Source organism: Chrysemys picta, unplaced genomic scaffold (genome assembly GCF_011386835.1).
Source record: "Chrysemys picta bellii isolate R12L10 unplaced genomic scaffold, ASM1138683v2 scaf154, whole genome shotgun sequence".
Lineage (NCBI taxonomy): Eukaryota > Metazoa > Chordata > Testudines > Emydidae > Chrysemys > Chrysemys picta.
Genome location: NW_027052861.1, coordinates 55,919 through 122,140, shown reverse-complemented (window position 1 = coordinate 122,140; position 66,222 = coordinate 55,919). Strand labels below are relative to the sequence as shown.

At 50.7% G+C, this 66,222-nt stretch overlaps 1 long non-coding RNA gene across 1 annotated transcript; it reads right to left on the bottom strand.

Annotated features, from left to right (window-relative positions):
* Positions 1-9,828: 9,828 nt before the first annotated feature.
* On the bottom strand, positions 9,829-15,592 carry LOC135978173 (uncharacterized). Its single transcript, XR_010595595.1, has 2 exons — positions 14,756-15,592; positions 9,829-11,844 (listed from the first exon to the last, which is right to left on the bottom strand). It is a non-coding gene; the product is annotated as an uncharacterized LOC135978173 (long non-coding RNA).
* Between the last annotated feature and the right edge of the window lie 50,630 nt (positions 15,593-66,222).

Here is a 66,222-nt window from a genome sequence, read left to right as displayed (position 1 = left end):
CGACATCCCCCTCAGCCCCCATCCCCTCCCCCACCCGCTCCCTAGTGCCCCGACATCCCCCTCAGCCCCCATCCCCACCCCCACCCGCTCCCTAGTGCCCCCGACATCCCCCTCAGCCCCCATCCCCTCCCGCACCCGCTCCCTAGTGCCCCGACATCCCCCTCAGCCCCCATCCCCTCCCCCACCCGCTCCCTAGTGCCCCGACATCCCCCTCAGCCCCCCCTCCCCCACCCGCTCCCTGGTGCCCCGACATCCCCCTCAGCTCCCCCCCTCCCCCACCCGCTCCCTAGTGCCCCGACATCCCCCTCAGCTCCCCCCCACCCCCACCCGCTCCCTAGTGCCCCGACATCTCCCTCAGCTCTCCCCCCTCCCCCACCCGCTCCCTCGTGCCCCGACATCTCCCTCAGCTCCCCCCCTCCCCTACCCGCTCCCTAGTACCCCGACATCCCCCGTCAGCTCCCCCCTCCCCCACCCGCTCCCTAGTGCCCCGACATCCCCCTCAGCCCCCCCACCCGCTCCCTAGTGCCCCGACATCCACCTCAGCTCCCCCTCCCCTCCCCCACCCGCTCCCTAGTGCCCCGACATCCCCCTCAGCTCCCCCCCTCCCCCACCCGCTCCCTTGTGCCCCGACATCTCCCTCAGCTCCCCCCCCTCCGCCACCCGCTCCCTAGTGCCCCGACATCCCCCTCAGCCCCATCCCCTCCCCCACCCGCTCCTTAGTGCCCCGACATCCCCCTCAGCCCCCATCCCCTCCCCCACCCGCTCCCTAGTGCCCCGACATCCCCCTCAGCTCCCCCCCTCCCCCACCCGCTCCCTTGTGCCCCGACATCTCCCTCAGCTCCCCCCCCTCCGCCACCCGTTCCCTAGTGCCCCGACATCCCCCTCAGCCCCCGTCCCCTCCCCACCCGCTACCTAGTGCCCCGACATCCCCCTCAGCTCCCCCCACCCGCTCCCTGCTCCCTAGTGCCCAGACATCTCCCTCAGCCCCCCAACTTACCCCACCCCCTCTGCCCCCACCCCCCCATCCACCCCATGCCCCCAGCCCCGCCCTGTGCCCCATCCACCCCCTGCCCCCCCACCCGCTCACTAGAGCTGTGACATCCCCCTAACCCCCCAACCTGCCCCGTCCGCCCCTGCCCCCAGCCCCCCATCTGCCCCCTGCGCCCATGGGGACCCCTCAACCCCTGCATTCCCTCCCCACCTGTTCCCTGGAGCCGCAACGTCCCCCTGAGCCCGCATCCCCTCACCCACCTGCTCCCTAGAGCCCTGACATCCTCCTCAGCCCTCCAACCTGCCCCGTCCCCCCTGCCCCACCACCCCCATCCACCCCATGCGCCCCATCCACCCCCTTGTCCCCTCCCCCACCCGCTCCCTGCTCCCTAGAGCCGTGACATCCCCCTCAGCCCCCAACCTGCCCCGTCCCCCCCAGCCCCCAACCACCCACTGCGCTCAGGCCCGCCCTGTGCCCCTGGGGACCCCTCAGCGCCCCCATCCCCTCCCCCACCCGCTCCCTGTTCTGTAGGGCCCTGACATTCTCTTCAGCTCCCCAACCTGCCCCGTCCCTGGGCCTCCCCAGCCCCCCCTCCACCCCCAGCCCTGCCCTGCGCCCATGGGGACCCCTCAGTCAGCAGCGAACCAGCTGAGCGGCGAACAGCAGAGGCTAACAGCGGGAGTTTGCCTGGGAGTTCGCGTGGGGAGAGCGCACTGAGGCTTTCATCTGCAGGTTTCTCTGAGTAGTTCCTGCAACAGTTGAGGAAGCTTCTAAGAGGAAGGTGATATGGAAGGTGAGCGATCAGCTGTTGTCACCTGCACAGGTTGTGCCATGTTTGTCTTTCTTCCGCAGGACAGAAGTGACTTTGTCTGTACAAAGTGCAAGCTGGTCTCCATATTGGAGGAGAAGGTTCGAGGGCTGGAGAAACAAGTATCGACTCTGCGTTGCATAAGGGAAAATGAAGATTTCCTGGACAGACGTCAGGAGATGCTTCTACGGCCACAATGTTCTGAAGATTCAGAGCAGGCGCAGCAGAGACAGAAGGATTGTGAGGAGGTTTGGCAGCATGTGACCTCCAGAAGAAGAAAGAGGAGCGTCCATGCACCAGCAATGGAGATACAGGTGAGCAATCGTTTCCATGTTCTCTCTACAGGTACTAATGCGGAGAGTGGCCTAGATGGCCCATCTGAGGGAAGGGAGCAGAAGGAGACTCCACCGATTGGAAGGCAAAAGATGCACTGTCCTAGGGATGGGGGTTCCACGACCACCACTCCCAAGAGGAGGAGGAGGGTGGTGGTGGTCGGGGACTCCCTCCTCAGGGGGACTGAGTCATCTATCTGCCGCCCCGACCGGGAAAACCGAGAGGTCTGCTGCTTGCCAGGAGCTAGGATAAACGACGTGACGGAGAGACTGCCGAGACTCATCAAGCCCTCGGATCGCTACCCCTTCCTGCTTCTCCACGTGGGCACCAATGATACTGCCAAGAATGACCTTGAGCGGATCACTGCAGACTACGTGGCTCTGGGAAGAAGGATAAAGGAGTTTGAGGCGCAAGTGGTGTTCTCGTCCATCCTCCCTGTGCAAGGAAAAGGCCGGGGTAGAGACCGTCGAATCGTGGAAGTCAACGAATGGCTACGCAGGTGGTGTCGGAGAGAAGGCTTTGGATTCTTCGACCATGGGATGGTGTTCCAAGAAGAAGGAGTCCTAGGCAGAGACGGGCTCCACCTAACGAAGAGAGGGAAGAGCATCTTCGCCAGCAGGCTGGCTAACCTAGTGAGGAGGGCTTTAAACTAGGTTCACCGGGGGAAGGAGACCAAAGCCCTGAGGTAAGTGGGGAAATGGGATCCTGGGAGGAAGCACAAGCAGGAGAGCGCAAGAAGGGAGGACTCCTGTCTCATGCTGAGAAAGAGGGACGATCATTGAGTTATCTTAAGTGCCTATACACAAATGCAAGAAGCCTGGGAAACAAGCAGGGAGAACTGGAAGTCCTGGCACAGTCAGGGAACTATGATGTGATTGGAATAACAGAGACTTGGTGGGATAACTCACATGACTGGAGTACTGTCATGGATGGATATAAACTGTTCAGGAAGGACAGGCAGGGCAGAAAAGGTGGGGGAGTTGCGTTGTATGTAAGAGAGGAGTATGACTGCTCAGAGGTCCGGTATGATACTGCAGAAAAACCTGAGAGTCTCTGGATAAAGTTGAGAAGTGGGAGCAACAAGGGTGATGTCGTGGTTGGAGTCTGCTATAGACCACCAGACCAGGGGGATGAGGTGGACGAGGCTTTCTTCTGGCAACTAGCAGAAGTTGCTAGATCGCAGGCCCTGGTTCTCATGGGAGACTTTAATCACCCTGATATCTGCAGGGAGAGCAATTGCACAGGCAATCCAGGAAATTTTTGGAAAGCGTAGGGGACAATTTCCTGGTGCAAGTGCTGGAGGAACCAACTAGGGGCAAAGCTTTTCTTGACCTGCTGCTCACAAACAGGGAAGAACTAGTAGGGGAAGCAAAAGTGGATGGGAACCTGGGAGGCAGTGACCATGAGATGGTCGAGTTCAGGATCCTGACACAAGGAAGAAAGGAGAGCAGCAGAATATGGACCCTGGACTTCAGAAAAGCAGACTTTGACTCCCTCAGGGAACAGATGGGCAGGATCCCCTGGGAGAAAAACATGAAGGGCAAAGGGGTCCAGGAGAGCTGGCTGTATTTTAAAGAATCCTTATTGAGGTTGCAGGAACAAACCATCCCGATGTGTAGAAAGAATAGTAAATATGGCAGGCGACCAGCTTGGCTAAACAGTGAAATCCTTGCTGATCTTAAACGCAAAAGAGAGGCTTATAAGAAGTGGAAGATTGGACAAATGACCAGGGAGGAGTATAAAAATATTGCTCAGGCGTGCAGGAGTGAAATCAGGAAGGCCAAATCACACTTGGAGTTGCAGTTAGCAAGAGATGTTAAGAGTAACAAGAAGGGTTTCTTCAGGTATGTTAGCAACAAGAAGAAAATCAAGGAAAGTGTGGGCCCCTTACTGAATGAGGGAGGCAACCTAGTGACCGAGGATGTGGAAAAAGCTAATGTACTCAATGATTTTTTTGCCTCTGTCTTCACGCACAAGGTCAGCTCCCAGATTGCTGCACTGGGCAGTACAGCATGGGGAGAAGGTGACCAGCCCTCTGTGGAGAAAGAAGTGGTTCGGGACTATTTAGAAAAACTGGACGTGCACAAGTCCATGGGGCCGGATGCGCTGCATCCGAGGGTGCTAAAGGAGTTGGCGGGTGAGATTGCAGAGCCATTAGCCATTATTTTTGAAAACTCATGGCGATCGGGGGAGGTCCCAGATGACTGGGAAAAAGGCTAATGTAGTGCCCATCTTTAAAAAAGGGAAGAAGGAGGATCCGGGGAACTACTGGCCAGTCAGCCTCACCTCAGTCCCTGGAAAAATTATGGAGCAGGTCCTCAAGGAATCAATTATGAAACATTTAGAGGAAAGGAAAGTGATCAGGAACAGTCAGCATGGATTCACGAAGGGGAAGTCGTGCCTGACTAACCTAATTGCCTTCTATGATGAGATAACTGGCTCTGTGGATGAGGGGAAAGCAGTGGATGTGTTATTTCTTGACTTTAGCAAAGCTTTTGATACTGTCTCCCACAGTATTCTTGCCACCAAGTTAAAGAAGTATGGGCTGGATGAATGGACTGTAAGGTGGATAGAAAGCTGGCTAGATCGTCGGGCTCAACGGGTAGTGATCAATGGCTCCATGTCTAGTTGGCAGCCGGTTTCAAGTGGAGTGCCCCAAGGGTCGGTCCTGGGGCCGGTTTTGTTTAATATGTTTATTAATGATCTGGAGGATGGTGTGGACTGCACTCTCAGCAAGTTTGCAGATGACACTAAACTAGGAGGCGTGGTAGATACACTAGAGGGTAGGGATCGGATACAGAGGGACCTAGACAAATTAGAGGATTGGGCAGAAAAAAACCTGATGAGGTTCAACAAGGACAAGTGCAGAGTCCTGCACTTAGGACGGAAGAATCCCATGCACTGCTACAGACTAGGGACCGAATGGCTAGGTAGCACTTCTGCTGAAAAGGACCTAGGGGTCACAGTGGACGAGAAGCTGGATATGAGTCAACAGTGTGCTCTTGTTGCCAAGAAGGCTAACGGCATTTTGGGCTGTATAAGTAGGGGCATTGCCAGCAGATCGAGGAACGTGATCGTTCCCCTTTATTCAACATTGGTGAGGCCTCATCTGGAATACTGTGTCCAGTTTTGGGCCCCACACTACAAGAAGGATGTGGAAAAATTGGAAAGAGTCCAGCGGAGGGCAACAAAAATGATTAGGGGTCTGGAGCACATGACTTATGAGGAGAGGCTGAGAGAACTGGGATTGTTTAGTCTCCAGAAGAGAAGAATGAGGGGGGATTTGATAGCAGCCTTCAACTACCTGAAGGGGGGTTCCAAAGAGGATGGAGCTCGGCTGTTCTCAGTGGTGGCAGATGACAGAACAAGGAGCAATGGTCTCAAGTTGCGGCGGGGGAGGTCCAGGGTGGATATCAGGAAAAACTATTTCACTAGGAGGGTGGTGAAACACTGGAATGCGTTACCTAGGGAGGTGGTGGAGTCTCCTTCCTTGGAGGTTTTTAAGGCCCGGCTTGACAAAGCCCTGGCTGGGATGATTTAGCTGGGAATTGGTCCTGCTTTGAGCAGGGGGTTGGACTAGATGACCTCTTGAGGTCCCTTCCAACTCTGATATTCTATGATTCTATGATTCTATGATTCCCCAAACTCCCCCTAGTTCACCCTCAGCCCCCCGTCATCCCCCAGTGCTCCCCTCCCCCACCTTGTCCTCTCTCCTTGGCCTTTCCCTTTGCCCTGCCGATGTGCTGCCTCCCCCAGCGTCCTCCTCCCACCCCGCCCCAATCGACTCCAGCCCATTTCTCCAGTGCTGGGCCCCACGTCCCTGTCACCCCATTGCCTTCTCCATCCCCAGTGTGCGAGTCCCTTATCTCCACTCTCTGCTACCCCCCAACCTGACGGATTCCCCTTTTCAGCCCCCGTGGGGCCCTCCAACCTGCCCCACCCGTCCTCTCTGGGCTCTCTAAATCCCCCAGTCCCACAGTGCACTTGGTAACCCTACTCTCCTATACTCCTAATCCCCCTAGGCCCTTACCTTGGGTCCTCCTGGACACCCCAACCCCACTGTCCCGCCCCCACATATATCCCAGTCCTTCATTCACACGCTGAGCCAGTCCCTCGGGGCCCCCACTGCCCACCAAACTTCTCCATCCATGAGGCCCGGGAAGGGGGGGCAAGCTCCCAATTTGGCTGGGCTTGGTGTGTATGTGTGTGCTGGGCTCACAAAGGCGTTTTGCTCCTTTGGGGTGGGGTGTGGTTTTTGGCACAAGGTGACATGGTTTAGTAGCCCTGTGGATGCCATGTGGTGTCTGGAATGGGGCATGTGTGTTCCCATGATGCCCCTTCCCCTCTGCCTGCAGAGCTGAGGACAGACAGGTCTGAGGAGCAGAGCAGGAGTTCTGGGAAGGAGAAGAGCAATATGAAGATGGAGTCTAAGATGACATCAGGTGACTTCTGTGGAGGGAGACATGCTGGACAGTGCCAAGGACTGGGGAGACAACCAGGTGTGAGCCCAGGGCGCAGAGAGAGCTGGGGGAGGGTCTCTGTGTCTGTAACACTTCCCAGTCCTCTCTCACAGATGGAGTCCAAGAGGGATAGGAAGGAGAGGACGAGAGCCCCAGTACTAAAGAAAAATAAGGTGCATCCTAGCTGGGCCTGGGGCTCTGTGGGGTTAAGACTAGTGGAAGGGACAAGAGTCTCCTGTGCCGAGTGATTATGTTGGGTGCAGGTGCAGTGGGGTGCTTTCTAATTGTAGCTCTGACAACATCATGGGAAGGGGGTTCAGGGTAGAGCCCTGGGGTGTGGGAGATGCGAGAAGGAGAGCCTGGCCATCACGGCAGATTGTGATGATAACTTTTGTTTTTCCTTCTTGTGTTGTGTTTGGCACCAAGGGAAAAGAAGTGTGTGGTGGGGGTGGGGGACAGAGTCCGTCTCGGTGGTGAGATGGAAAGCGAGCGAGAGCGCAAGCGTTGTTGATGCCAGGCAAGACCTGTCCAGCTGGGAGCGGAGCAGCTGTCACTGTCTGTGAGATCAGTGTCTGGTTTGGTGAGGGCTCTGGTCACAGCCCCCCTGGCTCCAGGCAGGGACTTCCCGTTAGCTGGGTGTGGGTTTGTTTAAAAAAAGAACAAAAAAACAAGAAAAAGGGTTTCCTGACTAGCTGTGGATTCAAGGGAGTTGATGTTGCCATTTGCGGGGGCTGTTCATCTCTCTGGCCAGCAGTGGTGTTTGCTCCCTAGCAGTAGTTGGGTTCATGAGGGTGACTCCTTGTTCTGAGTTTTGTTCCTTCCTCCTAGGTTTCTCTCTCTCTTTCTTCTCTGTGTTGGCCAACTGACACTCCAACACTCTCTCTCTCCTTTCATGAGCACCTGTCATGTTCAGTTGCCTGCATCCTCTTCCTCTGCTCCTCCCCTCCCCCCCCCCCGTCTCCTATGGACTAATCTGGGTCTATCTGCCTATCAGGGTTGGAAGAGCCCTCAGGAGGTATCTAGTTCAACTCCCTGCCTAAATCAGGACCAATCCCCAACTAAATCATCCCAGCCAGGGCTTTGTCAACCCTGACCTTAAAAACCTCTAAGGAAGGAGATTGCACCATCTCCCTAGGTAACCCATTCCAGTGCTTCACCACCCTCCTAATGAAAAAGTTTTTCCTAATATCCAACCTAAACCTTCCCCACTGCAACTTGAGACCATTGCTCCTTGTTCTGTCATCTGCTACCACTGAGAACAGTCTAGATCCATCCTCTTTGCAACCCCCTTTCAGGTAGTTGAAAGCAGCTATCAAATCCCCCCTCATTCTTCTCTTCTGCAGACTAAACAATCCCAGTTCCCTCAGCCTCTCCTCATAAGTCATGTGCTCCAGCCCCCTATTCATTTTTGTTGCTCTCCACTGGATTCTTTCCAATTTTTCCACATCCTTCTTGTAGTGTGGGGCCCAAAACTGGACACAGTACTCCAGATGAGGCCTCACCAATGTCGAATAGAGGGGAATGATCATGTCCCTCTATCTGCTGGCAATGCCCCTACTTATACAGCCCAAAATGCCGTTAGCCTTCTTGGCAACAAGAGCACACTGCTGACTCATATCCAGCTTCTAGTCCACTGTAACCCCTAGGTCCTTTTCTGCAGAACTGCTGCCTAGCCATTCGGTCCCTAGTCTGTAGCGTTGCATGGGATTCTTCTGTCCTAAGTGCAGGACTCTGCACTTGTCCTTGTTGAACCTCATCAGATTTCTTTTGGCCTAATCCTCTAACTTGTCTAGGTCCCTCTGTATCCAGTCCAGCCCCGGCCGAGCACCTCCGGCACCAGCAGCTCCGACCCTGGGGCGCCGGTCCGGCCTGCTCGGCTCGGCTCCGGCCCAGGCCCCGCGGCCCGGTTCGGGCCCGGCCCGTGTCCGACCCCCCAGCTCGGCTCCGGCCCGGCCCCCGCAGCTCAGCTCGGCTCCGGCCCGGCCCGGCCTGGCTCTGCTCAACTCCAGCCCGGCCCTGGCTGAGCGGCTCGGGCCCAGCCCCCACGGCTCGGCTCCGGGTCCGGCTCGAGCCCGGCCCCGGCTGAGCGGCTCCGGGTCCGGCCCGGCCCCCGCGGGCCCGGCCCGGCCCCCGCGGCTCGGCTCCGGGCCCGGCCCCCGCGGCTCGGCTCCGGGTCTGGCCCGGCTCGGGCCCGGCCCCCCAGTTCGGCTCCAGCCCGGCCCTGGTTGAACGGCTCCGGGCCAGACCCAAGCCCCACGACCCCGGCTGGAGCTCCGGCCGGAGCGGGGCCCGATTCCTGGGGGTGGGGCTTGCGGCAAGCCATGCCCCCAGGAATTGGGCCCCGCTCTTGCTAAAGCTGGCCCTGGGGGGAAGCTCCCCGCAGTGAGGCTTAAAGGCTCTCTGCTGCAATCGGGCCTGTGAGATATTAGTCTTGCAGTATTTGTTCAGTGCTGATGGATTGGCTGTAGGAGCTGTGTCTGGGGAGTCCCCACAGAACTGCCCGGCGGAAAGAGGGGGCTGTTCAGTTCTGCTGACTTTGCAGCTGGACGCAGCCTTTTGGGTCCTAGTGCCGGTGGTGTTCCCTGTCTGTGTGCTGGGAGGGGCCATCCTGTTCTCTGTACAGCAGGGAGTGCATGTGCTGGGGCGGGGTGGGGAGACTGGGGGAAATAAGCAGTAGGGAAGGAAGGGGGTGGGATGGGGAGGAGATGGGCAGTGGGGAAGGGGTATGGGATGGGGAAGAGAAGGGGATGAGGGATGCGGGGACAGGGGAGAACCGGGAGCCCAGCATGCAGCATCCCCTTGGCAGCAGCTGAGGCTCGCCCATTAAGCAGCCCCATCGAACCCTCCCCCTGACTAGCCCCACCTGCCCTGCATCTGTACCACCCACCCACAGAGCCCCAGCTAGCTTCACTTGGACCCCCACCCCAATGAGCCCCACCTCCCCTGCACCCGCCCTCCCACTGAGCTCCCCACACCTAGACACCCCCTGCTGAGCCCCAAGCACCTTCACCTGGACCCCTCTACAGAGTCCCACTGCCCCATCAACCCCCAACGAGCCCCTGTGTATCCAGATCCCCCACTGAGCCACCTGCACCCCGACTGCTCCACCCAGAACCCTGTTAGCCCCACCTGGATCCCCCCACACTGAGCCCCTCTGTTGCCAGCACAGAGTGCCCGAGGACAGCAACAGTGGGTTCGTTGCCCGGTGTGCTTCGCGCCAATAAACACACCAGGGGGAGAAGCAAACAAAGTTTATTTGGGATCCCAAAGCGGTGCAAGGAGACTGGCAAGTCTCAAATCAAGCACATTAACAGGAACAGTTTTTCTTCTTTTATACATTTTGCAGTTAAGCCTCACCCCCCCCTTTCCCCTCTAGCCCGCCCTTTCTCCCCCCCATTCCTCCCTCTACCCCTCCCGTCCCTGGTAATAGTTAAGTCATTCTTGGCAGCTATAAGCCTAGCTTGTTAGTAACTTCTTTAAACCGTTATCTTGTCCTTTTTCCCTTCAGCCAGAAACATGCAGGCCTCATTATTACTGCTTGAGCAGGGGGTTGCACACAGATAACTGGTTGCTTACATATTCCAATTGCACCTGGCTTTTGAGGTTGATTAGAGTTTAAACATGGAAGGATAGAGTTTGGTTCACTTAGGCCTAGTGCGGGAAGGCTTCATTGACACTTTGTGGCCTTTCACCCTCCCGAGTTACCTAGGGTGATGCCTAGTGACGTCAACAACTCCCTCCTTTGAGAATACTCAACAAGCTTTTGGCTGAGTTTTCTCATATTCTGTGGACAAGATATGATTAAGTGCTATGAAGCTGGGGTTTTCAATGAGAGGGTATGCCGGGATTTTTGAGGAACGGGGGGGCACAAAGCTTACGGAGGAGCATCTTAAAACAAGCAATCAGGAGGAGGGTGACCAGGCACAGTACCACACCGGTGAGGAGGAGACGCACAAGGCCACCGCCCAGTCCTCCTAGGTTGGGCAACCAACTTCAAAGGGAATCGAAAACTGTGGGTTTCCTTTCCTGGGCCTTCCACTGCTTGAAAGCCTGTTTGGCCGACAGGACGTGCTTGTTAATGTCCTGTGAGTTTTCCGGGACCTAAGTACAACATTCATTCCCAATAAAGGCACACACCCCACCCTGGGAGGCTAAAACATAATTTAAGGCCTGTCTGTTTTTCAGGGACAGCAACCGGAGCTGGTATAGCTCTGAGTTAAGGCTCTTCTCTATGGCCAAGGTTTCATTGGCGAATGTGGTGAGAAACACAGAGAGCCTGCGATAAAATTGGGTTAGTCGTCCCACCCCATGGGATGGGAGGAGGATTATACCCAACCTGTCTCCTTCCTTAATGGGCTCTGAGGTGGCATACAAAGATTTACGCTGCCTGGGGCAGCCAGGGGTTGTCCCTTAATGCATACTGGGATTTAATGGTACAGTTTTGTCACAAGGGGGTACCCGAGGTATTTCTTCCCCTACTGAACCATCCCCAACAGATATCTGACCAATTTTGGGGGACCACCCTCCAGGGTAACCCTGCTGCGTGGTGCGGGACTTGGGAGCATACCTAGCAGTTAGAGAGGTTAAACTCTTGGGCAAAGCAAACCTTCAAGGACTTATATGTGTTTGTTTCCAAGTTAGTAGGGATCCCTTTCCAACCCACATGTGCCTGGAGGGAAATGGGAGGTAACGAAAGGAGTGTCCCTATGGCAAAGAGTACCACTGTGGCAGACCCTGGACCTGAACTCATGCTGGGCAGGTGACCCTAGGGCCTAACAATTACAATTCCCCAAATACCCACAAAATATCATTTATCAATAGTAGGCAGATTAAAAACAAAAGGACCAAGCCACCAGGTTAGGCCGGCCCTGAGAGAGTAAACACAACCAACGCTTAGAGTTTTCACGGGGAGTGCGCTGCGACTGTCCAAAGAGACCACAGGGCATTCCCAGCAGGCCTTATTGTCTTTTGAATAACAGTTTAAGTCTCAGGTCGTCGCTGGTAGTCTTTTTCCGTAGGCTGGACGGTCCACCGTTCAGGAGCGGGCACTGCCTTCAGACAGGAGTGATTGAATCCAGTTCTTGTGTCCCTTGACCTTTGCTGTTGTGTGGGAGACCAGCAGGACGGTGTGGGGTCCCTTCCACTTCTCTTGGAGAGGCTTGTCCTTCCAGGTCCAAATGAGAACGGAATCGCCTGGCTGCAAGGAATGGACAGGGGCATCCAGAGGGAGAGGCTGCAAATCTCTGGTATACCTGTGGAGAGAACAGAGAACAGCAGACAGACAGCACATGTACTGAGATAAAAAGCCACACCCCATTTCCCACTCCCCTGCCAGAACCGGTGTACCGTTCATAGGCCATGCCCTTCCAAACATAATCTCGAAGGGACTGAGCCCTAACCTGCCCTTTGGGAGAGCACGCATGTGGAGCAAAACAAGGGGTAAGGCATCAGGCCATCCGCTGAATCGATCCACCAAGACGAAAAGGTATTTGAATCCTTGGGTCCAGGGGAACTCAGTAAAGTCTATTTGCCAAACCAGCCCCGGGCCTGGGGTAGGTTCCAGAGTGGCTGATGGCACTGACACTCCAGCTCGAGGGTTGTTCTTTTGGCAGACTAGACATTCAGCCTGTACCTGGGAGGCCAGGGGTCTAAGAGCCTCCCTGCCAACGTATAATTCTTTGTTTCTTCACCAGGGTCAGTTCTTAATGTCTTTTGTAGTCAGGAATTCCTGGACTTTGTGGTTTCAATGAAGCAAGTGTTCCTTCTTCTCTTTTCCTGAAACAGTGTGGTTCAGCATCATACAGAGGAGAGGTTACTAGCACATCACCCTGTCTTTAAATAGGCTTATCATCAGTTGGAGAGTCCTCCCGAGGTGGAGGGGTCTTTTTACAGTGAGAAGCCTGGGTTCAGGTGGGCAGTCCTTGGTACTTCACAGCAGTGTTGGTGGTTAACAGGACTTGGAAAGGGCCTTTCCAGTGTGGAGCCAAAGCAGTTTTTCGTTGATGGACCTTATGTAGACTCAGTCTCCTTGTTTCAATGAATGGCAGGGCTGCTAGGGTCTTTGGGTAGCACTTCTTTTATCTGTGAGAAAAGAAACCTAACACATTTCATTAATGCCTGACAGTGTTTTGCAGATCTCATAGTTGCTTGGGCACATTCAGGCCCCCCCTTTTCTTGGCTGTCGGCCAAGTCTTAGCTCTGGGCAGTGTCCTTGGATGGTGCCAGCATCTTATCTTTGGACTGAGCTTGCTAGCTATATTTTTTCCCTCAGTTAACTCGTTCTGTTCTTTTTCCTTCTCTCCTTCTTGGCTTCTTTTAACTTACAAAGGAAACTTCCACTCTTCACTCATACACCTTTTCCCAACAATGAACACATACACATTGTCATTATGCACCCTTCCAGTAAAATAACTTCTATACAGAGCTTTGGAGCAACAAACCAGGACGAGCACACCCACTTTTGAGGAGTCCAACAAAGTTCACGAGGCTCACAGTGGCTTTAAGGCAAGGGATGAGACCCACAGCGGCAATTAACAAGTCATCCACATATTGCAGGAGGAGGACCCTGTCCTCATTGTCCCGCTCCTCCAAGTCTCTGGCCAGGGCCTGGCCGAAAAGGGTGGGGGAATTTTTAAATCCCTGGGCCAACACTGTCCAGCAAAGCTGCTTTTTAACCCTCCTTTTGTCTTCCCACTTGCTCCACTCTGGGGCTTGCATGTCTGAGGGCTCAATTGCAAGGGTCATTATCCAGGTATTCTCTGGGGGTAAGGTGAGGTTTATTTCATCTTGGGTGAAATGCAGGGTGGCTCCTAAGCAACAAAGCAGGTCCCGTCCCAGTAGAGGTGTTGGACAATCGGGGAGGAAAACCAGTTTGTGAGATAGAGTTCTGTTTCCCAAAGCACATTCCGCTGTGGCATATACTGGGCACTTGGTTCCTTTCCCTGTGGCACCCACCACAGTGAGGGACTCTGACACAGGCAGCTGCAGAGGTTGGTTTACGGCTGTTCGTGCAGCTCCAGAGTCTATTAAAAAGTCTATGTCCGAATCTCCCACCCTCATGTTTACTCGGGGTTCCAGGGGCAGGATAGTCCGTCTCCCCTGACACTCCTATTCTTGATCCTCCGCTGCCATCATAGGGGTACCTTCCCTTTCGGGGCACTCATTTTTCCAATGTCCCTCCTTCCGGCATCTGGCACACTGGTTGCGACCCAGACACCTTTCCTGTGAGCCAGGGCGCCCACGTCCTCTCATTCCCTGGCCCCTTCCACCTTCCTGGAATTTTCCCCTGCCACCAGCCTGTACTGCTGCGACCATCATTTTCGCTTGCCTCTTTTCCTTTTCTTTAGACACAACCTGATTACGCTCCACCTCAGACAGCAGGGTCCGCATAAGGACATTACAATCATCCCAGTCAGGCTTACAGCTAGCCAGGCACCCTTCAAAGACCGAGATAAACTTGCTTGGGTTCGTAGAGAATTCCCCTGCCTGTGCCTTAAAGGCTGCTAGGTCCACCGGGTTAAAAGGCACATGGGTGTAAACCTGCATAGTAGTGGCCTGATTCCTATCTGAGCCATGTCTGGACACCACGGTCTCAGTGATCAACGGATAAAATTCCACCGAGGGGGCAATCTCTGGGACCTGAGACACCTTGTCTTTATATGGTGGGGGTGTGATAGCCGAAGGGGACACCGGACCTGCCATTACAGCTGGGGGGGGGGGGGTTTCTGGGGACTAACAGTAGCTACTACCGAACCTGTCGGAGTCAAATTACACTTTTGCAAAATATCTAACCTATCTCTTAGCAACATAAACAACTGTACATACATATGTTCATTCCATTTACCCGTTTGCTGACAAAACAGAAATAATTGAAGGATCGTATTATAATTAAGTGATCCTTCCGGTGGCCACCTTACCTGGTCCTCTAGCTGATATTGAGGCCAGTCTACTGTACAGAACCTTTTCAGTTTACTTTTAACCAACGGATCCGATCCAAACACTTTCCAGTTCACCAGAATGCATTCCAAGGGTGTACACCTTACCCTGCCTGCCATACTCTGTCCCTGCCCCATAGGGAGACACTGGGTGTCCCCAGGTCATAACAGGTAGACACTGGGCGTCCCCAGGTCAAGACAGATAAAGTCCCCACTGGACTGTTCCTACCTTATCCAAGGGTCCGGTTCTGCACCGTCGCCCTATCCATGGGACCGGTTCCCCACCGTCGCCCGCAGCTGCTTCTCCACTACTCAAGCGCGTTGCACCGTTGTGCCCTCCGGGGTCGACCAAACCACGTCTCCGCCGAGGCCTCCGGTAAAGTCACCGGTGCGCGCTGGGCGTCGGTCGTTGCCGCAATCTGTTGACCTCCGAGAGGGGTCCGGGCAAGGCTAAATTTTAGCCTCGAGCCCCACGTTGGGCGCCAAAACTGTTGCCAGCACAGAGTGCCCGAGGACAGCAACAGTGGGTTCGTTGCCCGGTGTGCTTCGCGCCAATAAACACACCAGGGGGAGAAGCAAACAAAGTTTATTTGGGATCCCAAAGCGGTGCAAGGAGACTGGCAAGTCTCAAATCAAGCACATTAACAGGAACAGTTTTTCTTCTTTTATACATTTTGCAGTTAAGCCTCACCCCCCCCTTTCCCCTCTAGCCCGCCCTTTCTCCCCCCCATTCCTCCCTCTACCCCTCCCGTCCCTGGTAATAGTTAAGTCATTCTTGGCAGCTATAAGCCTAGCTTGTTAGTAACTTCTTTAAACCGTTATCTTGTCCTTTTTCCCTTCAGCCAGAAACATGCAGGCCTCATTATTACTGCTTGAGCAGGGGGTTGCACACAGATAACTGGTTGCTTACATATTCCAATTGCACCTGGCTTTTGAGGTTGATTAGAGTTTAAACATGGAAGGATAGAGTTTGGTTCACTTAGGCCTAGTGCGGGAAGGCTTCATTGACACTTTGTGGCCTTTCACCCTCCCGAGTTACCTAGGGTGATGCCTAGTGACGTCAACACCTCCACACTTGGATCCTGACGGGCTGAGCCTGCCTCCCACACCTGGTGCACCTGGCGCAGAGGGGCAGTGCCCAAAGGTGTTTCTGGGGCAGGCCCATCCCTTACAATGTGTCAGGGTCGGGTGCAGCCTCACTGTCGAGTCCCTGTCCTGGGAAGGGAGGTGGGAGGCTGCAGGGTGATCTCCCACCTCCATGCAGCCAGTGGCCTGGGCTCCCCCTGCCAGGCTGCAGCTTCCACGTTTATTTATTGACAAATAACATTTGCAGAATTTTAAAATAGTGCACAGAATTTTTAATGTTTTGGTGCTGAATTCCCTCAGGAATATGGAGTGCTGGGCAGTTGTGGGGGGGCTGTGAGAGGGGCACTAGGCAGTGGGGGGTGCTGGTTATAGGGCTCTGTGGGCCAGAGGGGCACTGGGCATGGGAGTTGCCAGGCATAAGGGGGAGGGGGGAATGGGCGGGGGGTAGTATGGCAGAGCACACTGACAGCGCACTGGCGTGGCCACATTTGCGGCACTTGCAGCAGCATTGGGAGTGGTGCATTATGGGCAGCTATCCCAGCATTCAAGTGACTGCAACGTGCTTTTCAAATGGGAGGGGTGGGGTGGAGTGTGACAGGGAGTGTGTTGTGTGTATGTGGGGGGAGAGAGAATGGGGTTTTGGGGGGCTGAGCACGTCAGCATGCTGTCTTGTAAGTTCAGACAGCAGCAGACCCCCCCTCTCCCCTGCGTCTCTCTCTCACACAGCATTGCACAGTAACGGCTTGCATGCCGGCTGTCAGAAATGGGGCTTTGAAAGGGCATTTCCGCATTCCTACAGGAATTCAAAACAGTGACAAGAGTGGCCACTTGACTTAAGGGGATTATGGGACGCTCCGGAGGCCGATCAGAGCGCAGTAACGCAACACCTCGTTCACACTGATGCCCGGGCGTTGTAGCCAAGGCGCAGCAAACGTTATTCCTCTCACCGAGGTGGAGAACCAGGCGCGCTGTAGCCACAGAGTCAGAGCGCTCTACGTGCCATGCCAGTGTGGACGGGGAGTGAGCTAGTGCACCCAGGCTCCTTTATTGCGCTGTAACTCGCAAGTGTAGCCAAGCCCTGAGTGAGCAGTCTGTGCGTCAGGGTCCGCACTTGTGAACACACCTAGCCAGCAAAGGAATTCCTGTAAGCAGGAAGTTTCCGTTTTCAACCTTCTAGGCAAAAGGTGTGTGTGTGGGCGGGGGGGGGGGGGGGGAGAGGGGGAAGAACACCCAATCCTGTTAAAGGGAAGAATGAGTGTCCAGCCTTGAAATTGGTAGCAGCTGAGAATCTAAAAGCTAGTGTCTGTTGATGCAAATTACCTGGCTGGCAGGGAGAAAAAAGACTTGCTAATAGCTATTAGCACAGAGAGCCCACCCAATCAGCCAGTTGAATTCTGTTATGCAAGAAAAATCAGGGTTTGATCCTTCAGGACAAGGAGGAAAAAGAGTACTTGATTTTGCAAAGGAAAGCCACAGGTTAACCCTAAAATGCCAAAAACCCAATGGTTTTGGGCCAAAGGTGTGGCATGACAAAAATGATTGTAAATGGACACTTGCAATGGATTTGTTGTTATTGCTAATGGTAATTTTTGTAACTAATGTCTTGCTATTAGCAAGAACTGAAAAATGTACAATGTGCCTAATCTTTTGGAAAATCCCTTGAACACGTTAAGAGTAATACATAAGAACATACTTTATGTTCAAAGACCTTGTTATCCTAATGTTTCACAGTTAATGCCTGTAAACAGCATTGGAACTTTTCACAGGGGAAAAGACATTCCAGATCTGATGTGCTGTATGAAAAGGGAAACTAAGGCACACTACCATATTGCTTTCACGGCTAAATGCCAAGATTCCTATGCTACGAACAACATTAATATCTACATTGGCTTGATGTTAATTGGGTTCCAAACATTTGCCAGAGCTTTTATGAATAAAGTAGCTATGTTCTTTAGCTCTTGGCAAGATCACATGAGACATACAGGAACCATGCTGCAAGAGCAGATTCAATCCACTATTGTTCTAACCAAGTTTTACCTTGAGTTTGTAAAGAGATTCAATCATGTTATTGAACATGACTTTGATAAACCATTTCTGTTATACACTGGTACGGCTTCTAACCCAAGACTAGCTGTAGTGAGACAGAACCCAGGATGGGGAGCTCTTGGGATGCAGTTAGGGATGTTTGTCATCCCTTCCTGCATCAACTTTGCATTTGGGGTGTGACGTTCTTGACATAATCTGTAACTGTATAGATCACTGTTGCAACCACTGTTCTATATCTGCAGCAAATATTGTATAAAGGTTGTCGTGTAAGGGGTCTATGGAGAGGTTATGGTTTGTTGGTTATGATTATGCTGTCTATATGTGTGTTTCATTTTTGTAGTTGAAGTTATGAATATTGGCTTTATATTGTCTGTATTTCAAACTTATGCTATGCTTCTGGGAGACACCCCAGACAAGTTGGTGTCAGCTCTGCCTAGCCTGCTTGATGGCCCATTAAGGACCATCAGCTATACAACTGACCCATTGAGAGAAGGCAGATACACCTTGTGACTCAGCAAAGTATGCAGGGACTTGCCCATGTGACTCCAAACTCCATTTTGCTGTAATTTTCCACAGTAAGGACAAAGAGGTGTCCTTGCACCTGGAAGAGACTATAAAAGGCAGATGCCTCATCTCCATCTTGTCTTCAATCCTGCTTCTTACCCGTGGAGGGACTTTGCTACAAATGGAAGCTCTACACAAAGGACTGATGACCCATCCCAGCTGGGGATGTTCCAGAGACTTGATTTGAACCTGCAGTTTATTCCATCATTGCTACAAGCCTGAACCAAGAACTTTCCCATTACTGTGTGTGTAATTGATTCCATTTAACCAATTCTAGCTCTCATCTATATCTTTTTCCTTTTATGAATAAACCTTTAGATTTTAGATTCTAAAGGATTGGCAACAGCGTGATTTGTGGGTAAGCTCTGATTTGGACGTTGAGCTGGGTCTGGGGCTTGGTCCTTTGGGATTGGGAGAACTTTTTTCTTTTATTGGGGTTGTGAAGGCTGGATCCCCACTTTGAACTTTAGGGTACAAATGTAGGGGCCTGCATGAAAACTTTTAAGCTTAACTACCAGCTTAGCTCTGGTTCCGCTGCCACCATTTTAATTTTTCCCTTTCTGAGAAGCCTTGAAAAACCTTCACCAATTCCCTGGTGAATACAGATCCAAACCCCTTGGATTTTAAAACAAGGAGAAATAAACCATCCCCCCTCCTTCCTCCCACCAACTCCTGGTGAACACAGATCCAATCCCCTTGGATTTAAAACAAGGAGAAATTAACCATTCCCCTCCTTCCTCCCACCAACTCCTGGTGAACACAGATCCAATCCCCTTGGATCTAAAACAAGGAGAAATTAACCATTCCCCTCCTTCCTCCCACCAACTCCTGGTGAATTAAGATCCAAACCCCTTGGATCTTAAAACAAGGAAAAATCAATCAGGTTCTTAAAAAGAAGGTTTTTAATTAAAGAAAAAGGTAAAAATTATCTTTGTAAAATTAGTATGGAAATTAACCTTACAGGGTAATTAAACTTAAAGAGCTTAGAGGATTCCCCTCTAGTCTTAGGTTCAAAGTACAGCAAACAAAGATAAACACTTTAGTAAAAGGTACATTTACAAGTTGAGAAAACAAAGGAAAACTAACACGCCTTGCCTGGCTATTTACTTACAAGTTTGAAATAGGAGAGACTTGTTTAGAAAGATGTGGAGAACCTGGATTGATGTCTGGTCCCTCTCAGTCCCGAGAACGAACACACTCCCAAACAAAGAACACAAACAACAACCTTCCCCCCCCCCCCCCCCCCCCAAGATTTGAAAGTATCTTGTCCCCTTATTGGTCCTTTAGGTCAGATGCCAGCCAGGTTACCTGAGCTTCTTAACCCTTTACAGGGAAAAGGATTTTGGAGTCTTTGGCCAGGAGGGATTTTATAGTACTGTACACAGGACAGCTGTTACCCTTCCCTTTATAGTTATGACACGCCCCCCAAATCACAGATAGTGTTGGACGTTTGGTTTCACACTGGCTGTGATTTTTTTCTGGAGTTTTAGGAGAAAACAGAGTTAATAAGACACATGTACCTTTAGACATACTACTGATTATATAAAAACTAACAATATGTTTTATTTTAAGAACAATTGTTAATCAGTTAACTCTGGGAAACTTTTCCGGGAGAGTGCATTAGCCACTTTGTTAGAAGCTCCTGAAATGTGTTGTATTTTAAAATTAAAATTTTGGAGAGCTAAACTTCACCGAAGAAGTTTTTTGTTATTTCCCTTGGCGGTATGAAGCCACTGTAGCGCAGCATGGTCTGTTTGTAGTTGGAAACGCCGTTCCCAAACATATGGGCGTAGCTTTTCCAGCGCGTACACAATGGCATAGCATTTCTTTTTGCTGATTGACCAATGGCTTTCCCTCTCAGACAGTTTCTTACTGAGAAACACGACAGGATGGAATTTTTGATCCGGTCCTTCCTGCATTAAAACTGCTCCCACGCCTCGCTCGGACGCATTTGTGGTTACTAGGAACAGTTTGTTAAAGTTTGGGGCCCTTAGTACAGGGTCAGACATGAGTGTTGCCTTAAGCTGGTTAAAGGCCTTTTGACACTCATCAGTCCACTGAACTGCATTTGGCTGTTTCTTTTTGGTTAGGTCTGTCAGCGGGGCGGCGATTTGGCTGTAGTGGGGTACAAATTGCCTATAATATCCAGCCAAGCCTAAGAAGGATTGGACCTGTTTTTTAGACTTTGGAACCGGCCACTTTTGGATAGCATCCACTTTGGCCTGTAGGGGATTTATAGTTTCTTGACCCACCTGGTGCCCCAGGTAAGTTACTCTGTTTTGGCCTATTTGACACTTTTTAGCCTTAACAGTTAGTTCTGCCTGCTGGATGCGCTCGAAAACTTTTTTCAGGTGCTCCATGTGCTCTGCCCATGAATCAGAAAAAATGGCCACATTACTGAGGTAGGCAACTGCAGATTCTCCCAATCCCGCTAGGAGACCATCTACAAGTTTTTGGAAGGTGGCGGGTGCATTTCGCAACCCGAAAGGGAGTACATTGAATTCATACACCCCTGCCTGGGTGACGAAGGCTGACCTTTCCTTAGCGGGTTCATCTAGTGGTACTTGCCAGTACCCCTTGGTTAAGTTTAAAGTAGAGATGAATTGGGCATGTCCCAATTTCTTCAATAGCTCATCTGTGCGTGGCATTGGATAGTTGTCAGGACGAGTTACAGCATTTAGCTTACGGTAGTCCACGCAAAAGCGTATTTCCCCATCTGGTTTGGGAACTAGAACCACTGGAGATGCCCATGCACTCTTAGTGGGGCGACTTATACCCATCTGTAGCATGTCCTGGATCTCCTTCGTATAGCAGTTTTGGCATGAGGTGACTCCCGGTAGGGTGGGGTTCTAATAGGGTGAGCATTACCTGTGTCAATGGAGTGGTATGCCCGTTCTGTCCAGCCTGGAGTGGCTGAGAAAATTGGTGCAAAGCTTGTGCACAGCTCCTTGATCTGCTGTCGCTGCAGACGTCCAAGGGTCGTGGAGAGGTTCACCTCTTCTACGCCACCATCCTTTTTTTCTTCGTAGTAGACACCTTCAGGCCATTCCACGTCATCTGTTTCCTGGGCTGTAAACTGGCAAACGTTTAATTCTCTGGAATAAAAGGGCTTAAGGGAATTAACATGGTATACCTTAGGCTTTATGTTGGAGGTGGGGGAGGCTATGAGATTGTTAACAGCTTCTAGGCGCTCCTGGACCGTGAATGGTCCTTCCCACGATGCTTCCATTTTATGGGCCTGGAGCGCCTTTAAGACCATGACTTGGTCTCCTACTTTGAAGGACCGTTCTCTGGAATGTTTATCATACCAGGCCTTTTGCTCTTCCTGAGCATTCTTTAGGTTTTCTTTAGCAAGGGCTAAAGAGTGTCGGAGGGTGCTTTGTAGGTTGCTTACAAAGTCTAGAATGTTAGTTCCTGGAGAAGGCGTAAACCCCTCCCATTGCTGCTTTACCAACTGTAATGGCCCCTTAACCTCGCGGCCATACACAAGTTCAAATGGTGAAAACCCTAAACTGGGATGTGGTACAGCCCTGTAGGCAAAAAGCAACTGCTGCAACACTAGGTCCCAATCATTGGAGTGTTCATTTACGAATTTACGTATCATGGCCCCCAAAGTTCCATTAAACCTCTCCACCAGGCCATTGGTTTCATGGTGGTAAGGGGTGGCAACCAAGTGATTCACCCCATGAGCTTCCCACAGGTTTTCCATGGTCCCTGCCAGGAAATTAGTTCCCGAATCTGTAAGGATGTCGGAGGGCCAACCTACCCTGGCAAAAATGTCTGTTAATGCCTGGCACACACTTTTAGCCCTGGTGTTGCTTAAGGGTACTGCTTCCGGCCATCGGGTAGCAAAATCCATGAAAGTCAGTACGTACTGCTTTCCTCTGGGTGTCTTCTTTGGGAAAGGACCCAGAATATCCACAGCTACGCGCTGAAATGGGACCTCAATTATGCGTAGTGGCTGGAGAGGGGCTTTAACCTGGTCTTGGGGCTTTCCCACTCGTTGGCACACCTCACAAGACCGGACATATTTAGCAACGTCCTTGCCCATTCCCTCCCAGTGGAAGGACTTCCCCAACCGGTCTTTGGTTCTGTTCACCCCAGAATGACCACTGGGATGATCATGGGCTAAGCTCAAGAGCTTTACCCGATACTTAGTGGGAACTACCAACTGTCTTTGAGGATGCCAATCTTCCTGGTGCCCACCAGAAAGAGTCTCCTTGTATAAAAGTCCTTGTTCTACAACAAACCGGGATTGGTTCGAAGAGCTGAGAGGCGTTGGGGTGCTCCGTGCCGCCACCCAAGCTTTCTGAAGGCTGTCATCTGCTTCCTGCTCGGCCTGGAACTGTTCCCTTGATGCTGGAGACATCAGTTCCTCCTTGGACTGTGGACTGGGGCTTGGTCCCTCTGGAAGTGATGCAGGTGCTGGGGCTGTTTCCATTGACTGTGGTCCGCTGGTGCACTATGTGGTATCTCAGGCTCTGGCTGAGCCTCTTGGGTAGGGTTATCTGCTGCTTCCGCCAGGTCAGGCTCGCTGGTGCCCTCTGGCGTTGGAGTTGTAGATGGGTTTGCAAGCGCTGGACTCAGTGCTGGCAATGGTCCTGGTGCTGGTTGCGTTGCCAGTTCCGGTTCTGGGACTGGCTTTGGCTGGGTCTCTGGGATTGGATCCACTACGGCTGTTGCAGTCGTTGGCAGGGGATCCTGTTCCACCACCTTTGTCTGGGTCTCTGGTAACCCAGACGGGGCCCTGGTGGACGGCTTAGGAACAGGGATGGGGGTGAAAGCTTGCTTAGCCTTGGCTAGTTCCAGATCATGTTTCCTTTCTTTTTCTCTCTCCTCCATCTCTTTTTCTTTCATCTCCATCTCTCTCTTGTGGGCCTCCTCTTTGGCTTTCTCTTCTCTGTCTCTCAGCTCTATCTCTTTTTCTTTCAGCTCCATAGCTCTCTTGTGGGCCTCCTCTTTGGCTTTTTCTTCTTTTGTAGTCATTTTCCTGTTTTTTTGTGCTGGGTCACCCCCTCTGCAGTTGACTGAAACTGGGAAGCTCTCAGCTCTGGCTGCTGCTGAGTTAACAGAGACTTTCTAACTAGCTACTCCCGAGGATGTAAAAAGAAAAAAAAACAATTCAGCTTCTAAATTCCCTTTCCCTTTGTTTGCCCATTTGAACACTTCTCTTAACAAAGGACCTGTTAAAAAAACTTAACACCTCTGCCTTCAGGCAAGGAGAGATAAGATATGCATCTATCTACCTCCAGCTCGACTTTCCAAGCAGCTAGAAGGAAAAAAAAAATCTCACTGGCTTTTGGGTTTAAAATGATCCCACCACTCTACCACCATGTCAAGGCTGGATCCCCACTTTGAACTTTAGGGTACAAATGTAGGGGCCTGCATGAAAACTTCTAAGCTTAACTACCAGCTTAGCTCTAGTTCCGCTGCCACCATTTCAATTTTTCCCTTTCTGAGAAGCCTTGAAAAACCTTCACCAATTCCCTGGTGAATACAGATCCAAACCCCTTGGATTTTAAAACAAGGAGAAATTAACCATCCCCCCTCCTTCCTCCCACCAACTCCTGGTGAACACAGATCCAATCCCCTTGGATCTAAAAGAAGGAGAAATTAACCATTCCCCTCCTTCCTCCCACCAACTCCTGGTGAATCAAGATCCAAACCCCTTGGATCTTAAAACAAGGAAAAATCAATCAGGTTCTTAAAAAGAAGGTTTTTAATTAAAGAAAAAGGTAAAAATCATCTCTGTAAAATCAGTATGGAAATTAACCTTACAGGGTAATCAAACTTAAAGAGCTCAGAGGACTCCCCTCTAGTTTTAGGTTCAAAGTACAGCAAACAAAGATAACCACTCTAGTAAAAGGTACATTTACAAGTTGAGAAAACAAAGGAAAACTAACACGCCTTGCCTGGCTATTTACTTACAAGTTTGAAATAGGAGAGACTTGTTTAGAAAGATGTGGAGAACCTGGATTGATGTCTGGTCCCTCTCAGTCCCGAGAACGAACACACTCCCAAACAAAGAACACAAACAACAACCTTCCCCCCCCCCCAAGATTTGAAAGTATCTTGTCCCCTTATTGGTCCTTTAGGTCAGATGCCAGCCAGGTTACCTGAGCTTCTTAACCCTTTACAGGGAAAAGGATTTTGGAGTCTCTGGCCAGGAGGGATTTTATAGTACTGTACACAGGACAGCTGTTACCCTTCCCTTTATAGTTATGACAGGGGTATTGGTTTTCATAACCATTCATCCCCATAACGAGTGGCACTGGTAGTGATACTGGGAAACTGGAGTGTCTAAGGGAATTGCTGGTGTGACTTGTGGTTAGCCAGTGGAGAAAAACCAAAGTCCTCTCTGTCTGGCTGGTTTGGTTTGCCTTAGAGGTGGGAAGACCCCAGCCCTGGGCTGTAAGTGCCCTGCTTGAAGCGATTTGTCCTGAACTGGCACTCTCCGTTGGGTCCCGCCAGAATCGCCTCGTCACAGCCTGGCTGAGAATTCCCAGCAGCAACAACTGAAGGGCAACACAGTCAGACTCCCCAATAGGCAGCGTTGGTTCTAGGAGCCCTGGCCAGGGTGTTCTCCTGGGTTCGATGGTAACCCTGCCCCACCGTGCAGGCTGGGGCAAGTCACGGAGCTCTCTGGGCTTCAGTTTCCCCAGGTGTCCAATGAGTAGAATTCCTACCTCCCAGGAGGGCGGTGGAGCTTCATTAATCAGGGGGAGTAAATGATGCCAAGAGCCTCCTACCCAGGGGACGTAGAAATGAATTCTGCCAGAGATCTCCCTAGGCCAATCTAATTCACGGGGGAGGCACTCAGGTCTGTGGGGATGGGCAACAGGATCAGAGCTTGGGAGAGACAGAGAGAAAAGTGCAAAGCCAAATTCCCAGTTTGACTTTTTCTGTACTCTCCTGCAGCTTCACCTCCTCTGACTCCACCTGGGTCTCAGCTGCTTTCTTCTTCAGGGACAAGTGCGTCCACCTTCTTGGTGAGGAAACTGTTCTCTCCTCATCGCTATCTGCCATCGAGGTGTCAGATTGGCTACAGACACAGAGTCTTTTCATGCCTGATAGGATGGTCCATGAGAATTTGCTTCTCTGGGGCTTCTCTGGCAAGGCCTGTTCTTGCTGGCTGAGGACAGAGCATGCCTCAATTGCTGCAGGTTGGACGAACACTTTGTGCACGTAGATCTCTCTCTGCAACCTAGAGGCGAGTCTTTGGAAAAAGGAACGAAGCCTGGAGTAGAAAGAAGGAGGAAATGGGTTTTTCTGTCATTCTCTAAAGGAAGGGAATTAGTTTGCCCAGGATTCACAGATCCAAGAGACTGGTCTTTTGAATCCATCTGCGCCTCTAATAGCCAGCACTGGTTCATACAACCAAGAACATAAGCAACACAAGACCGCCCAGACTGGGTCAAACCAAAGGTCCATCTAGTCCAGTATCCTGTCTTCCGACAGTAGCCAGTGCCCCAGAGGGAATGAATGATTTAGTTGGGAATTGGTCCTGCTTTGAGCAGGGGGTTGGACTAGATGACCTCCTGAGGTCCCTTCCAACCCTGATATTCTATGATTCTATGAATGAACAGGGAATCGTCAAGTGATCCATTCCTGTTGCTCATTTCCGGCTCCTCGCAAACAGAGGTTAGGGACACCATCCCTATCCATCCAGGCTAATAGCCATTAATAGACCTCTCCTGCATAAATTTATCGAGGTCATTTTTGAAAGCTGTTATAGTCTTGGCCTTCACAACGTCCTCCAGCAAAGAGTTCCACTGGTTAACTGTGCGTCGTTTGAAAAAATACTTCCTTTTGTTTGTGTGAAACCTGCTGCTTATTAACAAAGACTTCAAAGGGGGAACTAGGATGTGAACCAAGGACCACTCGATCTGCAGTCAAACACTCTACCCCTGAACTCTACCCCAGCTGAAGGTGAAGACACATGGGACCATGGTGAAACAGGAATTCTTCTGGGGACGTTCTAGGGCCTGAGTTATGCAGGGGGTCAGACTAGATGATCAGGGCTGGCCTTAGAGCCGTTGAAACTATGAATTTATGAAGCTAAAGTTGGCTGTAACTGCTAGTGTGAAGGTTGCTGCTCCTCTCCAAGAGGAGATGCTTTGTCTGAGGTTTCCTTGGGGAGAGGCACCAGGATCCCTGTTCCCTCTTTCTCATAACCTTCCTTGGACAGAGCACATCACAGGTTCTCCCCTTTTGTTCTCTAACAGGAAACCTCCATCCACCAGATCTGTAATTCCTCCCATCCTAGCACAGTCGCTGGCTACATTTCCTAGCCTGACTCTCACCCCATGGATCTCACACCTCCTCTGCCATTGGGCAGACATTGAAACAACAAAGGTCAGTTTCTATTTTCTTTGGTCATTGCCTGAGTCTAGTTGCAAAACTGCTTCATTATTAACCCCACTCCTTTGTGCACAGAATGTTGGGACTCTGGGAACAGATAGGGCCAAGCTGAAAACCAATAAACCTCTGTTCCCAGAGAACCCAGGAAAAGGAACAAAAAATTGTCATCCAGAAGGTTTGAGGGTCTGGAAGGATGGATTAGCAGCTGCAAATATGTTGACTGATTTTAGTAGCGTGGGGAAAATAACCAGTAAACTTTAAATGTAGAACTTCCCATACTATTTATAACATCCAGTCAGAAGTTGGGCCACCAACACAATAACAAAGAAATCACACCGAGACCCATGACAAATGTAGGCTAAAGTTTATTTAAACCCCGTTCCTGGAAAGGAATTGCAGGGGGGAATTTACACATCTATTGTATATAGCCCAATGGGGGCATAGTAGAATTTGTAGAGAGTTTTGAAGTCTATCTCCATGAGATTATTTCTGAGAGAACTGCCAAGATGACAGCCAGGGGATGGGAGTGGAGCCGTATCACTTTCAATAGCTTAAGATTTCTTTCTTCTGCATTATTTGATCTCATTTATGTGTGTTTCAGTCATGTAAATTCTGAGATAGATATTGTCTCAATACACATACATTAGCCAATCATTACATGAGACAAAAGGTTTAGATTCACAACTTGAAGGCAAGGAATGTATTGAGGCAACTCCAAGGAAAATACTATTTATGGAGATATCAATCTAAATTCTACACGAGTTTTGTTATCTTCCCTTTAGGTTCTATCCATGGAAATTCACCCATACTCGTCTGCTGAAAGATCAAATAATGGAAATCTGCCTCCAGAGAACGTGGAAGGCTAACACAGAAGGGGAACTGAAAGATGCCCACATTCAAATCAAAACGGGATGTTGAGAACTGACTGTTGCAACGCTGGCCCCCACCAGTCCCTAGGACAGGGGTGGCCAACCTGAGCCTGAGAAGGAGCCAGAATTTACCAATGAACATTGCCAAAGAGCCACAGGAATATGTCAGCAGCCCCCCATCCACTAACCCCCTCCAGCCCCCAGCACCTCCCGCCCACCGCCAGCCCCGCCAATCACCCGCAACAATCAGCTGTTTTGCAGTGCACAGGAGGCTCTGGTGAGGAGGGGGGAGGAGCGAGGGCATGGCAGGCTCGGGGGAAGGGGCTGGGGCCTTGGGGGAAGGGGTGGGGTGGTGGCAGGACCTGGGGCAGAGCAGGGGGTTGAGCAGTGAGCACCCCGCAGCATATTGGAAAGTTAGCAGTTGTAGCTCCAGCCTCGGAGTCAGCGCCTATGCACGGAGCCACAAAGTAACCTCTGAAGAACCGCATGTGGCTCCGGAGGCACAGGTTGGTCACCCCTGCCCTAGGAAAAGGAGACACCAACCTGTCGTGTGCGATCTAATGAGCAGGAAAAGAATCTGGGAGCCTAGAGCACCCAGAAGGAAAAATTAGTGGGTGTTTAGCACCCACTGGCAGCGAAGCTCTGCCCTGCCCGCAGTGCATCTCGCCCGCCAGCGGCCCCACTGAGCAAGTCCTCCCGCTCCCTCCCAGCACTTCCTGCCCACTGCAAAACAGCTCTTTCATGGAATTCAGGATGCTCCGGGAGGGTAGGGGAGGAGCGGGGACATGGCATACTTGGGGGAGGAGATGGGGAAGAGGCGGGGTGGGGGTTGGGGAAAGGGGTGCGATAGAAGCGGGACGGGGGTGGAGCAGGGACAAGAAGAGAGGGGGCCGGGGGTTAGAGGAAGAGGTTGATTTGGGGGTGCGGCCGGGGCAGAGCAGGGGCGGGAAAAGGTGGGGCGGAGCTTTGGGGAAGGGGTGGAGTGGGGGCGGGGCCTGGGGCAGAGCGGGAGTTGAGCACCCACTGGCCAGAGGGGAAGTCGGTGCCTACTGAGGGGATGGACAAAGGACTGATAGAATCATAGAATATCCGGGTTGGAAGGGACCTCAGGAGGTATCTAGTCTAACCCCCTGCTCATGGCAGGACCAATCCCCAACTAAATCATCCCAGCCAGGGCTTTGTGAAGCCTGACCTTAAAAATCTCTAAGCATGGAGATTCCACCACCTCCCTAGAGAACCCAGTCCAGTGCTTCACCACCCTCCTATTAGGAAATTGTGTTTCCTAATATCCAACCTAGACCTCCCCCACTGCAACTTGAGACCATTGCTCCTTGTTCTGTCATCTGCCACCACTGAGAACAGCCGAGCTCCATCCTCTTTGGAACCCCCCTTTCAGGTAGTTGAAAGCAGCTATCAAATCCCCCCTCACTCTTCTCTTCTGTAGACTAAATAAGCCCAGTTCCCTCAGCCAATCCTCATATGTCATATGCCCCAGCCCCCTAATCATTTTCCTTCCCCTCCGCTGGACTCTCTCCAATTTGTCCACATCCTTTCTGTAGTGAGGGGCCCCAAACTGGACACAATACTCCAGGCGTGGCCTCACCAGTGCCGAATAGAGGGGAATGATCACCTCCCTCGATCTGCTGGCAATGCTCCTACTAATGCAGCCCAATATGCCGTTAGCCTTCTTGGCAACAAGGGCACACTGCTGACTCAAATCCAGCTGCTTGTGCATTGTAATCCTCAGGTCCCTTTCTGCAGAACTGCTGCTTAGCCAGTCAGTCCCCAGCCTGTAGCGGGGCATGGGATTCTTCCGTCCAAAATGCAGGACTCTGCACAACCTCATCAGATTTTTTTTGGCCCAATCCAGTTTGTGTAGGTCACTCTGGACCCTATCCCTACCCTCCAGGGTATCTACCTCTCCCCCAAGCTTAGTGTCATCTGCGAACTTGCTGAGGGTGCAATCCATGCCATCATCCAGATCATTAATGAAGATGTTGACTAAAACCAGCCCCAGGACTGACCCATGGGAAAGCAGGGGAGGGAGTGGAGGAGAGGAGGCACAGGGTGAGCGGAAGGGACTCCACAGAGCGGCAGTGTAGTGCAGGAGAGGGGGAACTCAGCCTAGCAGCGATGGGGGCTTGGAGAAGGGGCTAAGCAGATACAGGAAGAGATGGAGCACAGGAGCTGCCCCCCCCCAGCCCTGTGCTCCTCGCCGCACCCCCATGCCGCCCCAGCCCTGGGCTCTCCCCCCCCCCCACACCCTGCCACCCCAGCTCTGGGCTCCCCCCTACCCCTCCACCATTGCCCCCCACACACCTCCTGCCGCCCCAGCCCTGGGCTCTCCCCCCGCACCTGCATCTTCCTTCCGCCACAGCCCTGGGTCATTGGTAACTCGCTCCCAGGGCAGGTCATTCAGCAGGAATTTTGGATGTGCACAGAACACAGACAGGATTGGTTCCCATATGGTTACAGAACTGCAGTAAAGTGGAACAATTTTCAGCTTGTGTGATTGGAGGATATCTGGATGCATATTATAAGACTGTCCTACATAAATGAGGAAAAGTTGAGGTGCCTTTATTATTCTTTTGTTCCACTCTTTGATTCTATGGGGAATTTGCCAATGCAATATCACTGTCTTCCTTTTAAACAAACAAACAAACAAACAAAAGGCAATGGCTGTTGAAAATAGCAATTCCAGTCCTAATAACCACTGGGAAGCATTTCTTGCTCAATTTTATCCTACTTTCTCTACAGCAAGTTACAGTGGATCAGTATATTTGATTTGGGAGAAATGAAGTAACAGCTGCCCAAACTGAGCTTGAGCACTCCTGAATTTTGAGGTATTCAAATCTGGAAGGCAGGTGCTGGGGACAGGAGGGCTGTAGCTCCACAGGGGAGCACGGCAGCATGTATGCAGCAGCGTGTCTGGCGCTGCGCTAAGCCAGACATACTGGTCTGAGTGGCACGGTAAGGGGGCTGGGGGGTTGGAGAAGGGGTAGGGGGCTCTGGGGGGGGCAGTCAAGGGACAGGGAGCGGGGGGGTTGGATGGGTTGGAGGTTTGGGGGGGCAGTCAGGGGCAGGGAGAAGGGGGGGTTAGATGGGTCAGGGGTTTGGAGGGGCAGTCAGGGGGACAGGCAGCAGTTGGATAGGCATGGGAGTCCCAGGGGTTTGTCAGGGGACAGGTAGGGGGTGGGGTCCTAGAGGGGAAGTTGGGGGGGTCTCAGGAGGGGGCAGTTGGGGACAAGGAGAAGGGAGGCTTAGATAGGGGGTAGGGTCCCGGGAGGGGGCAATCAGGGGACAAGGACCAGTGGGGTTTAGATAGGGGGTGAGGTCCTGGGGGGCAGTTGGGGCAAGGGTCGGATGGGTTGGGGTTTCTGGGGGGGCAGTTGGAGGGAGTGGATGGTGGCAGGGTGGGGCTACCTTCCCTCCCCGTGGAGTGTCCTATTTTTTGAATGTTAAAATATGGTATCCCTACTCCCAGTGCAGCTCTCCATTCATAGCAGGCTGCAGTATGAGGTCTCAGCTTCCTCACTCCCTCCCCCTCTTTCCTGTTGGTAGTGGCCAAGGGAATGCTGGGAAATGTAGTTCTTTCCCTGCTCCTGGGCTAGCTCTATAGGCAGGGAGCTAACCAAGGAACTACAGCTCCCAGGGCCCCCTGCTGGTTCTCAGCTCCCAGGCTGGCTCCCTGCCGCCCCTGCACATGGGCTGCCCCAAGCACCTGCTTGCTTTGCTGGTGCCTAGAGCCGCCCCGGCCCGGGAGCATGTAACAATGAGTAGATTTGTTTATGATTGGCATAGTCAGGAGGATTGAATTCCCCCTGTGATCCCTGAGGGCTGATGGAAGTCTTGGTTGTTGAAGGAAGGGTCTGTCCACCGAAGTGGGTGTATCGAAGGACCAAGCTGGTCACTGGATTTCCCACTTCAGTTCCAGGGACTGGTTAAGCAGCCAAAGCAGTTCTAGGGGGTTCTCCAGCAGCTCCTAGAAAAAGCAGAAGGAAGTGCATGCACAGCAGCAGCAATACCTGTGAGAGATCCTGCAAAGGGAAATCAACCCAGGGTCTGCTATGCCAATGGACAAAAAGAGCAGAGAAGGAGAGCGCGCCTGGGCTGTGCCGAGAAGGTTAGCCCAGGGAGAAGGGCATGAGAAAGTGTACAAGCATGGCCTAATACCAAGATGGGGACAAGAGTTCTTTGTTTTGGGTGCAGAGAAACAGGCCATATCAAAAGACAGGGCCCGCTTAGGAAATTGCTGAGTGGCAAAATGAGGGGCCAAAGCCCCAAGAAGGTAGAAAGAAAGGAGGTGTCCTCTGACACAAACCCACATGCGGCAGGCAAGGTGGAGGTGGCAGGGATGGCCGTGAACCTTGCAGACCCTCCACCAACACACCCTGTCGAGTGCTGCAAGGGGTGAAGGACGAAATGGTTGGCCCAGAGATGAAGCAGACTGAAGTAGGGACAAACACAAGGATGGAGCAGTCCATGGTGGGTTTTCAGACCCTGTGACAGGGTCTGCTTACCCCGCACTAGCCCAGACAGGGTTAAGCCCATATTATTGACAGCGGAAGTCCCGCCTCCCCGGCGAGACTGGGTGTGTTCCAAGTGCTCTAGCAGTAGAAAGGGAGGAAGCCCAGCTTATTCTGGGCTGGAGGCTGCAGGGGAATGACCTGTCTGGGAAGCTCCTGCGAAGGGCCAGCCACAGCCCCTGACTGCGCCAGGATTCAGAGCCTCCCTGGGCCCACCTGCACCCCGGCGACTGGAGGAGCCACCGGAGGTGACCAGACCCACTGACCACAGAGAACCCAGCATCTCATGGGAGATCCCAATACAGACTCTGGTAGGAAGTGACTCAGGGAGGGTGACGGAGTGGTACCTCCCACCCAGGAAACCTCAGCATGTTTCGGTAGGCTGAGTCAGTGGCAAGTCGCTATGCTACTGTTAGGGCCCTGGGTTGGTGTCTGGTGGAGTTGGGGGCCCAGGCCCCGCTTCCGGGGCCACCACAACCCTTGGTGGGTGCCCCACCATTATAGACTCTGGCCGTTAGGCCCCACTGCCCCGCACCGAAGGGCGGCTTTATAGACTCTGGCCACTAGGCCCCGCTACCCTGCACCGTAGGGTTTCTTTATAATCTCTGTGTGGGAGATTATGTTGCCCCTCTGTGGGGAATCCCTTCCTTGCAGATGGTGTGCTTTGGTTCCTGGACTCTGCCAGGAAGCCCAGCTCCCATCCCTAGCAGCTTGGCTGTTCCCTATCATGCTGTGCACCAGGCCCTCTGCAGAGAGCTGCTCTGGGCAAGGACTGCAGAGCCAGCTATCATCCTGGCCGGTGTAGCTCCAGGTTCCATAACCCTGACCCATGGTCTCCCTCCGCTGACAGGCTCTGAAGAAGGCCTGCCCAGAGACATGGATGACATGCTGAAGAGCTTGCTGACAGCAACCCCCAGCACAGACAAACTCCAGCACATCTTGGAGATGAGCAGAATGGGCAGGGGCAGCAGGACTTTTACCTTAGCCATGTGGAGGCCCGGAAATGAGTGACTGGATGATCCATGTTTCTATTGTGTCCTGCTGCCTGAGAGCCATTGGGCCACCGTGGTCAGGGCAGTCAGTGCAGAGCAGTGTTGGGGCCCTTCCTCCTTCAGGGACAGAGGGAAGGCGCTGGTGCTTGACAACAGGTCTCTGCCTGGTTCTGTTGAGCACTAACTCCAAGGCTCCAGGCAGGCTTGCAGAGTGAGAGCATCAGACCCCTGTGAGGTCCAGGAGAAGGTCCTCAGAGAAGAGCACTGGCTCCTTCCTAGGAAGCTGCTGAGATTCTCAAGGAGGGATTCATCTCTTCTCTCCCATGGACACAGAGGATTGTAAGGAGCAGGGCGTTGTCCTTTGTCCAACAGAGACCTGTCCTCGCTCTAGCCATTGATGGACCTATCCTCTATGAACTTACCTAATTCTTTGTTGAACCCTGTTATAGTCTTGGTCTTCACAACATCCTCTGGCAAGGAGTTCCACAGGTTGACTGTGCGTTGTGTAAACAAACAAATACTTCCTTTTTTTAGTTTTAAACCTGCTGCTTATTAATTTCATTTGGTGACCCCCAGTTCTTGAATGATGAGAAGGAGTAAATAACACTTCCTTATTTACTTTCTCCACACCAGTCATCATTTTATAGACCTCTATCATATCCCCCCTTAGTCGTCTCTTTTCTAAGCTGAAAAGTCCCTGTCTTCTTAATCTTTCCTCATTTGGCCGCTGTTCCATACCCCTAATAATTTTTGTTGCCCTTTTCTGAACCCAATTCCATTATATCTTTCAAAGACGGGGAGACCACATCTGCACACAGTGGGAGTACCATGAATTTATAGAGAGGCAATATGATATTTTCTGTCTTATCTATCCCTTTCTTAATGATTCCCAACATTTTGTTCAAATTTGTTGACTGCCACTGCACACTGAGTGGATGTTTTCAGAGAACTATCCACAATGACTCCAAGATCTCTTTCTTGAGTGATAACAGCTCACAGGAGCAGCCACACTCCAGCACTCCACCTGGCAGCCTGCTGAAAATTGCTTAGCGAGGACCCATGAAGTTCAGCCCCAGTTTAAGGCTCCACTCCTGAGGTCCTATTGGAGGAGTCCCAGAGAAGCTAATTGGCCCCTGGCCCTGCTTAAGGCAGCAGCAGGAACAGGAAGCTGACTGAACACCAGGACTGCTCCCTGTTCTGGACCGTGCGCTGCCCCTTTCTGCTGCCGCTCCCCTGGCTTGATTTCCTGGCATCTGATTTGTGGTTGTGTGTATTATCCACCAGGCAAAGTATTAACAACTTCAACAGAACTTTATTTACAGTGCAAGTCTCTTCTCCAAGCTGTAGCTGCACACTCTGTAACTCTCCCAGCCTCCTCAACTCCTCCCCCCTCCTTCCTGATTCCTGTCCTTTCAGACTCCCAACAGCCAGTGCTCCCAGTTCTAATAATTACAAGCAGCATCTAAACACCACATTCCCTCCTCTCTTAAGAAACTTTCCAAATTAAAATAAACATTGTTGTTCTAACCAGAGGAACAAATATGAAACAAGACACTATACTGTTGGCAGGAATATTACACTGAAAACACTGTAGATACTACATAACATAGTCTTTAGTCCAGGCAGGTGGTCGTCTGGGTCTGACAGGCCGTCTCTCAAGCCCCGGTTCCAGTGCAATGTCTTGTTGTGTTGGTTCTACAGTGAAGTCATCCAATGCAGACTGGGTATTGGCATAATCTCCTCTTGGTGCATGGGCAGGTGCAAGATAAGAAGCATTCCATACCTGCCCATCAGAAAGTCGATAGGTGTAAGGTCCCTTCTTCTTTATGATTTTAAGAGGAGCTGTGAATTTATGGTTCCCTTTGCGTAAGATTCCAGGTTTTCGTATTCTAACGAAGGAACCACACTCAAACTTTGGTTCCTTAGCACCCCGCCGTTTGTCTGTGAAAGCCTTAGACTTTGCTTGGTTTTGTTCAATTGTCTTTCTCACATCACCCCTGTTTGGGGCATCAGGTCCAGCCTGTGAAATTGTATGCCCCAGAAAGGAGAGTTCAGTTTGTCTAAATTTGCATTTGGACCTATTGAGCTTGAGGCCTGCTTTGCTGATGCAGTTTAGTACAGACTGCAGTTTATTGTCATGCTCCTCAGTAGTATTTCCAAACACAATAATATCATCCAAATAGCACTGAACTCCATGTTGATTCTTCAGAATCAATGACATCATTTTTTGAAAGGCACTTGGGGCTCATGCGAGACCGTATGGAACACGTTTAAAACGAAATAGTCCCTCATGTGTAATAATTGCTGTGAGGTCTCTGCTACCTTCATGCAACATAACCTGGTGGTATGTTCTACTCTGCAAATCAAGAGTAGAAAACATCTTTGCTCCGCGGAGTTCTGCAAATACTTCCTCTATGTGAGGAAGAGGATGACTGTCAATCACAATAGCTTTATTTGGCTCCCTTAAGTCCACACAAAGGCGAATGTCTCCACCCTTCTTCTGCATCATTACTATAGGTGAAACCCATTCCGAGGAGTTAATCTCTTCAATAATGTCCTTTTGAACAAGTTTTCTACGTTCCTCTGAAACAGCTTCCCTGACTGAAAATGGTAAGCGCCGTAATTTCTGTCGTACAGGCAACACATTATTCCGCATTTTAACTTTATGCAGAAACCCATAAGCACAGCTGAGTTTCTCCTCAACCTGGAGTTGGGTCCCAGCTGAAACTGGTGTGTGTACCGCAAGAGTGCTTTGCTGAGGAAGATCAATTCGTCCATTAACTACCCTGAGATTTAAAGCAGCTAATAAATCTCTGCCAAGGATAGCAGTGCCTTTGTGGACAATGTAGAACTCCACAGTTACACAGCGATCACCAAAAGTACCTATTGCTGGCAGGCAGCCATGTACTGGAATATGGTTTTTCAAATAGCATACCAAGTGAAGTTTGGGTTCAGTAAGAGGCACATCTTTAACGTAATGCAAATAGATGGAATCAGGTAGTATAGATACTGCTGAGCCAGTGTCCAACATTAGCTGAATAGAGTGTGATTTGCCTGAAGGTATGGCAGAAACATTTACAGTGCACTTGATCTGTTCTGGAATATGTGCAGTAGTGATTTTGTCTACACTCAGCACAGTAACATCTGGCATTGTAACTGCATGCACCTGTTGATTGAACTGGCTACTGCAACATACTTTAGCAAAATGCCCAATCTTTTTGCAATGATTGCACCGAGCTACTTTTGCTGGACATCCTGTGTAGCTTGCAAGATGTCATGGGGATCCACAGCGAAAGCATGCTTTTACTGTATTTTGCATTCGCTGATTCAGTGGCTTTTCATTAGTTTTCCTTTTGCAATTGTTTGTCTGCAGTGATAGTGAACTTTTCTGCAAAGGAGTCACAGCCTGGACTGGGCCTCTTGTACCCTGACTCATTATTTTGGCTTCAGCTGTAGCTGACTCAATCTGAGTAGCAATGGTTATTGCTTTTTCTAGTGTAAGTTGTGGTTCTAGAAGTAAGCGTTCTCTTACATGAAGCACTGTTGTTTTCTCAATGAGCTGGTCTCTAATCATCTCATCTGCCATATTCCCAAAGTCACAAGTTACAATCAGACTCCTCAGGGAAGCCATATACTGCATTATAGTCTCCCCTGGTTTCTGCTCACGCTGGCGAAATCTATAGCGATTAGCTACTACATTCACTTTTGGCACAAAAAAGTTCTTTAATGCAGTGAGTGCAGTCTCATATTTATCATCTGCAAGGGGAAAAGTGTAAAATATACACTGCCCTTCTGCTCCAAGGCAGTGGATTAGCAGAGCACGCTTTCTTACTTCAGAAATCTCTGTAGCACTGATTGTAAGCAGATAAGTCTCAAACATACGGATCCAGGCAGTAAAAGCAGTTGGAGGCTCACCTGGGCTTTGCAGAAAGGGTGCAGGTGGGTTCAGAGGCAGAAGATCCATCCTCATCGCCAAAATGTTGTATCCACCAGGCAAAGTATTAAGAACTTCAACAGAACTTTATTTACAGTGCAAGTCTCTTCTCCAAGCTGAAGCTGCACCCTCTGTAACTCTCCCAGCCTCCTCAACTCCGCCCCCTCCTTCCTGTTTCCTGTCCTTTCAGACCCCCCAACAGCCAGTGCTCCCAGTTCTAATAATTACAAGCAGCATCTAAACACCACATTGTGATCACAAGTTTCTTTTGCTTCTGATCTTCCAGTATCCTGACCGAGCTGACTCTCGACTCCTGTCATGTGAGTGTGGACTCTGGCTCTGACCAGTAGGTCTGGCTGCCCTTGACCCAGCTGTGACATTGACTTTTGTACAATTTCTCCAATGCCCTTTTCTGCTCTCCAGCAAGATACACCAGTACCTTGCCTCCCAAAGTCCTAGTTGCCGGCTATTCAAGGGTGAGAGGGGTAGTGCTTGTATTTCCCCCACCCCCAGCCCAGCGGCTTTTCCTATGGGAATCTCCCTAGAGCAGAGGAGAAATGTGCTCTTCTCTTAGGATCAGTCCCAGCAGTAATTCCACCCACCCTGGCCTCAGCTCAGCTACTGTGTTTACCTGGGATCAGGGACCAATTTTGAAGCCCTTACTGTTAGAGGTGGGAGCAGAGCCTGAAGCTCCAGCAGTTTTCACCAAAGCACACCATCCAGTCTTTCTGTGGTCTGACTAGGGCTCCCCATCCATCTTGGAGCTGAACACCAGATGGGAGCTGATCAGGGCCAGCTCCAGGCACCAGCCGAGCAAGCTCGTGCTTGGGGCAGCAGATTCTAAGGGGCGGCATTCCGTCCGCCTTTTTTTTTTTTCTTTTTCGTTTTGGTTTGCCGCTCCAGCCGCCCTGTAGGGGGCGGCGGCGTGGAGGAGGGGAGTGCCCTGCAGCAAACTCGGCAGGGCAGCCCGCGTCCTTCCCTCCCAGCCGACTGGAGTGGCGCAGAGCCCTCCCGGCAGGTGGCGCGGCAGGAAGGGCCGCGTGGTGAGTGCCCCGCTGAAGCCCTGGCCGCCCCACTTCTGTCTCTCCCCCCCACTCCCTCTCCTTCCCCTCCCCGCTAGACCAAGCGTGCACTCTGCTGCACGTCTGCAGCACAGGGAATCCTCCTGCACCCTGGCTCCGGCTGCCCTGCCGTTTTGGGTTTTTTTTTTCCTGCTTTGCTGCTCCGGCCACCCCACAGGTGGTTTTTGTGTGTGTGTGTGTGCTTTGCCGCTCTGGCCACCCTGCAGGGGTGTGTGTGGGGGCGTGCGCGCTTGGCCGGTCCGCAGGTGTGGTTTTTTTTTTTTTTTTGCTTCGCTACTCCGCCCACACACCCCCGCAGGTTTTTTTGTTTTTTGCTTGGGGTTGCAAAAAAGCCAGAGCCGGCCCTGGAGCTGATAGATTGTCCTTGGTGGGCCATGTTCTTGTGTGTGATGGTGCTGTGTGCCAGAGAGGGCCAGGAGCAGATGCACCACGCATGGCCAGGACCGGGCTAAACAGCCTGTAATGCTAGGTGAGTCAACCATGGCCACATATAGACACCTTGGGCATCCATGGGGACTGAATCTGGGTGCTTCACTGCTAAGAGCACAACTCACCCCAGTTTGAGTCATTACGGTAGTGACCCCTGCCAGCCCCTCTGAGGGGGGTCCGTATTGTCTCTCTAAGCTGGCGCACTGGGATGGAAAGCAATTGGCTGCAAGGTCACACACAAGGTCATGCCAGAGGCAGGAACGAAGCATGGTACTGATACCAGTCCAGCTCCAACCACTAGATACCACCCACTTCCAAAGCCAGAGAACCCAGGAGCCCTGACTCGGACAGCTAGGCCTTAAATGACAAGACCAACCCCCCTCCCACTCAGGAAGCCATAGAAGGGACCATCTGCTGAGCTCCCCTTTGCAATGCTGCTGTCAGAGACCATTGCTAGTGGATGCCAAGTGACTGAGCAGGGAACTCCTTGAGAGACTCCTAGAGACTTGCAGGTGTTTCACTGTGACCCTCTGGGAGCCATGGAAAGAGCGCTGCATTGAAGAGACTCTCCTGCTCTAACAAAGGGTTTCTGTTCTCCTAACTAGTCAGCCAGTGAGGCCAGTTTGCAGAATGTGGAAGAGCTGTTTGGCGATGGGTTGAAGGATTCACTGTGTAGATGGCAGCAGCTGCAGTGCCTGGGGTGTCCATGGGCCAAGCCTCCACTCCTGACACTCCAAGCTAATTTCCCACTGCTCTCAGTGGGGCTTTGGCTTTAGCTGCTGGGCCTGCGTGCCTAGACAGAAGACTCAGGTATTTCCACAGGTTGCTCAATGGCAAATGCAGCCACCCAAAGAAGTGAAGAAGAATGGAAATGAAAGAGCAAAGCTGGACCATCCGCTGAGCTGCTGCAATCAAGTGAGCAGAGCCGGGGAGAGAAGAGGGAGAACTCGAAGGTAGCTGGCAGCAGTAGGGAGGAAAAGCCAGGAGAGTAGAAATAAAGAGTTAATGATGCGGGCTTTGTCTTGTGTGGTGAAAGGTTGAAAACGGGTCTCTACTATCACACTAAACTTTGAAATAGCCGTGTGTGATGAAAGGGCAGGACTATAAAGGGAAGAGGTAACTCTAGGGGCTTGAATTCCCAGATCCTGTCGCTATTGCTTGCTTCTACCAGCCGATCTCAACCCAACAAATCCCTGAGGTGGTAGCAGTAGTGAGCTCTTGTCCTCTTTTTCTGGACTAGCCACCAGAAAAAGAACACGATACATGTGGCCAAGGAAATAGAGAGGCATGGGGGTCACTTGCAGTGTTGCCTGTTAACATGGCTCTTGTGGGGGAGCACCGCAGGTTATATTAGACTAGGTAGGAGCCACATGTCTCCAAACCTGCACATCCCGAGACTCCAGAGACCTCTCTCCAGATCCCAGAGTTTCCTCAGAGTCCTAAGGAGCCAGATGGAATCTGGCCTCTCCCCTCTCCCCCCCACCCCCCAGCTCAGCAGTCCAGAAAAAGCTATTTGTAGACATGTTGTGTGTCCTCTGCCACACTCACCTGTTGCTGACTAATGCAGTCACAGAGTCCAGGCTCAGTGTCATGCATTCCTCTGGGCTGTGACAAGCAGGAGGACGTGAGCTGCAATGGATCCCCCTGTGCATTGGCTGAGTGGGTAACCTCTCTACTGCCATATCTGGTTTCCAGCCCACACGCACTAAGGAGGAGGGTGAGGGACTTACCCCAAAAGTGGGTGTGGGAAGAAGCAGAGTGAAGAGGTGATCAGAGCACCATCCCATAGCATTCCTCCTAGAGTCACTCCAACAACCCCCTGGCTCCTTCCTGCCGTAGGCCACAGCCCCTAGGTTCCATAGGGAATTTCTGAATTAACCCTCTAGAAAGCTGCCTCTGGCTCTACAAGCTCTCACACAGCCCTGTCACCAGAGGTAAGGAATAAGGTCCTGCCCCCCGCAACTGCTTGGGGGAATCCGCTCAGAGAAATCAGTGCAGGGCTTTATGCATCTCTACAAACAGATCACTTTGTGTGGTGTTGTCAAGAAGCTGCACACTCCTTGGCAGCTCTTTTTAGAGCAACATTAACTCCCACAGGGATTTCTGCTCTAAATGCTCTGGGCCTGAGGGAAAGATTCTGTGGAAAACAGGCCTTTCCCTTGCTCCAATCCAGGCTCTGCTGTTCTGATGCTGCAGAGCCGATAGGGAAGGTGTGAGGGTTCCTGGGCAGCATGGTTCTCTTTCTTTCCCGGTACTTTCCAATGGAGGGAAGAAAGGGAGACATGAGATGGAGTCTCTCCCTGGCTTACAGATAACCCATTCTGCAGTAACACAAGTGTGGACTCAGGGGAATGCTGTGCTGCGGAGCATGTGCCCTGCAAGATATCACTCATGAAGGGAAGCAACACTGCTCTTGGCACTGGAATCTGGGCAATAAGGAAGAGAAGTTGGAAATTCTCCCTGGGGAGGGGAAATGGGGAAACCCAGTGGGATGATGTGTATGACTGGAATGTTAGTGTCGCTGTGACGTTCCCTTCTGGTGTTATCTGGACCAGTGATATACTAGGCCACTCCAATCCTTGACTCTGGGAGCCAGCCTTACCCTGCTCTGCTGTGAAAACCCCACTCCTGGGCTTTTCACCCACAGCCTCTCGCATGTAAGCTGCTCCCAGCTACTCGCAAGCGAATGACACCAGCCAATATCTCCGGTCCCAGACGCAACCCTAGAAACCTCCATCTTGCAGTGTCCAGTTATGCCCACTGGATGCTGCAAGGTTATATAAGTTCGTCAATTTAACAAAGAAATTGATATGCACCAGGCTTGCTATCACAAGGGGAGCCTCCGACACACTTCAAACCAAACACACTGCTTCACGTAGAATAAACAAACAGATTTATTAACTATAAGTGATTATAAGTCAAAGCATAACAAGTCAGATTTGGTCAAATGAAATAAAAGCAAAACGCTGATCTTAACACTTTCAATGTCCTTAAAAATGCTTCTCACCACAGGCTGGCTGATTACTTTTCAGTCAGGCTCTCCCCTTTGATCAACATTTCAGTTGCTTGATGGTAGTGGTGTCTGTAGATGTAGGTGGAAGAGAGAGAGCATGGCCTTTCTTTCCTTCTGACTTTGCTCCCCGTCCCCTTCAGAGTCAGGTGAGCATTACCTCATCGCAGTCCCAACCTGCCTAAAGGAACAGGGTGACTCCCTTGAGGGTCTAATAACAGATTATTTTGTTGCTGCCTGCCTAAGCCAGTTTCCATTGTTCCTGTGAGGCTGGGCTGGAGCTATCTCTAGACCAGATCCTGCATTCCCTGGGCACTCTAATTCCCTTTGGCTTTGGGAGGTGCACAAGGAAAGTAGGTGCAGGTCTGAAAAGCAAATTCATATTCCCCCAGCAACACCAAAACCACAGCAGTACTCAGAAATTCGAAAGCCACTAACAGTGGGGAAACCTCGGGAAAAGTTCCCCAAAGCCCTAGCTACAAAATAAAATATTGATCATTATTAATGCAGTTTGTTAAAGAACAAAGGCCCAGTGAGGAATCAACTGCAGGAGACATAAGCCATTCAAAACTACATAAAGTACAGTGAATATGATCCAGGCGTAAATCAACATCTCTTCATTTCCATGGCATTAGCATGATTTACACCCGCTGAGAATCTGGCCCATTATGTGTTTGCACATGTTTGATGGGAGGTTGGATTGGTAAACAAAAGCACAATGTTGTCAAGGGGGTAATAATTACTAGGAAATTACTAGTTCTAAAATACATGGCTGGCAATGTGCTCCCTTGCCTCTCTTAACAGCTGTATGGAACTAACAAATCTTAAAAAAAGGCAACATATCAGTGAAATCAGTCGGGGGGAGGGTCAAAAGTTATCCAAAAAAACTGTTTTTTGATGGAAACAGGTTTTCAACTAATAAACATTTTTCACAAAAAGGATCTGCTTTCTGTGGAAAAACTCAAATACTGCAAACTCAAAAGATTTTGGCCCAAAAACAGATGATTTTGGGCGTGGATCAAATTTTGGGAGGGGTTTCAGCTGAAAATTATCAGGTTTTGAATTTTTGCAGGAAAAAATATCAAAATTTTCTGCAAGAAGAAAACCAGCCCATTTTTCTTTCAGACAGGGCTGGCTCTGCCCAAGTGCTGGCAAAGTCCACAGTTCCCACTGACTTCAATACGACAGTGGGCACTCAACTCTGGAAAAATCAAGCCCTTAGAGCTGCTCCTAGAGCGGGGAACTGTATCTAAACCCGCTACGGTTTTCTAGCCATGTATTTTTTTAATGAGAAAATAAAAAAAATTTGCAAGGAAGGGAGCTTGCAGGGACCGCCCCACGAGCCCTGAGCTCAGCGTTACGCGGGGGCTCGCTGTCTGCCAGGGAACTGAGTCTTTGAGTTCACTTGGCTGCTGCCAGGGGGACGGGACAGCTCCTCTGCAGTGGGCATCTCTGGAGCTGCAGGCGCCTGGCGTGGCCTTGGGGCTCTGGCTGCCCCTGGCTCCCGGCTCTGCCTGGCCCTGGGGCTCTGGCTGCCCCTGTGTTCTCCACACGTTGGGTGGCCCCCGCTCACCTTGAAGCCTGGTGGCTCCCGCAGGTCCCACCGGCAGGCACAGCAGCAGGATGCCCATGATGCCGGTCACCTTCCTGGCCATGGTGTTCAGTCCCCGCAGGACTGGAACCCGCCGGGCTGGGGCTGGGGCTGGGCCTGGGGCTGCTGCATTAGCAGGCGGGGCTTCCTCCTCCTTCCTGGTGCGCTGCCCAGGGCCTGAGATGGGCCAGGAGCCCGGATGCTGCGGCAGGGGGCACAGGTGATCGGCCCATGGCTCCTCCTCCCGGGACTGCTGCAGCGTCGGTGTTTGACACAGGCCATTGGAAATTGGAAAGGTGCAGGAAAGAGCCACAAATACGATCCAAGGGGCTGGAGAAAATGTCTGATGGGGAGAGATTTACAGAGCTGAATCTATTGAATATCACAAAAAGAAGATCAGAAGTGACTTGATTACAGAGCATAAATACCATCCCAGGGAGAGACTCCCGGGTACTAAAAGGCTCTTTAGCCCAGCAGAGACCACCAGAACAAAAACCAATGGCTGGAAGTTAGAGCCAGACTAATTCAAATGAGAAATAAGCATATACGCTGACTTTTATTTTTCCTGGTGGGTGCTCCATCCTCACTGCACCCCAAGGCCCCCCCACTCCACCTCCTCCCTCGAGGCCCTGCCCTCACTCTGCCTCTTCCTGCCTCTGCTCTGCCCTCTCCTCCGAGGCCCCATGCCAGCTGCCAAACAGCTGAATGGCAGCCCAGCTGTGACTGGTGGGTGTTGACCACCCCTGCTATTTTTTTCCATGGGTGCTTGAGCCCTGGAGCACCAATGGAGTCAGTGCCTATGCCTGATTCTCTTCTCACTTGTAGCCGTGTAAATCAGGAGCAACCCTAAGGAAATCAGTTAATGAACCCCAGCGGTTCACCAGCCTGGGAAGAGCCTAATGAGTGGCTGTGGTTCAATAACAGATATAAACCCAATCTGACAAGCCAGAGAAGGCACGTCAGACTGGCAGTGCCAGCAGGAATCTGAAACACACTTCTTGAGTTGAAGAGGGTACTCAGCAGGGGTAAGGCTGACTGGCATAGCTATACTGGCAAAGACGCTATAGTGTAAACAAGACCTGCATTAACCACGTTTTCAGGCAGTTAATTTCCCTTGTTTCCTGAGGAAGTGGTGTTAGTGAGGGGGCATGATTGGAGGGCACCTGTGGGAGGGGAATGATCTGCCACTTTAGCTACCAGCTCTGAGCAGAGCAGCTTGGCACGCACAGAATTGGGGAAAGGCAGTGGCAGTGAGTCTGCATGCCCCCCACCCCCAAACTGCACCCATGGTGGAACTCCCCATCCCCCCCCAACACTGCAGCATCACCACCCCCGCCAGGCTCCCTCTGCCTGAAACAGGACTCACCTAGTGGTGCCTGCAGTTGGCACTGGCTGGGAGCTGGAGCTTGCCCAGGAGATCTAGGTAGCAGGCAGGGCGACCCAGGGGAGCAGGGTCTCACCACTGCTGATCAGACTGGGTTTTTGCAGAGCAGAGGGAGCCTGGTGCTCCCCCCTTACCCACCTCTAACCCTAGCTGGAGCAGTGGAGCAGCTCCCTGAGGCTGCTGGAGGAGGAGCCCCACCCTCCACCGAAGTCTGACTCAGGCCTGGGTCAGCCTTTGCTGCAGCAAGCCCAGGGGGGCTACAAAAGTTGAACAGCTAATAGGTGATTAATGCAGCCATCTACCAGCTGATCGGTGGGGGTGGGGCTACTTATCCCTGGCTGGGGCTGCAGCTCTATTGCTGGTGGGTGTTAAGCACCCGCTAATTTTTTTCACTGAGTTCTCCAGCTCTGGAGCACCCATGCAGTTGGCACCTATGGAAATAAGGCCCAACATTATGACAGTGGGGGGTGATTAACCACTAGAACAACCGGCCAATGGAAGCATTTGATTACCCAGATTCTGATTCCTCCAGATCCAACCTGGAAGCCCTGCTGGAAGGTGCTTTCGCCAAACATAAGTCATTGGGTCAATATAGGGGTAACTGGGAGAAATTCTCTGACCTGTGCTATACTGGGGGTCAAAGTCAATGTTCTAATGTTCCCCTCTGGCCTTCAAATCTCTGGACCTATGAAGCTGCTGCCAGGCAGCACTAGGTATGACGGCTTGAGTGTGTGCCAGGCGCTGGGAACAGGCCTGCTCAGTGCATGGCACAGGCCCACATTGCAGAGACTGGGGTGTGGAGCTGAGAACAGAGAGAACTGTCATTGTAGGCTGTGTTCAGGATGGGATTGGAAGGGACAACAGGTGTCTGGAGTTGCCCGTGTCTGGGGTCTTGGACAGACAGCAGAGGGGAAGCTGTGTGTGGTGTACATTGCCCTGGTACAGTTTCTAGTAGCAGGGAAGGGAGAGAGATGAGGAGCCAGAGAGGGTTTCTGGAGGCAGGTTGGGTGGGGACTGTGAACCTGGGACAACAGGGGGTGTTTTCATCAGAAGGATGTGAGTTGTGTCAGGTCCTTCCAGAAAGATCCAGACTGCTGACCCCAGCTTTGTGACCTGGGATCTTTCTGTGTGGGACACAATTCCTCATTTCTCAGTCTAGTCATCTAGACATCTGAATTCCCATCACAATTAAAAACAGACTGTGTCTCCTGTTCATAGAATCATAGAAGATTGGGGTTGGAAGAGACCTCAGTAGGTCATCTAGTCCAACCCCCTGCTCAAAGCAGGACCAACACCAACTAAATCATCGGAGCCAGGGCTTTGTCAAGCCGGGCCTTAAAAACTTCTAAGGATGGAGATTCCACCACGTCCCTAGGTAACCCATTCCAGTGCTTCACCAACTTCCTAGTGAAATAGTGTTTCCTAATATCCAACCTAGACAGGCAGGAGTATAAAAAATATTGCTCGAGCATGCAGGGATGTAATCAGAAAGGCCAAAACACAACTGGAGTTGCAGCTATCATGAGATGTGAAGGGTAACAAGAAGGATTTCTACAGGTATATTAGCAACATGAAAAAGGTCAGGGAAAGTGTGGGACCCTTAATGAATGGTGGAGGCAACCTAGTGACAGATGATGTGGAAAAAGCTGAAGAACTCAATGTTTTTTTTGACTTGGTCTTAGCAGACAAGGTCAGCTCCCAGACAGCTATCCTGGGCAAAACAGTATGAGGAGGAGGTGAGCAGCCCTCAGTGGTGAAAGAACAGGTTAAGGACTATTTAGTCGATTTAGTTGGTGTTGGTCCTGCTTTGAGCAGGGGGTTGGACTAGATGACCTCCTGAGGTCTCTTCTAACCCTAATCGTCTCTGATTCTATGATTGTTTTTCTATTTTTTCCAGTCATCCTCCACCCCTTTCTAGTCAATGTCATTTTACTGGTGCCAGGGGCAGTGTCTTCATGTGACCAGACCAGGCTCCACACTGAGATTTCTGGGATTACACTCGGCTGTTTGCAGACTATGAATAGTGTCATGATACAAATCACTCACCTATATTACCATCATAACTGGAACTGGTATCACAGATCCTAGTGAGTGCTCCTTCCTGGCTACCCGCTAAGGCTGCTGTCAGGGCCGGCTCCAGGTTTTTTGCTGCCCCAAGCAAAAAAAAAAAACAAAACAACCGGCGAGCCACCGCCGAAGCAAAAAAAAAAAAAAAAAAAAAAAATCTACACAAAAACCCCCGGAATGCCGCCCCTTGAAAAGTGCCGCCCCAAGCACATGCTTGGAATGCTGGTGCCTAGAGCCGGCCCTGGCTCTGTATTCCCAGGGGTGTTTCAAGCTCATGGAGCATGAGCAGAGTCCAATCACACCCCCAGTTTTGGGGTCCTTGGCGCAGTCTCTTGCCACTTAGGACTTGGTCAGATAAAAGAAAGACTTTGAAGCTTCTCCATTCTGATTCTCCTTCCATATGTTTGTGTCCTTCCAGCATCCAGCGAGTCTCCTTTTGAGCCTCCAAGGAGAGGCATGTGTGTAGTAAAGGTTGGCTTTTCAGCCTGGATTATCACACACACATCGCCAGAGGAGCAGAGGGGAGTGAAAAAGTCAACAGACAGATTGGAAACATTGTTTGTTGATGTTTTTTAACTCTCATGGTTTATGGGGCCAATCTGATGGTTTTTTAGGATCTGACTCATGATTTTTGATCTCTGAGGCTGACAGTCCTGCCCCAGTGTGTCAGAAGTGAGTGAAATCTGCTCTCCAAAGCAGGAGTAAAGGAAGAAAATGGCCAGAGTGGTGAGTGAGTGGGGACAGTGGCGACTCAGGGTGGAGAGCTGTGGGAGCTGCGGCAGGAGGAGGCAGAGTCGTGTCTCAGCGCAGCACTGCAGTCCCTAGTGCAAACGGCTCTGCGACAGAAATGTGATTGTGGCAAATCAGGCAGCTGGTCTTGCTGGAAGCAGAGATTTGAGCAATTCCAGACGACTGCTGGTTTAATAGAGGAAGCCCAAGAATACCAGGTAAATGCCTGGCCATTTGCCATGGGTGATGCTGCTGATGACATCCTGTGTGCCAGACTCCTCACTCTGAGGAGAGGAAAGACTACGCCAAAGGGAAAGAGGTGTTTAAGGCCCATTTCCTGGGCACATAGAATGTTATCTAGGAAAAGGCCAGTTTGAATAGCAGGTGCCAGGAACCAGAGGAAACAGCTGAGATTTTCATTACTGCAGTTCATAGTCTGGCTGAACGTTGGAAATATGGAACATTTAAAGATGAACTAATAGGAGATGGGCTAGTTATAGGGTGACCAGACGTCCCGATTTTATCGGGACCGTCCCGATATTTCCTTGTTTGTCCCGCGTCCCGACCGACATGCGGTCGGGACAACCGGACAAACAAGGAAATGCCCCGGAGCCTGGAGCCCGGAAGTGCTCGCGCCCCCCCCCCACGCCCCGACTCCACCCCCTCCTCCCCCGATTGGCTCCCTCCCCGAATCCCCGCCTCTTCCCCAGGCTCACCATTCCTCCCCCCTACGCAAGCGCTGGAGGGAGGCCTGGGAGACGCAGGGGAAGCGCGGGACCAGGGTGAGTAAGAGTCCGGCCTGGCCCCGAACAGGCAGGACTCAGTCGGGTGGTAGGGAGAGGAGGGGGGCGGCCCGTGGGGCCAGGCGGCGGCTGTTGTTCTCCCCCCCCGGGCAGCGGGACACAGGAGCAGCTGCTGCTGCAGCTCCTACTGCCGCGGGGGAGGAAGCGGCCATGGCGCTCCGCGGCTGCGGCGCCCCCGAACCCCCCGAGCCGGGGTCTGCTGCGGGGACCCAGCAGCGCGCACGCTGGGCCCAGCCCCTGGCCAGTCGCGTCTGGGCTGCTGCCCAGCTGGTGCTATCCCGCGGAGGCATCGGCAGCCCAGCCCCGTTCGTTCCCCTGCGGGACCCGAGCGGGACGGGGGGGCTGGGGCCTGCTGCCCCCGCTCCGGGGCCGCCGCGGGATAGCACCAGCTGGGCAGCAGCCCAGACGCGACTGGCCAGGGGCTGGGCCCAGCGTGCGCGCTGCTGGGTCCCCGCAGCAGGCCCCGGCTCGGGGGGTTCGGGGGCGCCAGAGCCGCAGCCGCCAAGTGCCATGGCTGCTTCCTCCCCCGCGGCAGTGGGAGCTGCAGCAGCGGCTGCTCCCGAGTCCCGCTGCCCGGGGGTGAGAACAGCCACCGCCTGGCCCCGCGGGCCGCCCCCCTCCTCTCCCTACCACCCGACTGAGTCCTGCCTGCTCGGGACCAGGCCGGACTCTTACCCTGGCCCCGCGCTTCCCCTGAGTCTCCCGGGCCTCCCTCCAGCACTTGCGGAGGAAGGGTTTTTTTTTTTTTTTGGCCCCGCCCCCCGCCATGCCCCCCCCACGTCACCCCCCCCCCGCGTCCCGATATTTGTCTTTGGTGATCTGGTCACCCTACCTAGTTATAAGAGACACTGACTGATCAACACAGCTTCAGTTAGACCCAGACTGCACACCAGCAAGTGTGATAGCAAAAGTGAGAATGGTGATGTAAGCAGAGTCTGAATGAATGAGCTCTTCTCTGATTTCTAGTGATGAGCTGGAACAGGAGTAGTCAATTATTTTTTGTCAAGGGCCAAATTTCTTGGTCAAGGTATAGTCAAGGTCCAGACTCCGGAGAAAATAATAAAGACATTATAACAACAATGATAATTATAAGATTTTGGGTCTGTTCAAAAACATCTGGTGGTCCGGATTTGGCCCGCCATCATCTGCCCATTGACTGCTCCTGGGGGGAAAAGACTTCAGGAGCAGATTGTATTTGCACAGACACACCTACACTGCCTAGGCATGCAGCAGAGGGAGCTGCTCTGCCAAAATGATCAGTTTTGGCTGGTTTTGGGTTACAAATCACTCTAGTATTTGAGTGGAAGGGCAATGAAATGTTGTTATCCTGAGTGTGTGAGCAAAGGGCATCAGAACTGTGATTTGCAGGCCCCTGACTGAGTGGGTCACGCAGGGATTCTCACTTGCTAAGCAGGGGGTAGAGTTGCCAAATCCCAGTGAAAGAGAGACAAGGGTGGAGGCGGGAATTCTTTTCTGGTGGTGTGGGCTCTGGCTAAGAGTGGTCTCTCCCTTGTTTAAAGACAGAGCTGGTTAGTCTCAGTGGTGAGCCCTTGTTTTGTTCCGTGGTCACTACCCCTGCAATCACTGCTAACCAGCTGTAGGTGCTGAGCCTTAGACCTGGTGTGGGGCCATGTTACAGTGAAAGGGACTGTCCAGCCTGCACCAGCAGGGAGGTTCCCCACTACTGGCTGAAATCCCTGAGAGCTGGGTAAGTGACAGAACCTCCGAATGTGGCAGCGGAGAAAGTGGTGGCAGCAGCGGGCCATGACAAAAATGGGTGGAGCAGCAGAGTGAACAACAGCAGTGGTGGGTGACAGCAGCGAGTGAATGCTAGCAACTGTGAGCCAATTGCAGAGGCAGCAGCTGAAGCATTGCTCAATGCCTCCCCCCACACCCATGGTGGGAGGTTGTAACAGGGTCCCTGAGGTGTAACGTGGACTGTGGGACTGCTGAGCCCTCCAACCCCACCTGCCTGGGCCGTCCCTCACACTGCGGTGCTAATGTCAAGCTACAAGCCTCGGACAGGCCCTGCACTCACACAGCCATCCACAGGCAGGGACACACCTGTTACCCGAAATTGGGTCAGCTAGTGAGCTTAGGGAGGACTAATGACCCACCAGAGTTTGGCAGAAAGCAGTACGTTTATTATATTGATAGCTAAGCTCAAAATAGAGGGTGGTGTCACATTCACACTTGCATACTCATGCTCCCAGGACAGGCATGGCACTGGAGATGTCAGGATCCTTCAACGTAAGTGTCCCACAGCATAGCGATGGATTGTGCGATGAAGGTAAGTCTTCCCGAGGCATGATGGAATGCAATGCGGTGAACCACTGGCCAGGCGGTCCGGGCAAAGGGCCTTCACGGGAGGTACAAGCTTGTGAGTGCACTGCTGAGCACATGGCCCCTTCCCCTTTTAAGGACCTGCTCCTCATGGCCTGTGACTAGAGATGACTTGGCTGCATCTGGTTGGTCACACTCCACCTCAGCCAGTGTCCATGCAGTGTCCATGCATTGGGTGTGTGAACGCTGCCTAATTAGAGTCCCAGACACCTTGTGGAGCTTGGGGGCGGAGGCTCGACTGATTAGGGGGCCTATAAAAGCGGTCGCCCAGCCAGGCAGCGGCACAGCTGTGAGCAGCGGCACAGGAGGCTGCTAACAGGGGAGTTTGAGTGGGAGTCTCATTGGAGGAGAAGGTATCTGTACTTGTGTCTGTCTTTGTAGTGCTTGTGTGTGTAGAGGCCTGTAGGGGCACTGTGCTGGGAGGGCAGCCGAGCCCTGAGTAGGGGGCGGAGCTTGGCTGATTAGGGGGCCTATAAAAGCAGCCGCCCAGCCAGGCAGCGGCACAGGAGGCAGTGAACAGGGCTGCTAACTGGGGAGTTTGAGTGGGAGTTTGCAGGGGGAGGTGGAAGGGGAGGCAGGAGGGCGCGGTGTCCCGTGTGCTCTGTTTCCCCAGGTGCACTGGGCAGAGACTACAGCGGCCATGAGCCAAGCAGCAGGGGACACAATGCAGATAATTGCATGTGGAAGCTGCGGTATGTACATGGTACTAGAAGGGGGAAGCCTAAACAGAGGTATGTCTGTATGAAGTGCCGTCTAATAGAGCTGCTGGAAGAAAAGATCCGAGGGTTGGAGATGCAGGTAGATACCCGGGTAGAGTTTAGAAGGGGGTTCGAGCAGCTGATGGAGGAAAGGCAAGGAGGGGCTGAAGGGGAATGCTCAGGGGTTCAGGTGGAAGCAGGGGCTAAGGTCTGTGAGGGGGGAATATCTGAGGGAGAACAAGGGCAGTGGAAGCATGTGACCATGAGAAGCAGGCCAAGGAAAAGGAGGGCTAGTGAAGGGGAAATAGAACTCAGGAACAGGTTTGGGTGTTTGGATAGCGAGGAGGGGGGGCAGCAGGTGGTAACTGAAGGTGGGAGGGTGAGGAAGAAGAGAAGAGCAGCTAGCCCAATAGAGAGAGGGGAGGAGTTGATGGAGACAGCACCAAATCTGGGCCCCGGGAGGATACAGGATGGCACAAGGGGGAGTATAAAGGAAAATAGGAACGGACACGGGTTACGACTAGAGGGAACAGAGGATAGATTAGTAGATCGCACTGTTGCCAGGCAAAGGCAGGTTTACGTGATTGGGGACTCCTTACTGAGGAGGCTAGACAGGCCTGTGACCAGGGCGGACCCAGAGAACAGAAGGGTGTGCTGTCTACCGGGTGCTAAGATACGGGATGTGGACCTGCGGTTGAAAAGGATCCTCAAAGGAGCAGGTAAGAACCCCTTGATAATCCTTCACGTAGGAACAAATGACACAGCTAGGTTCTCGTTAGAGAGAATCAAGGGAGATTATGCCAGACTGGGGAAGACGCTCAAGGAAATCGAGGCTCAGATCATCTTCAGTGGGATTCTGCCTGTTCCTAGAGAAGGGCAGCAAAGGGCTGACAGGATTGTGAGGATAAATAGCTGGCTAAGGGAGTAGTGCTATAAGGAGGGCTTTGGGATGTATGGTCACTGGGAGGCTTTCGGGGACAGACAACTGTTCTCACGGGATGGACTTCACCTGAGTAGGGAAGGAAATAGACTTCTGGGAGGCACGCTGGCTCATCTCATCAAAAGAGCTTTAAACTAGGAATCTGGGGGAGACGGTTGGGAGATGTCCAGTTAATCTCCACGCCAGATTCCAACATTGAAAAGGAGGGTGATGAGATAAGAACAGATATGTCCAAACCCTTCCCCCCGGCTATAAGAAGGAGAGGGGGGATGAACAGCAAGGGGTCCGTACCAAATTGCATAACTGATGGGAGACAGGCTAAACGGCATACATTAAGATGTTTATACACCAATGTGAGAAGCCTAGGTAACAAAATGGAGGAATTGGAGCTCCTGGTCCGAGAAATGAAACCGGATATCGTAGGAATAACCGAAACCTGGTGGAACAGTAGTCATGACTGGAGTACAGATATGGAAGGGTATGTGCTGTTTAGGAACGATAGGAACAAAGGTAAAGGTGTGGGGGGGTAGCATTGTATGAGGTAAACTGTAAAGAAATAATAACTGATGGAATGGATAAGACGGAGTCTGTCTGGGCAATACTCACACTGGGTAAAAGAACTACTAGAGCCTCCCCAGGATAGTGCTTGGGGTGTGCTATAGACCGCCGGGACTACCCTGGATATGGACAGAGAACTATTTAATGTTTTTAGGGAAGTAAATACTAATAGGAACTGTGTAATCATGGGAGACTTTAACTTCCCGGATATAGATTGGGGACAAATGCTAGCAACAATAATAGGGCTCAGATGTTGCTAGACGTGCTAGCTGATGAATTCCTTCATCAAGTAGTAGCTGAACCGACGAGGGGGGAGGCCATTTTAGATTTGGTTTTGGTGAGTAGTGAGGACCTCGTTGAGGAAATGGTTGTAGGGGACAACCTTGGCTTGAGTGATCATGAGCTAATTCGATTTAAACTAAATGGAAAGATTAACAGAATTATATCAGAGACTAGGGTTTACAATTTCAAAAAGGCTAATTTTAATAAATTAAGGGGACTGGTAAGGGAAGTGGATTGGGCTAACATATTTATGGATCTAAAGGCGGATGGCGCCTGGGATTATTTTAAGTTGAAGTTGCAGGAGCTGTCGGAGGCCTGTATCCCGAGAAAGGGAAAACGGTTAGTAGGAAAGAGATTTAGACCAAACTCGGGGGTGGTACCGTTGGACTGGAGAATAGCTAATGTGGTTCCTATTTTCAAGAAAGGGAAAAAAAGTGACCTGGGTAACTACAGGCCTGTTAGTTTAACATCTGTAGTATGTAAGGTCCTGGAAAAAATTTTGAAGGAGAAAGTAGTTAAGGACCTTGAGGTCAATGGCAATTGCGACAAATTACAACATGGTTTTACGAAAGGCAGATCGTGCCAAACCAGCCTGATCTCCTTCTTTGAGAAAGTAACAGACTTTTTAGATAAGGAAAATGCAGTGGACCTAATATACCTCGATTTCAGTAAAGCGTTTGATACGGTACCGCACGAGGAATTATTGGTTAAATTGGAAAAGATGGAGATCGATATGAAAATCCAGAGGTGGATAAGGAACTGGTTAAAGGGGAGACTGCAGTGGGTCATACTGAAAGGTGAACTGTCAGGTTGGAGGGAGGTCACCAGTGGAGTTCCTCAAGGTTCGGTTTTGGGTCCCATTTTATTTAATGTATTTATTACTGACCTCGGAACCAAATGTAGGAGTGGGCTGATAAAGTTTGCGGATGACACAAAGTTGGGAGGTATTGCCAATTCGGAGAAGGATTGGGATATTCTGCAGGGAGACTTGGATGACCTTGTAAATTGGAGTAATAGAAATAGGATGAAATTTAATAGTGAAAAGTGTAAGGTGATGCATTTAGGGATGACTAACAAGAATTTTAGTTATAAGCTGGGGACGCATCGGTTGGAAGTAACGGAGGAGGAGAAAGACCTCGGAGTCCTGGTTGACCGCAGGATGACTATGAGTCGGCAATGTGACGTGGCCGTGAAAAAAGCTAATGCAGTCTTGAGATGCATTAGGCGAGGTATATCTGGTAGGGATAAGGAGGTGCTGCTTCCGTTATACAAGGCACTGGTGAGACCTCATTTGGAGTACTGTGTGCAAGTTCTTGTCTCCCATGTTTAAAAGGGAACTCAAACTGGAATGGGTACAGAGAAGGGCCACTAGGATGATCAGAGGAATGGAAACCTGTCGTATGAAAGGAGACTCGAGGAGCTCGGTTTGTTTACCCTAACCAAAAGAAGGCTGAGGGGGGATATGATTGCTCTCTTTAAATATATCAGAGGGATAAATTCCAGGGAGGGAGAGGAATTATTTCAGCTCAGTACTAATGTGGACACGAGAAGGAATGGATATAAACTGGTGGTGGGGAAGTTTAGGCTTGAAATTAGACAAAGGTTTCTAACCATCAGAGGGGTGAAATTTTGGAACAGCCTTCCGAGGGAAACAGTGGGGGAGAAAGACCTCTTTGGCTTTAAGATTAAGCTTGATAAGTTTATGGAGGGGATGGTTTGATGGGATAACATGATTTTAGTCAATTAATCAACAGTGTGCCATCACTGGTAAATAGTATCAATGGTCAATGAGGGTCTGGCTAGAGAATCTTGCCTGCATGCTTGGGGTTCTACTGATTGCCATATTTGGGGTCGGGAAGGAATTTTCCTCCAGGGTAGATTGGCAGAGGCCCTGGAGGTTTTTCGCCTTCCTCCGCAGCATGGGGCGGGGGTCGCTAGCTGGAGGATTCTCTGCGACTTGAAGTCCTTAAATCACAGGATTCGGGGACTTCAACAGCTGAGTCAAGGGAAAGGGGGTGGGTCAGCTTTTGTGGCCTGCATCATGCGGGAGGTCAGACTAGATGATCATACTGGTCCCTTCTGACCTTAAAGTCTATGAGTCTACCTGGGAGCTCTCCTGATCTTCCAGCTGTTCAACCAATCCATTCATCCCACAAGCATTCCAGGAGGGAGGGGTGGGGGAAAGTGTAACAGACCTTTTGAGCATACAGGTTATACATAGCATACAGATCACTGCTGCTCCTACAACAACACCCAACTGCATTACATGAATACTCTCCCAGCCACTCATGAGCCATAGTAGGGAGGCTCCAGTCAATTCCCCCCAGCTCCCCAGCCTTGCACCCCAGGATTGTACCATTGTGCACTTGTCAGCAGCCTAGCCAGTGTAAGCTCATTACCTAGTTCACCACACCCTCAGTGTGGAATGGACACACATCAGCCTTTGTAGTCTGAGCTGCAATTCCCCAAGCACTTCAAACAAAACACACTGTTTGAGGTAACATATCAAACAGGTTTATTAACTACAGAACAGTTGATTTAAGTGATTATAAGTAGCAGATGCAGAGGTCTTAATTCTAACTTAAAGAGGCTAAGCAAGATTTGAATCAAGCAGTGTCTCACCCTAAGAGCTGGTACAAGCAGCTTCCACTTCTCCAATACACAGACTGAACCCCTTTCCAGCTTGGGACCAAACTCCCTCCTTCAAAGTCTTCGGCTACACTACGGACCTTACAGCGGCACAGCTGTACTGCTACAGATGTGCCGCTGTAAGGTCTCCCATGTAGCCACGCTTTGCCGATAGGAGAGAGTTCTCCTGCTGGCATGATTAAACCGCCCCCAATGAGCGGCGTTAGCTATTTCTGCAGGAGAGCCTCTACTGCCAACATAGCGCTGTCCATATCAGCACTTCTGTCTGTGACAGTTGTCTGTCAGGGCTTTCTTTTTTCGCACCCCTGACCGACAGAAATTTTACCAACAGAAGTGGTGTTGACAAAGCCTTTGTCTTTCAGACAATCTTCCAGGTGTTGAGCTGAGCGGGGAGAGAGGCCAAGTAATGATGTCACTCTTCCTCTTTTATACTTTTTTCCGGCTGCTCGAAAGATTCTTGCTGTGACGTGGGTTAGCGTATCCCCATGGCATACGTGTCTTCTCCGAAAAGTCTCTGGGATAGTGGATTGAGTGTTGATGAGCCCTTAACTCCTGTCTGGCCACTGATGGCTGCTCCTTTGTCCCTACTGAAAGGCTGGCTTTGGGCATCTCCCAACCCCATGACATATTTCAGTAACACAAAAGGCAATACCTCATAACTTCACACACAATGATAGCAGAGACAATCCAACAGGATATTACGGTTCAACAGATCATAAAGTAATCGTTCTAGATTACTACATTTTTAATTGACTGAAACAAAGACATTATTTTAAATTAATCAGTCACAGAGGTTTAGTATGTTCATAACAATGTTCATTGCTTTTAGAAAAAGGGAACACTAATTTATTTTGTGTTATCTCCATAACCAGACATGTTTATGAAATTTCACCAACTTTGTTTCCAAAGATTTTAGGCATAACAAAGGATTTTAAATCTTACTAAGGTACTGATTGTGCTGGAGGGTTCTCTTAAAACTAGTTCATCAAATAGTTCAGAGGTAAAGAAAGGGAAACTTGTTTGTCCAGCTATCTGGAAGGAAAGCGTTGTCCCTTTAAGGGCTAGCCTCTCTTCAACAGGGGGGTGAAGGGAGAAAGGGATGGACAGAAAGGACAGGGAGACTTTGGAAGCAAGTTTTTTGTACTATAGTAACTAAAATTAAAATATGTATTTTAGATAAGAGTGGTCTTTTGAAGGATTTATTTTAAAAACTATATGTCTGAAGAGCCAAGCATGTGAGGCTAAAGGTGAATACTCAGATCGTGGATCTAAAACTCTATGCAAGGATTTTTTAGAGATGTGATTTCATAATCTTCAGCAATCTTCTAATGAAATAGTTTAAAATTTGCTTTAAAAATAAGGTCCCGTAGACTAACATATTCTGAGTAAATATTACAGTAATGCACAACTGTTTTTGTCAGTAAATTCAGAAACTGAGACCTGGTCCACACTAACCCCCCCACTTCGGACTAAGGTACGCTAATAACGTAGCTGAATTCGAAGTACCTTAGTCCGAACTTACCGCGGGTCCAGACGCGGCAGGCAGGCTCCCCTGTCGATGCCACGTACTCCTCTCGCCGAGCTGGAGTACCGGCGTCGACGGCAAGCACTTCCGGGATCGATCCCAGAAGATCGATCGCTTACATCCGGACCAGGAAGTAAGTATAGACGTACCCTGACAGTATATACCTAGGGGTTGGCAAATGCCTGTTAAATGGCTTCATTACCACTCGAATGGTTCTTTAACAGTTTCAATGTTGTGCTAATAGGATTGGCAGGCTGGAGGCTTTTTCACTTTTAAGTTACTAGCTCCCTTCCGGAGTAAGAGACACCAGGCTGCAGCAGCCAGCTGTGGGAGCCTGCAGGAAGGGTCAGAACAGGGATAGGAAGGTGGGGGGTGGACACTAAGACCCAGGAGGTGCCCCGAATTTTCCGGTGCCCTACACAGCTGTGTATGCTGAGTATGCCTAAGGACGGCCCTGGGTGAATGTCACCCCCGTCCCTCCATCTCAGGGACCCAGTCTGAGCTGGGAGTTCATCTGAAAGAAAGGACGGATTCTCTCCCCAGCGAAGGAGGCCTCAGTGAAAGTGAAGATCGGGGCCTCATTATCAGCACTGAAAAATGCCACCTGCCCCTGTTCATAGTCCAGACAGACCCGAACCTGCCGGTGCCAGCTGCTCTGGGGCAGGGTGCTCTGAGGGGCAGGTTGAACCTTAGACACCCATCCCCACCAATTCATGGCCCAGATCCCCTCCTCAGGGGAAATGCCGATCCAGCCTTTCCTCCACACAGACTCCCTGGCCACCCCGATGGCCCAGAATTCCTCATCCCCCACCTCCACCTCCCAGTACCAACTCCCCGTGGTGAACCCTGGAGAGCCCAGCACACAGTGCCAACGATCAAATCGCTCAGGATTGTTGGGCAGGTCCTGCCGTGTGTCTCCCCATCTCACACCCCGCCGATCCTCAGACAGGATGAGTTCAGGATGAGCTGTGTCTGGATCCAGAGTCACATGCACTGTGGGGAATTCAAGGGAATGGGTTAAAAAACCTCGGGACAGGAAGGGGGACAGCAGCTGAAGGGGGGGGGTAGGGAGTGGGGGGAAGGGGAAGGACTGCAGTAGAGGACAGTAGGAGCTGAAATAGGGGGCAGAGAATGGGGAGGGGATAGGTAATTTTAAGTTGAAAAGATCGTAAATGTGTTATAAGACTGAAAACTATTATAACTGTACTTGTCATGAACCCCCCTTTCAGTGACAGGTGGGTCCCCCTTGCCGTCCCTTCATTCCCCATATTCGTCTCCTCACCAAGGGGTGAAGGCAGAAACCCCCCCTCCCTTCAACCCCCGTTGTGATAACTGTCCCTACAGGCTGACCCTGACTGTGAGCGCCGCTGGCAGACGTGAGTGAGAGCTCATCAAAAGTCACAGTAACCCATGGTAATAAATGTTGAAAGTAGGGTGACCAGAGAGCAAATGTGAAAAACGGGACCAGGGGTGGGGGGTAATAGGAGCCTATATAAGAAAATGTCCCAAAAATCAGGACTGTCCCTATAAAATCGGGACATCTGGTCACCCTAGTTGAGAGGAAAGGGGTTGAAAGGGGAGTGAAACAGACTGAAATAGCCCAGACAAAGAGACCTCCTGCTATAACTCAAGGATTGAGTTAAGCTCATGCCTGGTGAACAAGCGACGTGTGGGACTGGTACTAAGGAGACCAAAATTGGTGTGTCAGAAACTGGGTGTAATTGGTGGACAATATAATGAGTGAACAGAGCTATTCCACCTCTCCCTTCCCTTTGGGGTTCTTGAAAGAAAAGCCTGTGGCAGGAGAGTCTGAGACTCACTGCTGATGGGGGGAGGGGTGACTGAATGGAGTGAGCTGCATCATCATGGCTGCCACCCCCACTGTCCCCTGGAACCCCGGGATCCCCCATGACACCGTTGGATCTTTGTCATCCTGAGCCTGAAAGGCACCTGACCAGACCAGGCCAGAATGTGGGACCCAGATGACATCACTACCTCCATTGGGTCTGGCTAAAACCCACCACCACCTGGGATGTGAGACTTTGCCCCTCACTTCCTGTGTCCTCTTCCTCCCTCACGTCTTCTCTTTCCTATAGCCAGGGCTGCCTGGGGGGGCAAGTGGGGCAATTTGCCCCAGGCCCCGCAGGGGCCCCCACGAGAACGTCATAGGCTCCCCCCCGCCTCTGCCTTTCCCCATCCCCCAGCGCCACGGCGCGCCGCATCCAGGAGCAGCCCTGGACAGCGCTGCAGCGGCATGGCTCGGGCAGGGCCTGAGCTCCTCCCGCTCAGAGCCGCGAGGTAAGGGGCGGGATTGCGAGTTGCGGCCGAGCGGCGGGAGCTCAGGCCCTGCTGGAGCCACGCCGCTGCAGCACTGTCCAGGGCTGGGCTGTGTTTCTCCAGCAAGGGTCACACTCCACTTCTGAGCATCTCTCATTGCCTAGTTTGTGTGAATCACATTCATAGGCCTCACGTCTCCCCACACATGGTATCAGGGGCCTAGGTGCCTGACTGAGGCTTTGTAGATGCCACGGGGGGGGAGGGGAGGGGCTAGCTGAAAGTTAGGCATAGTGCCCAAGTTCCTTTGTGGATCTGGGCCTGAGTGCAGAAGGCTCTGGGTGTGTTATATTTCACCCAAACCCACAGGGCTGCACTAATGATAATTCTTTAAACTTATCCCAGACCTTTTTCCCACCATCCTGTTTGTTTCCTACAGCAGTCTGAGGTGCACTCAGAGTTTGCTTCTGAGCTTCAAAGTGAACTTAGTGCCAGAGATAAAAGGAGGATTCAAACTCCTTTGAAATCCCTGGGTATAATAATAAATAATCTCAGAACAACAGTTTCTTCCACCAACAAAGCAGATCTCTGGAAGGGCAATGTCTAGAGAAAGGTTTCTCTCCCTAGCTGATTTAGCCAATATTCTGCAAATCAGTCAGGTACACCTCTACCTCGATATAATGCTGTCCTCGGGAGCGAAAAAAATCTTATAGGTGAAACCGCGTTATATCAAACTTGCTTTGATCTGCCGGAGTGTGCAGCCCCCTTTCCCCCCGGAGCACAAGGGGGAATGATGTTAGCTAAGGTGATGGAAGCACTCTTCCACTGGCCTGGAAGACTTTCATACCCCTGACCAATGTAGCTACACTGATAGAATTTTCATGTGTAGACCAAGCCTTAGCTAGACTCTTATTTTAAGCTCTTAAGTGGTGCTATATATATAGCTATACTTTTTCCAGTTCATTGTAGAAAAAGTGGAACTATGCTTTTCATTCATCTCTTCAATCTCTCACACATTTAAAAAACATAACAATGAATACATTTCAAATATTGCTATATTTGAAAACAAAACAGCTTGTGGAGGTGTCAGCAAGAAGAGGTGTCAGCAAACATTTCTAACAAGACCTTTTAACTGATTTATTTCTAGTTTTTTAATCAGATTCTTAAATGTGTAGAAATAAAATGTTAAGGTTCCACATTAAAAACAATTTTCAAAAGATCATACAACTCCCATCCCTTAGTGGGAGGTGTTTCTCTGTACTCCAGGTAGAAGGAAGAGGGAAAATGGAACTTACCAGATTTAGCAAGAATTTCCTCTAAAAGACAAATAAAGAAAAATAAATAATGTATGAAAATGATGATAGTTGTTAAGATGTTTCATAATAGAGGTATTTTTCTCCCCTGTCCTTTTTTGTATTTTTGCAAAGTCAAATGGTCAAATATGGATCAGTAATAGAAACCTGTGTTCCCAGGAGCCACATCATATGTCAGGGCAATCCAAGGAACCACGCTGATTTTAGAGCAGTTAGGAAAGACCAGCTTCAAACACAGGCCTGATCTAAACCTTAACTCTGGCAGGGCTGTCACCTTTATATGTTTAATACTTAATATACCTTAGAGAATATTTATGAAAATACTTATGTACCTTAATATTTAATACTCATTGGCCCAGAAAGCAAGTGTAGGCTCTGTAGGGTAGGGATTAGGATGGTCACTGGGGAGGGGTGAGCTCCTGGGTTTCAGTCTCTGTGCCTAAGACTATTTAATGATTTATACCACCTAGAACAGCTTCGACAGAGAGATTGAGAGAGACCCACTTAGAATAGCCAGCAGCCCTGCAGTTAGGGCACTCGCCTAGGAAAGGGGAGAGCAGGGATTCAAAGCTGGGCCGCCGCAGTTCGTCTGAGTGACTTAATAACTGGGCTATCGGTGATCAGAGGGACATCATCTCTGCAGTGCTGTACATGTAGACAAGCCATGACGCATCATTCGAAAAACTAAGGAGGTGCTCCTTAGTTTTTAGAATGACGCGTCATGGCTTGTCTACATGTACAGCACTGCAGAGATGAAGAAGCTCTCTCGTCAACAAAGCGCTGTCTACACCAGGGTTAGGTCGGTATAATTTTTCACATCCCTGAGTGACGTAGTTATACCGAGATGTTTGTGGTGTAGATCTGGCCTAAGGCACCTTGTGAAACCTAACAACATAGGACTGGAAGGAACCACCTGAATCATTGAGCCAGTCCCCTGCTATCACTGACCACCTCTTTAAATCTAGCCCTTCATTTCCAAACTGACTTAGCTTTTAATTTAAACAATGTTTTCAAAAGCCCCAAATCACAATGAAATAGTTTTGAAGTTTTTATAACTACCAGACAAACAAAAAATCAATTATTTCAACAGCTCTTTCTCTGACTCTGTCATTCACCAACCAGTCTGCCTGCACAGACCAGGGAGCAGAGGCGTTAAGTTGGAGAGGTTGTAGCTGATAGACTTTTTGACCTTTGTTACATCTGAATACCTCAGCTCTTTGACTAAGCAATGGCACTGTTATAAAATAACTGTGCTCTCTGATGCTCAACCATTGCTATTCTCCTGAATTTCAAAAGGTGTGAAGTAAACTTTCTTGTCTGAAATTACAGCACGTTGCTTTGAATATACAGCAGGGAAACAGATTTCCTCCATTCGATGGAAAATTTTCTCTCTTCCACTGTCTGACTGAAAACGACAACATGTACTCAGTAAATCCATTGTACCCTGCTTTGCTGCTATTTGAAATGACAGCTGTGTCAGAGATGATGGTGCACACCTTGGGCTGGACTGTACACTGCGCTAACACCTCTGAAATCCAGGAAATACAAAGTTAAGTTACATGCCACCTGTTCAAAGCATCCTTAGTTCTGCCCCTTTTAAGCTGTGTCCCACCATGTCCACAACATACCATTCCCATCAGGCAGAGCAGTTTTCAATCAGTTTTAGCTCAGTGAGAAAAGTTATCTTTTAAACTGCGAGTCTCAATCCTAACTACAGCAGAGTTGCTGCTGCATTATCAGACTTCACTGTTAGCTACATCCATGCAGCCTACCTTGATATACACCTGGACCTTTTCCCTAGTGAAGCCTGCACTTACTCCAGTCCCCTGCTCTCACAGACAGCTCCTGTGGCACTTTGTACCTCAAAGCAGCCCCCTGAAATCCCTATATTCACCCCATCATATAATTATGATATGTTTCCTACAAAGTATCCATTGTAAAGTATCATTTTAAAATTCTTGATCTGTTTAACATTAATATCCTGTTGGATTGTATGTGCTATGATTGTATGTGAAGTTATGAAGTTTTGCTAGGTGTGTGTTACTGAAATATGTTGTGAGGTTGGAAACATCCACAACCAGCCTTTCAGGTGCAACAATGGAGTAGCCAGATGTGCTGATGGGCCATTAAAGGGAATTCACTTTCCCAGCAGCCATCCCAGAAGATTTCTCAGAGAGGTCACGTAGACAATGGAGATTACTTGACCAATGGAGGCAGACCCCCACCTCGCAAGCATAGATCTTTGCAGCAAACTGGAAGAAACTATAAAAGAAGGGATGTGACATCGTGATTGGCTTCACTCCTGCCACAACTCAACACCTGGAAGAAACATCTAGCGGACAAAGACTTTGAACTGTGGAGGGTGGTCCGGTGCTGGAGGAGAGACCCAGCCACTGTATTGAAGATCTGTGACCTGTTTGTACCATCTGTCAGGGTGAGACACTGCTTGATTCAAATCCTGTTTAGTTTATAGAACTCAGATTGCAAATTTACTTTTCTTTCTTAGGTAACCAACTTTGATCTCTATGTCTGCTACTTATAATAACTTAAAATCTATCTTTCTGTAGTTATTAAATCTGTTTTATATTTTACATAAAATAGTTGAAGTGCTTGGAAAATCTCAGCTCAGGATACAAAGGTTAGTGTGTGTCCTCTCCACATTGAGGGAGGGGCAGACTGGGTAATGAACTTACATTGCTCAGGCTTCTGACCAGCGCAAGACACTTCAGCTCTGGGGTCCTAGGCTGGGGAGCTGTGAGGATTGGCTGGAGCCTCTCTGCTGACGATTCATGAGTGGCTGGGAGAAGCATTCATGTAACTCAGCTAGGTGTGTCCCTTCCTGTGGATATCCGTGTAAATGCAGAACCTGCCAGAGGTCTGTAGCTTGCCAACAACCACCCAGTGGTGGGACAGAGGGCTCAGCAGTCCCCCAGTCCAGGTGACATCCTGGGATCCCCATCACAGCCCCTTCATAAAATCCTATTAAAAAACTTAGCAAGTTCCATTTTAACATTAGTTCTGTTTCATAGATTCATAGATTCTAGGACTGGAAGGGACCTCGAGAGGTCATCGAGTCCAGTCCCCTGCCCGCATGGCAGGACCAAATACTGTCTAGACCATCCCTGATAGACATTTATCTAACCTACTCTTAAATATCTCCAGAGATGGAGATTCCACAACCTCCCTCGGCAATTTATTCCAGTGTTTAACCACCCTGACCGTTAGGAACTTTTTCCTCGTGTCCAACCTAGACCTCCCTTGCTGCAGTTTAAACCCATTGCTTCTTGTTCTATCCTTAGAGTCTAAGGTGAACAAGTTTTCTCCCTCCTCCTTATGACACCCTTTTAAATACCTGAAAATACCTTTAAATACCTGTTGTTTTCTCTCACAACACTTCCTGGCAGTCTGCTCCAGAACCTCACTCCTCTGATGGGTAGAAACCTTTAGTTCCCAGCCTGAATTGAATTCAAGGCCAGATAATCCCCATTTCTTCTTGGTCGATTTGATTGTTAGCTTCAACAGTTCATCTCTCTCCATGTTGTTTACTCCCCTGATGCATTCGCAAAGAGCAATCACATCCCCTCTCAGCCTTCCCTTTGCTACCCAAAACAAGCTCAGTTTTTTTAGTCTCCTCTCTTACGGCAGGCCCTCCATGACCCTGATCATCCTGGGAGCCCATCTCTGAACCTGAAATTCATCCACCTCTGGCTGAGGTTGTGGGACACCCCACAGATGCCAGGACAGGAGAGCAGCCCCTCTTACAAAATATCCAGCTCCTGGGTGCTGATCCTTGGCATTGAGGAGAAGCTACAATTTGCTGCAGAAGTAGAAGAGGAGCCAGGGGAGGGATTTGAGTAGGGAGCGGACGACATGGTTGGAGAACAATTGAGGCAGCTGATTTTGCTGGCACAATGTTCGATCAGGCTCTTCATTTCTCTGGTGGGAGAGAAGAGCTTGAGAAGCAACAAAAGCACCTGGTGCCAGGGCTGAGACCCAACCAGAGTCCCCCTGACCACAGGGGAACCAGCCCCATGTAACCTCCTTGCCCAGCCACATGGCGATTGGGGGAAATGACAGCAGGAAAACTTAGAGGTGTTCCAAGCCCCTGCAGCCAGGATTCCTCCAGCAGTAGCCGGCAAAGCAGCAATAGCCTGCTGCCCAGACAGCCTCTGGCCTTTTCAGTTTGCTGGTTTCCTCTTTGCTCTGCTCCGTTCCCTGCCTCCCTCTGCCCTCCATGGTCCTAGGCAGGACCTGAATTGCTAATATATTGAACAATCACATTCTAAAAAACAGTGTTTCAGCCCTTCTTCTTTCATCTTAAAGGAAGAGCAGAAGCTGTGTTTATTTCCCCTTTGCTAGTCTTTTGAATACACCCCACTGGTCCCAGAAATTACCTTTGTCTTTCTTCATTTCAGATCGCAAGGTTGCTAGAAGGAGAAAAAGGCAAATTATGAGCTTTCGTTCTGCCATGGTTATGGTGATATTCCAACGGTTGAACACAATGTGTTGTGCTTGTGAAAGAGAGGGACAGATTTACAGTCAGTGGTTTAAAACACACCTGTCTCAAATGCACCGTGTGATCAAGTGGGGTCAAGTGAAGGCAGGGAGGAGTCGGCTATGTGGGATGAGGATAGAACTTGGGGGCAGAGAGGTGTGATGATCTGGCAGAATTGGGAGGGGAAAGATGAGGAAAGGAAGGAGATGTAGGACTGTTGTTTTTTGGGGGGATGCACAGGTCAGGAAAGCCTCATCCCTTAGTGGGAGAGGTTTCAGGGGACTCCAGAAACAAGGAATAGGAAAAATTGAACTTACCAAGTTCAGCAAGAATTTCTTCTAAAAGACAAAAAAGAGGAATTAATAATGTGTAATAGCTGTTAAAAATTTTAGTACAGTGGTTCTCTCCCCACCCCTGCTACCTTCATCCATTTTGTTATGTTTGCAAAGTCAAACACAGGCAGTTTTTGTTTGTTTGTTTCCTGTTTTGGGCATGCTCTCTTGTGACGTTTTTTATCACTAGAGTTGGGCAACATTTTTCAGCTGAAATCATCATCATCGGCAGTTCCTTGGTTCGTGGATGATCTCTACCACAGATTTACTTATGGGTCCTGAGATATCTCAGGAGTCCAATCCTGGAACCACAGATCTGCCCGCAGTAGGTACAGACATTTCCTAGCGGGTCAGCTCCCCATTGTGAGAAAGTTCTTTTTCCTTCCTTCAGCTTTGAGGGAAAGGCGCTTCTCCTCGAAGCGGGCCACTACCTGATGGAGGCTGACCACTGAGGTCAGTTGGTGGCTTGCTCCTCCCAGCTTGTGATGTCCACATCAGTTTTCTTGAGATACATTTTCAGTGTCTATTTGTAGCGTTTCCTCTGACCACCACGGGATCTCTGACCATGGGTGATCTGAGAGTAGATGGCTTGTTTTGGGAGGCGAGAGTATGGCATCCGCACACAATGTTCAGCCCAATGAAGCTGGTTCATGAGAATCATTGCTTAGTGCTGGTGACATTGGCTTCAGTGAGGATGCTGGCGTTAGCGTAGCAATCTTCCCATTTGATGCGAAGGATCTTCCAGAAGCATTGTCGGTGGTACCTCTCCAGACAGTTGGGTTTGCATCCCTAAAGGAGTGTAGGAGTCATATTT